General features: G+C 31.9%; 3 protein-coding genes and 2 long non-coding RNA genes across 6 annotated transcripts; 3 read left to right on the plus strand and 2 right to left on the minus strand.

Annotated features, from left to right (window-relative positions):
• The first annotated feature begins 315 nt into the window (after positions 1-315).
• LOC129303242 (cytochrome P450 71D10-like) lies at positions 316-3,943 on the plus strand. The gene is made up of 2 exons (XM_054942421.1): positions 316-1,307; positions 2,567-3,943. The coding sequence occupies exons 1-2, from the start codon at positions 390-392 to the stop codon at positions 3,176-3,178; spliced, it is 1,530 nt and encodes a 509-aa protein (XP_054798396.1). The 5' UTR covers positions 316-389; the 3' UTR covers positions 3,179-3,943.
• An 8,672-nt stretch (positions 3,944-12,615) lies between these two features.
• LOC129303053 (uncharacterized) lies at positions 12,616-16,917 on the plus strand. 2 transcript variants are annotated; one of them, XM_054942056.1, is made up of 8 exons: positions 12,673-12,750; positions 12,890-13,576; positions 14,867-15,010; positions 15,091-15,332; positions 15,429-15,632; positions 15,727-15,819; positions 15,904-16,002; positions 16,444-16,917. In XM_054942056.1, exons 2-8 carry the CDS (start codon positions 12,898-12,900, stop codon positions 16,774-16,776), a joined length of 1,794 nt encoding a protein of 597 aa, XP_054798031.1. In that variant the 5' UTR covers positions 12,673-12,750; positions 12,890-12,897; the 3' UTR covers positions 16,777-16,917. The 2 variants fall into 2 exon arrangements, with proteins under 2 accessions (XP_054798032.1, XP_054798031.1); XM_054942057.1 differs by having other exon boundaries at positions 12,616-13,576; positions 14,882-15,010.
• Positions 16,918-25,119: 8,202 nt separating this feature from the next.
• LOC129303054 (uncharacterized) lies at positions 25,120-32,656 on the minus strand. Its single transcript, XR_008591397.1, has 3 exons — positions 32,293-32,656; positions 29,666-30,158; positions 25,120-25,361 (listed from the first exon to the last, which is right to left on the minus strand). It is a non-coding gene; the product is annotated as an uncharacterized LOC129303054 (long non-coding RNA).
• A 1,342-nt stretch (positions 32,657-33,998) lies between these two features.
• Positions 33,999-39,551, plus strand: LOC129302626 (uncharacterized). Its single transcript, XM_054941540.1, has 6 exons — positions 33,999-34,944; positions 38,000-38,131; positions 38,213-38,325; positions 38,416-38,520; positions 38,660-38,758; positions 38,852-39,551. The coding sequence occupies exons 1-6, from the start codon at positions 33,999-34,001 to the stop codon at positions 39,119-39,121; spliced, it is 1,665 nt and encodes a 554-aa protein (XP_054797515.1). The 3' UTR covers positions 39,122-39,551.
• Positions 39,552-41,968: 2,417 nt separating this feature from the next.
• LOC129301936 (uncharacterized) lies at positions 41,969-43,870 on the minus strand. Its single transcript, XR_008591123.1, has 2 exons — positions 43,547-43,870; positions 41,969-42,424 (listed from the first exon to the last, which is right to left on the minus strand). It is a non-coding gene; the product is annotated as an uncharacterized LOC129301936 (long non-coding RNA).
• Positions 43,871-72,089: the final 28,219 nt, after the last annotated feature.

Raw genomic sequence — 72,089 nt, forward strand, 5'->3', positions numbered from 1 at the left:
AATAGTGTCTCAAATAAAAAAATTTATTAATTATACATCCAATTAAAGGTATTTTTGAAGAAAACTTCATTTACTACACTTTAAAAGATTCAATATATCTTATATTTTTTAATATCTCATCTTAAAAAATTGTTTTATATTTTTTAATGAAGAAAGTGTTGTTTTAAAACAATTTTAAGAATATTACTATCATTTCTAAATAAAAGCGAAGTTGATTAATTTTGTTTTATATTAAAAAAGGGAAGTAAAGAAAGGAGCATGTAGGGATGAAATGATGACTGAAAATGTCTTAACATTTACGTAAAAAAATTGAAATAAAAGTAATTCTAGCTATAAATGATAAATCTATTCAATACATTGGCATTGTTTTATCTCAAAAACCTCATCATATGCCTTTAGGTAAGAATACATCTTTCATGGAGGTTCAGGTTCCTATTTCTTTCCTCTTCACTTTCTTTTGCTTCTTCATAGTGGTATTAAGCATAGTTAAACGACCCTATTCCAGAAAGTCTCTCAGAAACCTACCACCAGGACCGTGGAAGATACCTCTCATAGGAAATCTACATCAGTTTGTAGGATCACTTCCCCATCATTCTCTAAGAAACTTGGCAAACAAATGTGGACCCTTGATGCATCTTCAGCTTGGAGAGACTTCAAACATTGTAGTCTCATCCCCAGAAATGGCCAAAGAGATCATGAAGACACATGATGTGATCTTCTCCAATAGACCCTATTTTCTTGCTTCAAGAGTCATTTCTTACAATTCAACCAACATTGGTTTTTCTCCTTATGGAAGCTACTGGAGGCACCTGAGGAAAATTTGCACTGTGGAGCTTTTATCAGCAAAGAGAGTTCAATCATTCAGTCGTATCAGAGAAGAGGAGGTTTCAGCTCTCGTCACAAAAATTTCTGCAAACGAAGGATCTGTTATTAATCTCAGTGAGTATTTTTTCTCACTCACAACTGGGATCACATCTAGAGCTGCTTTTGGTAAGAGATGTAGAGATCATGAAGCTTTCTTGTCAATAATGGAGGAAGCTTTGAAGCTGGCTGGAGGTTTCTATGTTTCTGACTCGTATCCTTCAGTCAAAGTTCTGCCAGTAATCAGTGGAATGAGAGGTAAGCTTGAGAGGCTTCACAGCGAGATTGATAGAATACTTGACAACATTATCAAATATCATAGAGAGAAAAATAGCAGCCGTGGCCAAGTAGAGGAAGATCTAGTTGATGTTCTACTGAAGCTTCAGCAGCAGAATGACCCTGATACCCCTCAACTCACCGATGACAATATCAAAGCTGTTATTCTGGTTAGTACCTTATTCCTTCATTAATTATATGCTAATATACTTCACTAGTTTTATTTATAAATTACTTCTAACATATTTTATTAAATCAAGAAATTTTTTAAAAGTCATTAACTTTATTTAAAAATTTAATAAATTTTCAACCAAGGACAAATTTAGAGGGGGCAGGTCACAAAAAATCTTTTATAATTACCTTGTTTTCATTTGCTAAAATTAATTTTAGCCCCCCCAACTATAATGTAATCCTGCATTTTGGCCCTTCCATAGATTTGGTTCTAGATTCATCCTTGTTTACAATTTTACCTCTATTAAATATAAATATTTTAAAAACATATTTTCTATTACCAACATGTAATGAAAGGTGAAAAGGGAAACTTATGATAAAAATTTAATAATGTGATTTATATAGGACAATTTTTTTTTTTCTTTTTCCACCTTATAAATAGAACAAGAGGGAGTGTCTCAAAACTCCCTTTGCTTATATTTGCAAGAGGAAAAAAAAAATTATCACACAGTTTAAGAAAATTGTTTAACTATATTAGTTGTGTTTGAAAATAAAAAAAATTGGACCGAAATACCCTTTATTTAATCTCACTTTTTTTTAGTTTAATAATACTATCCATTGAGAAAAGGGTGTCAACTACTCCCTTCCCCAGAAATTAATGCTTAATTTCGACTGATCATCCCTCTCCATTGTGAAGCCATGCTATACCCTCCCATAATCATCTATCTTCCAAATAAGTCTTGTTCTCGTAAACATCATGTACTGTTTATTATATTAATTAAGTCTTCGTTAATTGTTTCTTATGACTGTAAATGATGAAATTATGAGGGTTAATTTAAAAAATTTATAATAAACGTCTATTGAAAAATGTAATTTTACTTGTATAAAAGAAAAACTAAAAGTAACAGTTTTTTCTATGAATAAAAATGGAGGGAGTATTTTACAAGATCAAGAGATGTTAAACAAGTTACATATGAGGAAAGAGATGAAGAAGCCGAACTCAAATATTTATCAGCAGCCTTAGGATCCTATCTTAATTATATTCTTTATAGGCTGTTTTATTTTCAATTAGTGTATCTATCTGTTGGAATACTTAGTTCAATGTGTTCATATTTCGATCATTTGCTTCAAATTGAAAATAGTATATTGCACAAAGAATATCTGGTGAAAATAGTATACGATATGCCTAGACTAAACATTTCTTCAAAATTTCTGGTTCATATGCCAATTAAATTCAATCAGTTTCATCCTCTATCAGGACATTTTTGGAGCTGGAACTGATACGTCATCAACAACTCTAGAGTGGGCAATGTCAGAAATGCTGAAAAACCCAAAGGTTATGGAAGAAGCACAAGCAGAGGTAAGAAGAGTATTTGGTAAAAAAGGTTATGTTTCTGAGGCAGACCTTCAACATTTGCAATACTTAAAGTTGGTCATCAAAGAAACTCTCAGGCTTCATCCCCCAGCAGTACTGTTACTTCCAAGAGAAAACACAGAGAGATGTGAAATCAATGGATATGAGATACCTGCAAAAACAAGAGTGATTGTGAACGCTTGGGCCATTGGAAGAGACCCCATGTATTGGAATGAAGCAGAGAGATTCAAACCAGAGAGGTTTGTTGATAGTCCAATCGACTTCAGAGGAAGAGATTTTGAATACATACCGTTTGGGGGAGGAAGAAGGATTTGCCCAGGAATCAGTTTTGCCACAGCTCTCATTGAGCAGCCGCTTGCTCAATTGCTTTACCATTTTGATTGGAAGCTTCCTAATGGGATGCAGATTGAAGAATTTGACATGACTGAGTCGTTTGGTTCCACAGTGAGAAGAAAAGACAAGCTCTTGTTAATTCCTACTCGTTATGGCACTTAACCCATAATCACTATTCACTTGGGTACATTCAATCTCTGTGTTGATAATATGGTGCTCAGGGCCAAAAAGCTGAACTACAGAGTAATAATGCGTGAAGTGGTCATTTCTCTTGGAATAGATATTCTAAAATCGAGAATATGTGAATTTTATGATTTTTTTTTTAAATGAAAGAGGGGGGGGGGTATTTTATATTATTAAAAATATCAAAAGAAAAAGAAAAACTTCTTGAAAATTCATGCATCTCAATTTTAGAAGATTTGTTCCTATTTCTAGTAAGTTGTCAATTATGTAAGAATAAAATTGGACAGTTTTCTAGATGTTCGTGGGAAGGTTTTCAGTCCAACTGATTACAAGTTAATGCAATTTAGTAGCCTAGTTTACGCAGAAATTAATGTATACTAGTTTAGTAGTTTCGGCTTCAAATTAGCTGTCACGAACCATCCTTGAATCCTAAGATAGAAACTCTCTCATGGATTCAAGGAAGATTTTGCAATAACCCATTGGGAGCGTGGAAGGGAGCAATTGGAGAAGATCGATGGCATGGCATGATCACAATTGTATGTTGGATCCACTTCATCCAAAATTAAAATCTCAGAAAGTGTACTTAGATTATCCCAATTCCTGGAATCTGTATTTGATGCCCATCGAATCTGTGAGCACTAAATGCTCATATTTGAGATCTGCTACATTCACAAGACTGTAAATCTTTAATCTTCTCACAAATGAATCCGAAGACGCTCGAATGAGTGAGATCAATCTTTTTCACTTTTCTTCTATTAACCCATAAGATAACAACCTTTGTCTCTTAATGTTGAAGAAATTGACTTCAACCTTGAAGAAAACAAGATGTTGACAAGGTTATGAGGAGATTGAGGGTGAGAAAGAACTTAACTTCAATTATGAAGGATTATTAAATAAATAATAAATTGAATAAATGATTCGGGTTAAAGTCTTACAAAATTAGAATGTAGTAGAATCTATTTGATTACTAATATAAGTTTAAACTATTAGAGTCTAAATTATAGTGTACAACATATGAGAGAGGGAGATGAAGAGTGAATTAGAGAACTATTTGCTTTGGGGCCAACCCCTAGTCATTATTTATAGTGAATGGAGGTTTTCATATAACAAGAAGATTCAATCAGCATTAATTCGCCTAATTATAAAAGAAATATGTTAATTGAAATAATCGTTATTATGACGTAAGATTGTTTCCCTTTTAGACTATCAATCAAAAATTAATTGAATTAATTTCATATTTTGGTCAACTCATTATGACCAAAATTATTGTAAATTCCATTGATGACTCATCATGGGTAGAAATCATGCAAATTCAACTTCCAACAAATTGCTTAGTGATAGATGGTTTATGTGCACCATGATTTCTCATTTTCAAATCTAGGTTACTTTCATCACTTAATGTTCAAACTTTTTTCACTTGAGTCTATTGGGCATGCAGAATTAATTCAAATTTCTACAAGCCGTTATCCTGGGATTTTGGTTGATATTCTCCCTAAATAAGTAAATATTATGCTTCCTTTTTTACTATCAAATTTCACTTCAATTAAGTATTGAAAATCTTCATATACATGACAGAAGCACATTATGCACCTTCTCTTCTACATTCTGTCTGAGCTTATTTCAATTTTGGCTTATGGTAGATTATGATTGGCCTGGGGTGGATGTGGTATCTTGCTTACTAAGTAAACCAAACTTAAGGCTGAGATTGGCGTTCTCAAATGTCGAATTAATAGTTAAATTTAATTTGCTTGGTCCTCAATTCAACAACTTCATCAGTCACATTTTTAAGAAAAAATCAAAAGTCAAATAAAAAAAAACTTATGTAGTATTACTCTCAAATTTAACAATCAATTTTTAGGATGCCTCATCAAAATAACTTTTACCATATTTTTTCTTTAAAAAAATTAGGATATACAATGAAATTTTTAATCTCTTAAATTTGCTTTAATTTTTCTTAAATTTGCTTTAATTTTTCATTTATTTTTTCAAGTTTAATTTTTATTGATTTTTCCTTAACCAAGCTCTTTCAAATTAACAAATTATTATATGTTAAAATATGATCAACACTTGTTTTTTCTCACAATCAAGCTCTTTTAAATTTTTAAACTTGTCAAACAATGAATAACTTTTACTAAATGTAAATAGGTACTTTTTAATTAATGAATGACTATTTATTGAAATATAATTTATAGTTGATTAAAATAATTTAATAGAAAGAGTTGTACTTTAAAAGATACATGTAAAATTTGGATTTGATGAATAGCCTAAGTCCACTCATCTAATGAATGTTTCACGTGATATAAGAATAACCATTCAATTAACTTGAATATTTGAAAGAGATTTTGTCATATAATAGTTTGAAAGTACCAAATTTTAAATTTTTTAAGGGATAATAACATATGTGAAGAGTGTTTTGATTATGAAGCTTATTTAACAAAGTGATTTTGCAAGTTAAGAGATAAAAGGCCTTCTTATTTTAAACTATTTGTGTAACTTCCATTTAACTTTTAGAAAGTTCTGTGTTTGGAGAAAAATTGAGAGATGAATGATATACATTTTGAAAGTGGATTTGAAATGTGACTGAATGTGAATTCTAGGAATGTAACAAGTATGAGTAATTTTTGAAACTCACATTTAACATTTGGGTGTTGAATAATTAATGAGAGAGTTAAAATGTGAATCAAATTTTTTATTTCACCTTTCTACCCCTTCTCTTACACTCTTACAGCTTTGATTTTTTGTTTGCTTCCATTATGCTTTCTTGTCCGTATAATATTAATTTTTATTTGTTATACTTTTCTAGGTGAAAGCATTTATTTTTAAAATGTATTTGTTTAAACTATACGGACAAGAAATTATTTTTTATTTTTTATTCTTTTTTAGGTGAGTCCATTTATTTTTGGATATTTTTTTAAGATATCAAACTTTATATTTTTTATTCTTATTATTTAAGATATCAAATTTTATGTTATTAAAAATTTTATCATATTTTTTAAATATTTTTAATATATTACATTTGAATAACAAAAATTATAAATTATCATAAATCAATGTCATTTTTTATAATTGTATATTTAAAAGTACCTTTTACTGTACTTTTAGTTTACTAAACTAACTTTAAAAAAATACATTTAAATATAAATTTTATTACAATAATTAACTTTTGTTAAATAAATATTTGACGAACTGACTTTTACCTTAAAAAAAAAAAAACCAAACATACACGTACTTTGAATAGCTTTTAAAAATAAAATGATCTGAGAATGTCATAAAAATATGGAGGTACGCAAAAATATCAAAAAAAATTAAAATAATTAAATAATAAACTATTTTTATAAGATATATATTATAAAATCTCTTAAATATTTTTGTATAAAATCTCGAAACTATAAAAAAAGCCATTTATTTATTTTTATAAAATTAGAGGGACAAGCATTAATATTACAGTTGAGGTTGAACATGTAACCTCCCATTTACAAATAAATTTACATACCATTAGATTACAAGACTATTAACAAAATCATTTATTTTTTTAATCTCCAAACAAGTGTTATTCTGGTCAACAAAATTCAGCCGCTGCGACATCCTTGAGAGGGATTACAGCCACGATTGTAAGGATTGGCTTGCTGGGGTTGGCATTGAGAAGGAGTTCTGGGCCCACATCCAGGCGCCACGTTGCGTCTCATTGCCCCGTTGCCTATGTACCTTCCGTCCCCCTCTGCTCCTACCTTCATCATCATCATCATCACCATCATTCCCATCATCACCACCACCATCATCATCATCATTTTCCCTCCCCTCATCATCATTCCCATTTTTCTTTTCTTCCCCCCCCCCTCTCTCTCTCTCTCACCCTCTCGCACCCCTGACTTTAATTTATATACTCCTCCATTCTTTTGTCCACAATGACTCAATGTGTCTCGTCCCTACAAAATGTTCATCCCCAAAACCATGCATGGTGCTTGTGGCCATGCCTGCATCTGCGTTAAGTTTCTCTCTAAACCATGCATGACTCGGTCCTCGATGCTACATTTAGACATGCAATGCTCATTCGTGTATATTTATGGCATGGGATTAATGGTGCACACACAATATTTCATCTAGTCCCATGTTGGGGACATGAGGTGACATTCAATGGCGGACACACTTATAGATGAGGTGGGCAATTTACAAGAAGTAGCTTGGTGGAACTTTTAAAAGTTTGCCCCATTATTCCAGGAGTTTTGAACCCATGGGATCAAGCTAAAATATATTTGAGTTTAAATAAAAAAGGAGTCTTTTATATGGATTATGTTTTAGTTAAGTCAAATAAATTTTGAATTTTGAATTCATTATATTTAAATTTATATCATAGTTTTTATAAAAATATCATTTTAGTATGTCTTTTCTGACATAATATTACCAAAATAAATAATTATTTTTATATTTGTTTTTATATTTTTTATATAATCTATGTTTTCACTAGTTTAGGGTCTTGCATTTGCCACTAGTGGCATTGCTATGAGTCTTACATTGAGCCTTGCAAGCGAATAAAGCTTATAAATATGATGAGCTAGCTCTCTTACTTAATAAGTTAGTTTTTTAGGATGGAATATTAATCTCTTTGAATTTATGCTCGTAGAATCATGTTTGGTGTGATATAAATAGGAAATATAAAGAAACACCACTCACCCAGCTTATAATTGAGAAGAGAACGTCATGGATGAATCATAAAACATAGAGAATTTTGACTTTTTAGCTTTCCCAAGCCATCCTTATATTTGTTATTCCATCATCTATTTTAGTAACTCAATTAAACAAATTACCCATATTATTATCTACTTGAACTTATTATGGCAGGTCAGAAATTAACTTATTCACCAAGGAATTCCTCAACATTTTGCCAATTTCATTAGATCTTTCAACAACTAGTGTTTTCTGTTTGAAAATATTTGCTCATGGGATGTTGATACTTCTTCCTTTGGGACAGCTCCTCAACTTGATTCTTTTACCTTCATAGAATATTGTTCTTCATGATGGATTATCTGGATTCAAAAATCCAAAGCTCATGGATTTGTCCTTTGCCAGATTGAGATCTTTCCTGATGATCAATTATTGCATGGGTTTGTGGTCAGGAAGTAGAACCACAATTTAAATCATTTCCCTCCTCTCAGTCTTCTTCGTGTTGTTTTGTAGTGGGTTTGTAATTTATGCTCGAATTATGGTCCATTTAGTTCAAGTTTGAAGATCAGTTGCTTCAGGAGAAATTACTTCAAGTACGTCCTCTCAACTCTCAAAGCAAGTAAAAATAGGAATATTGTGGTTGATTATTTACGTGTGCTATTGGCCTCATTTCAGCCTCTAATCCTTCAAACTGTTTATGAGGATCTCTGCTTTTCGATGTTTAGCTTTTCTCCTTGGTTTTATAATGCTTTTTTTGTGACTTAAACATTTCCTTGTATATTTTATGTTTTAATATATATATATATATATATATATTGATTCTTTTTTTAAAAAATAGTTATTATCCACTTAACGCATAATCACTATTCATTTGGGGACATTTTATCTCTGTTTTGATATTATGGTGCTGAAGTCCGTAAAGCAAAACTGCAAAGTCATAATGTGTGGAGTTCTATTGGAATTGGAAATTTTATAATTTTTTTTAAAAAAGAAAGAGAGAAAATATTTTATATTTTATTAAAAATAATCAAATGGATAAAATATCAAAAAAAGAAAAACTTCTTGAAAATTCATGCATCTCAACATCTTGAGATTTGTTCCTATAGATTTCTACTAATTCATGCAGGAATAAAATTGGACAATTTTCTAAATACTCTTGGGAAGGTGTCTTCAGTCCATCTAATAAGTTAATGTTGTTTAGTTGTTACCAAAAAAATGAATATATACAATAAATAAATAATTTATCAGTTTATCAATTGATCCCTGCTTATGAAGTTTAATATGAGAATATATTGTCCTCCTCAAAACTAGTATCCGCATTGGTGATAGGACTGGTGTTGGCTGAATTGAATGTTTTCTTGCTGTTTGTTTTTGTATGTTTTACTAGTTCTCAATTTTCTTTATGTTTCTCTTTTTTTTTCCTTTGTTTTATTTTTAGTGTTTTTCTCGGTCTCAGCTATTAATGTTTATAATTTTCTGCATGATAAATAAAGTTGACTATTTTTTAGCCCAAAAAAACCAAACAAACAAACTAGTTTCAGTAAAGTTAGATGTCAAAAACCTATATTGCATAGATATTGATACACGTATCGTATACGTATCTTGTATTCAATATCTCAATATTTTTATTTTTAAAAATATAAGACATAATACATTTATTGATACGTGCAAATATATTTATAGAAAAATCATAAAAAACATTAAAAATATAATTTTAATTTAGAAAATATCCAACGTAGCATATGTATATAGTTTTTTATGGTAATACCTAGCAAAACACAATCATTAATTATATTTTTATTTCATCTTTACCTAATTGCCTATAATCTAGTCTAGGGGGTGAGCATTCGGTCAGTTAGATTTCAATTTCTCTAAAGCTAATCGGCTGAATTATAAAAAAAAAAAATTTAGATCACATTGAATTGAAATATATGATGAAGCAGACTTAAAACTAAATCAAATTATAATAATTTGGTTTGATGGGTCTATTCGGTTTATGTGTTTTGATTTGGATTTATAGAGTTTAACTGTTCATATATTCTTCTATCTAAAATGTTTCCCTTGATGTTGAAGGCCCAACAAAAATATTATCAATCTTATATTATAATTCATGAGAAAATTAATAAAATTCAGTACTATTATATTAAAAACTAAATTATAGAAATAAAAAATTAGAACATCACATTAAAAAAATACTACTACTGCAAGTGGTAGAAAGATGTTTCTTACTCATCTAGATGAGAACTTATTCACATTTTCAAAAATATGAAGAAAAAAAAAATATATATATATATATAATTTAGTTGGTTCAGTTTATTTGGTTCAAAAATTATCAAACTGAATTGAACTGATCAATCAAAATTTTCTTTAAAAGAAAACTAAATCAAATCGAAAAACTAAATAAACCAAATTAAATAGACAAAATTTGATTTGATTCGGTTCGATTTTTTATTTTGATTCAATTTTTCTCACTCATAATGATCTAGTCTCTACTAATAGTTTTATGCTTAGGGTTTATATGTCAAAAGATTATATTCCTACATTTTTATAATTAAAAATATAATTTTTATCTTTTTATTATATCTAAAACTTATTTTTTTCAAGAAAAATATAAGCTTTGACTTTAAAAGCAAATCAAGAAATATATTAGAAACAAAAAAATTAATATCACAATATTTAATAAAATTTAATTTTTTAAAAATAACTTTAAAGTATGGACTTTAAAAGTATTAATTTGCAATCTAGAAGTATTAAATATGTATTAAAAATTATTTTTTAAAATTAAAAATAATATTTCGATACTCTATGAATACATATCAAAGAAATATCAATGAGTATTAATAGTGGACATGATACCGATACTAATATGTGAAGTTATTTAAAGTATTGGTGTTCATTGTCAAGAACCACCTTTAAATCCCAAGATAAAAACTTTCTCATGGATTCAAGCAAGATTCTGCAATAAACCACAAGGAGTGTGGAGGGGAGTGCGAAAATGATGACGTGACATGGTCGCAATTGTTTGTTAGATCTCATGGCCATAATTTTTCAAAAATTAAAATCCAAGAAAGTGTACTTTGGATTGTTCCCAATTCCTTGAGTTTGCATTCATGCTCATCGAATCTATTAGCATTTGATGCTCATCTTTGAAATGCACCATTTGAGAATGTGAGGAGATATGAGTTGGTGATTGTCAAATAATCTCAGTCATACAATTCAATTAACTATTAGTTTTCTTTTCTTTTCTTTTTTTCCTTTTTAACATTTTTTTCAACTACAACATTAATTTATCATATATAATAAAAATGACCCAAGCCATATCATGGTCGCAGCTTAGCTACTCTCACAATTCTCTATTCACAACAATGTTGGCTCATGCATTGGGCCTATGTATATTCATCTCACTAAAAACTCCCTCTCTTTTTTTCACTTTTAAATTTCAAAACTCTCTCTCTCTCTTTCTTCTCCATTTTTTTTAAACTGATCTGTCCTTGCCCAAACAACAGTTTGTTTTTCCTTCCCCTTCTTCACTAAAATTCATATAGTCACATTAGAGTTGGGAATAAGCGTCTAGCCTAAAAGGTTAGGTTTGGAAATTCTATTTAAATAAAGATTCAAACTTTAGAAATTAAATTTTTTTAAAGTAATCGAACTTAAAGGCCTAGCTCTGATAAATCTTATGAAAAAGGGTTCAAGTTCGAGCAGCTTTTCATTATATGTATACACATACATACATATGTGAGGTTAATAATGATATAATTTGATTAATATTTATTATAGGTGATAAAGAAGAAATTGCAGAGATAATTGACATTAGATATCTACCTCCATCTTTAATGAGTGGACTTACATTTGAGGAATATACTATTTTATTTTTAAATGATGATGAGGAGGATTTAGATTTATATTGATGAAGATTTTAATCTTCATCTTAATTTAAAATTTTAAATGTTTATCAAATTTTATATTGAATTTTATATGAGATTTTAATTTGTTTTATGTTGAATTCTAAAATATTCTATTTACTAATAGTGAAGAGATTGTGAGTTAATGTTAGGATGATAAAAGGAGGGAATCTTTCATGTTGAGGGATAAATTTAAATTATAATTAAATTTAAAATGCTCAATAACTTTTTTAACAAAGTTGAGAGATAAAAATAATTATTAATTGATTATTTAATCTAAATTCTTGTGCTTCCACTATAATTCGGCGTTCACTTCATAATGCAATATATTTCAATAAAAGAAAAACAAAAACCAAAAGGCCGAATTAATATGGGATTTCACCTTTACTCCTTTTAAGATTGAGTAAGAGTTTATCATTTTTACATATGCAAAATTGATAAAACATGCAAAACTAAGAACACTAATTAACAAATTAAAAATTATATTAAAAAACGTACAAAAACTAAGAACACTATAATATGTGAGATAGCGTTGCAATGAGATGGATGAGTAAACTTCAATTATAGAAACATTTAATCGAATTCCCTTGTTAATTTTGAATAATACCTCCACAAGTAGCTTCAAATCTCAAATCTAACAAAGCTAATTCCCTTGTGGGGGCAACCTTTAACCATTTTTAATTTTTAAATTTCAGTCTTAACCTAACTTTTCTTTGCCCTGTAAGAAAAGAGACGCTCCCAGCATTATACTGCATCCATTTGGAGTAGGGCCCTCTCCTTGAGAAGCATTTAGCTTCTTCGAATAATTCCTTTATGTGAAGAAGGATGATGTGGTATGATCAGAAATGTCCGTTAGATCCAACGGCCACAATTTCCTCAAAATTAAAATTCAAGAAAGCTGCCTCTGAAACTGATGAAAGTTGCCCAATTCAATTCCTCTGTCGAATGAAACGAACAAGAAAGGAAGACATATCTGAAGCAGTAGTAAGTACACAAATTATATATTTAGCGGCTTCATCTCCAAATCCGAAGTTTATATCGCATCAGCGAGTTCAATTAAGTCGAAGGTAGTGAGTGATTCTTGAGTTACCTCCTCTGATCTTTCACATTTTGATACTTCTAGGGCTAAAAATGCCACCTGGGTCTGCCCTCACGCTTCATTCGGATAGCGATGAAGATAAAAAGCGTTTAATGGCGTTGAGTATAACGGACTTGATTTCGATTTTGCGAACTGCGTATCAGACGGTGGATTATGATCGGGTGGAGGACGTATTGATTGCTAAGGAAACCAAACTTAAGACCGAGATTGGGGTACTCAGCGGGCAATTAGAGATGGAGAGGTCAGAGAGGATGAATGTTGAAGAGCAATTGAAGGCATACAAGGAGCAATGTGAGAAGGGAAAGAAAGCTGAAGAGAGATATGAGAGGCTGTTGGAAGCCGTGAAGAAGAATAATAGCTTGGACGATGGAAACAGCATTACTGAGCTGAGGATGATGAACCGTAAATTGGAGGACGAAAATTGTAGGGCTGAATCTGAGGCGGAATCGTGGAAGAGGAAATGTGAGGAGTTGAATCGGCGGCTTTTGATGGTCGAGAAAGGTGCGAGATCGTTCGTGAATGAAGATACCCGTGTTGAAATGGGGGGAAACGCCGAGGATCGTTCTGGAGTTGGAAGAAACAATGATCCAGGGATTTCTACTGAAGCAATAGACGAAATGGAATTGGAAATGAATGAAGTTGTTGCACGAGAACAAGATTATGCAAATGCCGCAGCAGACTCCTCTCCTTTGCAGAGAATTTTGACGTCAGGTAGGTAAATTTAGCTTGCATCTATCTTAGCTAGATGGATACGCATGGCTTGTGTTGCTAACAAAATTATTGAATTTAGAAAATTAGAAATGATAGTGTTATTGAATTTAGTTACGTTTTCCGCTTAAAAATGTCGCTTTGATGGTTACATTACCGTGACATTTCTTGCTTTATAAAGATAATGTGTAAAGCACAACTGATTAGTTTAGAGAAAACATGACCTTTGTTGTGATTTGATCATGGACACGTTCTATTCTAGTGATTAGTTGTGTCTATACGTGGTGCATATATCTTCTGGTTGATGGAAGGATTGTTAAAAATTTTGAAGTACTTATGGTTTAACAAACCCTGTGTGTGGGATTTTGTTTTTGGGGCCGGCCGCCAAGCCGCCAACTGTGTGTTTAGGGATTTAAAAGATAAGGTTAAGAAATTCAAAATATTGAAGAGAGATAGAGGGAAGATATTCACTTACTGCTAGGAATTCCAGTCAAAACAATGGGAACATTGCCTCAGGGCATTGAATAATGAGAACATTGGCTACAATTTTTATACAATCTGTTGCAAGTGACTTTGGCTTTTTAAAAACCACAAGCACATGTGGTGTAGACGTCTATTTTTTTAGAAGTCACGACCATCAATAGTAGTTTTAAACAATTGTAAAGTTTTGGTCTATAAAATGAACCCCCTTTTAATACTTAAAATTATACTTGGATTAGATGAGGGATTTACATAAACCACACTTTTGCTATATTCAAACTAATTCTTTATAATATACTCTACTCCTTACTATCACACACAACGCTCAAAACTTATTTTATTTTTTCAAGACCTTTAATCTGACCATATTAAATATCATATTCTGTATTATCACGTAAATGAATTGCACACTTCTACGTGAATCTAATAATGGACTGCACTCAATGCTAAAATTCTTCTTGTTTTTTTTTTTTTTATAGCACAACATTGAGAAACACAAAATAATGATAGTTTATGCCTTGTATTGGAATTGCACAAAATTCTTATTACATTAAGTGCTGCTTCATTTTCAGTTTCTTTCTTTGTTTATGCCTCGTATTGGAATTGCACATGGCCACATGTCACCCGAAGTTGTCTTAAATTTTAATTTTGGTTAAAAAAAAAAATCAGTTTATGATCTAGACCATGTTTTTCACAATACTCTGCTGGTGGGAGACTTGTTTTTTCTAGTAACTCTTTGAGCATTTTCTTGATCCGAATAATATGGATAATATACCTAGCTTGAAGAAATGATGAGTTATATTCTGACTCCAGACAATGCACAGGCAGATGTAGAGAATGCCCAGCTAGAAACAGAGGATACACAATCAGATACAGAGGATGAACAAGATGATGAATATGCAAGGCAACACCGCGAGGCTTACTACCAACGTGGAGGCTGGCATGTTGAGGTGCAAGGTAAGTTTCAAGGATAAAATTTCATGGTTATATCGTTGATTGATACTTATGTTTTGTAGCTATAACTTGCATGTTTACAGATTCATCTGGAAAGTCATATTGGCGCAATATGTTTGAGAGGGATGTATGGCTGCTCCCAAAGGGAGACCGAGTTATGGTTCATTTTAATGAATATGGCCAGCCAGATGATAATGGAGGCGGGTTGTTGGGACAATTCCTATCGAATATAGCAATAAATCCTAAAATTTGCCCCATCAGGTATCCTAGGTGGACCAAGTTCCTAGCTAAATTGAAGAATGATCTTTTTAGAGATATTATTCAGGTGGCAGTTTGTGCCTATTTATACACATTTAATATATCTTATGTAATGAAACTGTTTTATAAGTTTTGACAGTTGCAATATATATTAATGTTGTAGGCTCACTTTGTGGTCACTGAAGAGCACAAAAAGTACTGCATGACGAAATTGGGGCATAGATGGAGGCAAGGAAGATTAAATTTGTATAATGGGTTGCAAGATGGAACGAAGACAAAGGAGGAGCTACTAAAGAAGGTCCCTAGCCAAGTTCCGTTTGAAGATTGGAAAAAATACGTCGAGTATCGTATGGACCCAAAAACTCAAGTAGTACAATTTATTGTATTATTTTATTATTTTTATTTTTATATAGTTATAATTATAATTTTTAACATAATTTTTTGTATGTTTAATGTTTTAGGAGCTTGCTAAAACCAATAAGAGGAACAGGGCGCAGCAAACCATCCACCACACTGGAGGATCAAAGACTCATGCGAGGAAGAAGGCGGAGATGGTTAATAACTCATTTCTGATAGTTCGTACAAAATAAAATATCTATTGCAGTTGAAAGAATTAACAGAAATTTTATGTTTTGTAGGAGGCACAACATCGAAGAAAGATAAATCGTACTGAGCTATGGATTGAAGTGAATAAGCACAAAGATGGGACAGTCTCTCCATCTGTTCAGGCTATAATTGTAAGTATTATAATTTTATATAACATATGAACTAACTTCAGGATCAGACACCGTTTTGAAGGTATTTCAGAAGCACGTATTCCTCTAGGGGTAAGGTAGATCAGTCGCAATCAAGGTGCTATAACCCGGATTAGCCATTGAACCAATCAAAGCATGGTTTAGGGTTCAATTGTCCAATCATTGTCGAACTAATCATGATTAAATTAATACATTTTAAATTTTAAATGATATGTACTAAAATAATAAAAAATACATAAAGCTGTTAATTGGATATTTGATTGGAAAGACATGCTTTAATTATAAATTCTCTTGTTATTGTTGTTGCATTTTCTCTTAAATTCTAATTAATCATTAGCATTTACATCTTATTGTTGTTGTTGGTATAATTACATCATATTATTATTGTTCAGTGATGAACGTCTTCTTGTCAACAAATTGCAGGATAAGATTGTTGAAAAGCAATCTCAGATGGGATCCGCTAATGAAATTATTAATTATGGGCAAGATGATGTTTTAACAGAAGCCTTGGGAGTCCCAGAACGCCCTGGACGAGTCCGGGCTTTGGGGCTGGGGCCGACCCCGACCCAGGTGTTTACTGGCTTTGGTTCACGCTATTCAAGAACCGCAAAAGTGGAGCAATTGGAAGAGCACTTACGACAATCAAATGAGAAAGTAACTTCACTGGAGCGAGAGATAGAGGAATTAAGGGCATTGAAATCAAAGCTCCCACAACTCACGAAGAATCAACAGAGTTCTACTCATCTGACACTTTAGTATGTTGCTTTTCAATCTAAATTTGTTTGTTTGTTTATAATCGTATTGTGTAGAGTTTATTCCGACATTGCAGCACAAACCATGTTGATGCATGTTTAGTTTTTCAATTTTTGTGGGAACAAATGAATTGAGCTTGCTTGACGACTTTTGAGTTTTAGCTTAGAGGCTGAGAGCCTTAGACTCACCCTTGCCGCTTTAATTATTTCTATATTTTGTTAACCGTTTGAATATATAACAGAGGTTTTGAAATTTAAAAAAAAATATTATTTTGAATTTCAGAAAAGTTTTGAATTTTGAAATCATGTTAAAAAATATCTTTATTCAAGTGTAAAAGGTAATATAGTGTTTTAATATTTATAATTATTTTAGGGGATTAAAAGTCATTTTTTGCCCTTAAATTGTACATCAAAGTTTGCAAATGCCTTTAAATTTAATTATAAGTTAATTCTATCCCTCAACTGGTTCAAAACCAGAAAAAATACAAACTTTTAAGGAAATTATTTTCTTATTCAAAACTGAGTGATCAACATTGATGCAAAACTCTTATTTATGCTACCTTGGGGAAGAGTAGTGTTTAAATGCATATGAAGGAGTTATAGGGAGTTAACTATGTTTATTGCTTATTATGAGTACGTTAGCGGCACTAATGCAAATGACTGAACATTGGAATAGCTCCTTTGGTATCTGGCATGCACATTCAAGCTTGTATCTCATCACTTTAAATATTATCTTTCTTATCATCTTGTTATTTTTTCACTATTAATTAATAGTTAGTGAGTCTTACATTATATTTTTTTAATATTTTTTATTATAAAACATTTGAGTTAATAAGAAAAATGACCATTTGAATAAAAGTTGAAAGGCAAAAATGACATTTAACTTAATAAAAATATTTAAAAAAATAGTGGAATTCACTTATGATTAATGAATGTTAAGTATTTTTAACGCTAGGATGATAATAGAGGGAATTTAAAAGTTGAAGGACAGAATTGATCTATAATTTAGTTTAGGGATATTTATAACTTTTTTTATACAATTTAAAAATAAAACTAACCCTTAGCTCTTATTTTAGTTTAACAGTGGCGATATAGCAACTTTCTATAGGAATTGTTTGCAATAGTTCGTCTGCAATAGTTATAGTTTTAATCTAGATGTTAAAAACTGAACCAACTATTGAATTAGTTTAGAAACTCGTTCAAAGATTAGTAGTTAAAATTATAATTAAAGTGTGATTAAATAAGTTAATACATTGATTTAATGATTTATTAGTTTAATTCGATGAGTTGACCTGAATTTTTTTATGTTTTGAATTTTAACAATAACAAAAACAAGACGCTAACGCACCCGATTAAAAAATTGTTTGGGGTGTTTGTTATTTGTTTGAAAAACCCTAGGCAAAAGCGCTACGTCAATGTCTTCCCAAAAAGCTTATAATTGACTGGCAGCTGTTAAAAAAACATTGTAAATTTGTAACTTAATCACAGTTTCAATCATGCAAAGGTTATTTTATATTTTTAATTTATTTGTTTTGAGTTTTGGACGCAAAGTTGTGCTAGTAATAGCAACTAGCCATGACCCTGTGCATTGCATGTGTTATTTTATTATGCCTATCAATAAAATATATTTCACATTAATCGATAAAAAAAATTTAAAGGGTCACAAAGTAATAAACGAAATTAATGACGGTGAAGTAATGTTTCATGATTGAAAACGTTAATGATAGAATATACTAAATTTTTTATGTCAAACAAATCAAAAGATTGCAAGGTTGAAGGTGATGAAAGAGTTCTTCATACATTGTATTAATAGTTTTTTTTTTTGCCAGTGCATGTTAATATTGCTTGACATTTTGTCATTTCTATGTAACAAATGTTTCCATCCCATACTACATCAACAAAATTTTCACTTCCTTATTAAAATTGCACTTTTCCCTTTTAACATTGCAATTGACTTCATAAAACTTCACTTAAACTATGTTTACATTTGGCACTTGTTTGTCTACAATTGATATAGTTTAGACATCGCAAAAGCTGTCATGGAGCAAATAGAATATAAAAACGAATTACAACCAAGCAAGCGGAACACAAATTTAGCTAAAAGGATCAATATTTTGTAGGCAAGTTTAAATATTTTTCTCTAAACATGCAAAAATAAATTTTCTACTTATTGTGAATTGTTTTACCAACTCCCGTGATATTGTATGATATAATACATAGTAATAGTATTAACTTATTTATTTATTGTATAAGTTTATATTATATAAATATTAATAAATAATAAAAAATACATGTATCAAAATTATTTTATATTATTAATATATAATATGGAAAGGGGGAACATGGGGATGGAAGAGGCAAGAGGGAGGACCTGGGGGTTGTCGGTGTAATAGAGAAGGTTATAGGATTGGCCTGCACCCTTGTCTCAATATTAATAACTAATCGTCTTTTTAAATATGCAATGCGCTTTATTAGAGAGTTGAATATTAAAAAATATATAAGATTTTAGTATTTTAAAGTATAATTAATATATTTCTTTTTTCTAAAACACTCTTAATAAATAAATTACTTAAGCCATTCTCTATGAATCCTAATAAAGAGAAGTTTGCTGTTACAGATGAAAAAGCTCAAGAGAGATGAAAGGAAAGGAGTATTGATGAAAGAATATGCCTAAGGATTTGCATTCTTCCACTAATTCAATCATCACTCCAAAAGCTCTCCACGTTTTTCTTTCTTTTGCACTCAGCTATGAAGCAAAGCATGCTCCATGAATGGCTTAGCTGAAACCAAAAACAGAAATCGCACTGAACCATTGAAATGAAATGATTGGTTTTAAATTAAAAAAAAAAAAGGAAGGCACAAAATGAGTTATAATTATGAGTGATTACCTTGTAGATAGTTGGGGAATAAAGGGAGAAATTCTCAGGTAAACCAACTGCACTACGTTATTCATGGTCTATTCAATTAAAATATCCCAAATTATCTAAATAAAATCATATGTGAAATTATTTTAATTGATTTTATTCCTTACAAAAAAATTCTTATTTAATTTCTTTCATTTTCTCTTTTTACTATCATTAATATGAGAATCAATTTATAATTACTATCATTGAAATATCATGTTTTTATTAGACAAATCATAGATGATGTAGTGCACTCGATCTATCTAAAAATATTACAAATAAAGGGAGATGTATTTGATAAATGACTTTAAGAGATGACCACTTTAATAGATGGAATGGGAGAGTTAGTCAATATGAAAGAGGTAGAGGATGTACATTGTTATCCACTCCATTTACGTCCCATTTGGTTCACTAAGTAATAGGAAATGTAATGTAATGTAATGGTAAGAAATAGAATATAATGTAATAATGATTACATGTGTTTGTTTGGTATTTTATAAGGTTAATATAGTTTTTCTAGGAAAAAAATACCAAAAGAATTATGATATGTCATCTTTACCCTTAACCACACAAAAATTCCACCCATCTTCCTCCTTTTCCCGATGATGGCTCTCTAGCAACATTACCATCAATCTAAAAAAATTAACACCTCATGCTAATATAGACCACACAAAGCAACATAATCCAACCCAAAAACCCACCATTTGTAAAATTAACTTAAAGATAATGAGGAATGGAGAAAGATATGAATGAGGAGATGAGATTTGAGAATGGTGGTGTGAGAGGGTGGTAGTGAGGTGGGCTTTGGATTGGCAGCATTAAGGTGGGCTTGAGACAGAGAATCTGTCTTCAGCATGGTGACTGTGAGTAGGATGACAGAATCATCAACAGAATGATACGTCTTTCATGATTGTTAGTATCGTTCTCGTGACCTCGATGGAATCCTTTCAAGCTTCACCATTGTTCTGATTCTTGCTTGCTTGAAGGAGGCTAAGGACGCATGTAATAAAGGATATGGGTGGTCTGGGGAAGGAGCTAACATGCGATGTAGACACAGAAGGGATGGTGGTGACGAGGGAGGAGGAAGGCGGGTTCAAAGGCAGAAGGAGGGTGAAGACGAAGAGAAGGAAATTTGAATAAATTGTTCGGTGGGAATAGATATTACATAAGTTTTTTGATGTAATCCCTATTGCCACATCTAATGTAATTAGGGTTGCATTAGGCCTGTGCAGGATGCCCATAAGCCCGAGATGCCCTGCCCGACCCGAGCAGAATATGCCCAACCCGAGCCCTAAAAAAATTGCCCAATACTATTTGGGCATGGTCGGGCTGAGCCCGATCTTTGGGTTAGGCAGGGTTTAGGGCTGGGGTATCCAACCAATTGACCCTGCCCGGCCCGAGATATAATATATTTTTTTATAAAAATAATAATATAGGATGTAATTTGTTAACTTGATGGGGACATAAATGGTAGTTCTTTTTTTTAGATGCCTTGATGATCAAGTTTGTAAACCTTAGGTTCAATATTTTTATATTCCTTAGAATTTAGAATTGGACAGCATTTGTGACTTGCATGAAAAATTCCTTCCATATTTGCTTTTCCATTAAGTTTTTTGATGACACCATAATATTTTTGCTAGTGATATTTAACAATCTATTACTTTTAAAATAAGAGCTTGAAGTGATTTATTGATGGAAATAATTAATTTGCTACAGTGTATTTCAGATTTGTGTGGATGGTTCTGATTTTTTTATTTCGGTAGGGCAAGGTTGGAGACCCTGCCCGAAGTGCCCGATCCCTGCCCGACCCTGCCCGCCCGACCCCTCCAAAGTCGGGCATTTTTTGGGTAGGGTTGGGCTTTGGGCATAGTTTTTTTACCTGAAGACATTTAGGGCAGGGCATCGGGTTAATGGACTGCCCTACCCGACCCTGCCCATACACAGCCCTAAGTTGCATTATGTAATGGGCTTTACAGGTAAAATGTCAACCAAATGACCCATAGAATACAAATTTAAATTCCATATCAAGATTGAAAGTATCATAGTAAAACCATGTTGGAAGCCTCAGCTTGGTAGCTTGGAGCCAGTACCATCGCTAAGTTGATTACTGTCACTAAGTTGATGAACAGTAATATGTGTCTGGAGCCATGTGTCATAGATAGCTTCGTCGTAATTGATTTGTTAGCTATATTAATGACTATAATGTGCTTCTACTTTGGAGGTGGCTTATTTCAAAAAATTGGTTGAATGACACAACTAGGGTCAGATATGACCTTGAAAGATTTATGGTGACTTTATTTAAATGCAAGCCAACATTCACTTGGATTTAATGGATACCTATTGAAGAGTTAAGAATAAGAATTATATTAGTTAATTTTTCACGTTTAATATACATAAGAAGTGCAAAAAAAACATATTTAAATTAGTTAAAAATAATTATCTAAATATAATTATTCCAAATTGATTTAGATAAAGGTTTAGAAAAGAAATTTTTAATTTTTTCCTTTAAAAACTTCATTTTCAAACCAATTATGATGTCATAACCAGTTTAGATATGGATGATATCTAAATAGACTACGGCCATAATTGATTTAAAAACTTGTGTTTAAGAGAACAACATTCATTTATCTTTTCAATAACCCAAGCCATGATAGGTTGAAATTTAAAACTTGCAACTTAAAAGTAATGTATATATCCAACTAGTTAGAATACAATATAATTAAGTTCAATCAAATTAATTATATAATATTTACAATTTCATTTAACATTCAAAATCCAAATAAATTCAACTTCCTACAATTCCACTACACTTATTCTAAACTTACTCTTTTAGTAGATTATTGTTGTGGGGGTTTAACACGAACAATTCCCAATGTTGCCTAATTTCTTGGACCTCTAATTGAGAAAATGGTGATGGATCATTCAACATCTAAAAAATTAAAGACAAAGAAATTAACTTAGCAATTTCAAGTAATCAAACAATAGATAACATCTTTAAAATTAGATTTACTTCTTCCATGAACTTAGTCAAGCCGGCCATAATGATATTATATACATGTCTATGTTGGATAGGGATGCGCAGTAGAAGATTAAAAATTTTAAAGTTTTTATCTTGATATGGATCGAACGAACTCGTTTAAGTCAAGATGGATAGCAGAGTTACCTTTTAATTTTTTCAACTTGGTACACGTTTTCTCTAAGAGTTTGGATCTCAAGAGCTGACAACGTAGATCTGCTCCCTCTACCGGTATCTACATGAACAAGTCTCTAACTCGAATAGCGTACTAGTGTTCCTGGCGTCTGTTCTTTTTTAAACGTTAGTTTTCTTTCTATAGGGTGTTTCGTGGCTCTCAAAGCGTTTTTTGCCGTCAGAACTTTTCTAACTTTCTCTTCCTTCATAAAGAACGTCTTTACCTATATATAGTATATAGATAAATTTTTTTGTCTTTCACTTAAAAAGCCCACGAAAATATAGTTAAATTTATCTCATAAATTTAATTCATGATATTATATCTAATTTAAATTTATTCTATAAATTTAAATTATAAAACTGACATGATATTCTCTCATATCATATTAGTTATTAAATTTAATCTATCATATAAAATCAAATTTAAAACTAACATAATATAATATCACATATACATATTATATTATATTATATTATATATATACGAATATATATATATATATTATATTATATATATATTATATATATACGAATATATCTATATATATATACATAATATAATAAGAAAAATGACCATTTGAATAAAAGTTGAAAGGAAAAAATGACATTTAATTTAATGAAAAATATTAAAAAAATAGTGAAATTCACTTATGATTAATAAATGTTAAGTGTTTTTAACGTTAGGATGACAATAGAGGGAATCTTAAAAGTTGAGGGATAGAATTGATTTATAATTTAAGTTAGGAATATTTGTAACTTTTTTTATACAATTTAAAAATAAAACTAACCCTTAGCTCTTATTTTAGTTTAACAGTGGCAATATAGCAACTTTTTATAGGAATCGTCTGCAATAGTTATAGTTTTAATCTAGATGTTAAAAACTGAACCAACTATTGAATTGGTTTAGAAACTCATTCAAAGATTAATAATTAAAATTATAATTAAATTGTGATCAAACAAGTTAATACATTGATTTGATGATTTATTAGTTTAATTTGATGAGTTGACCTAAATTTTTATATGTTTTGAGTTTTAACAATAACAAAAACAAGACGCTAACGCACCCGATTAAAAAATTGCCTGTGGTGTTTTTTATTTGTTTGAAAAACCCTAGGCAAAAGCGCTCCGTCAATGACTTCCCAAAAAGCTTATAACTGACTGGCAGCTGTTAAAAAACATTGTAAATTTGCAACTTAATCACAGTTTCAATCATGCAAAGGTTATTTCATATTTTTAATTTATTTGTTTTGAGTTTTGGACGCGAAGTTGTGCTAGTAATAGCAACCAGCCATGACCCTGTGCATTGCATATGTTATTTTATTATACCTATCAATAAAATATATTTCACATTAATCGATAAAAAAAAAATTTAAAAGGTCACAAAGTAATGAACGAAATTAATGACGGTGAAGTAATGTTTCATGATTCAAAATGTTAATGATGGAATATACTAATTTTTTTATGTCAAACAAATCAAAAGATTGGAAGGTTGAAGGTGATGAAAGAGTTCTTCATACATTATATTAATAGGTTTTTTTTTTAACCAATGTATATTAATATTACTTGACATTTTGTCATTTCTAAGTAACAAATTTTTCCATCTCATACTACATCAACAAAATTTTCACTTCCGTCTTAAAATTGCACTTGTCCCTTTTAACATTGCAATTGACTTCATAAAACTTCACTTAAACTATGGTTACCTTTGGTACTTGTTTGTCTACAATTGATATAGTTTAGACCTCGCAAAAGCTGTCATGGAGCAAATAGAATATAAAAACGAATTACAGCCAAGCAAGCGGAACACAAATTTAGCAAAAAGGATTAATATTTCGCAGGCAAGTTTAAACATTTTTTCTCTAAACATGCAAAAATAAATTTTCTACTTATTGTGAATTGTTTTCCCGACTCCCGTGATATTATACTATATAATACATAGTAATAGTATTAACTTATTTATTTATTATATAAGTGTATATTATATAAATATTAATAAATAATAAAAAATACATGCATTGAAATTATTTTACATTATTAATATAAAATATGGAAAGGGAAAACATGGGGATGGAAGAGGCCAAGAACTGGGGGTTGTCGGTGTAAGAGAGAAGGTTATAGGATCGGCCTGCACCCTTCTTTCAATATCAATAACTATTACGCCCTTTTAAAGGTGCAATGTACTTTATTAAAGAGTTGAATATAAAAAAATATATAATATTTTTAATATTTTAAAGTATAATTAATGTGTTTTTTTTTTCCTAAAACACTCTTAATAAATAAACTACTCAAGCCATTATCTATGAATCCTTATAAAGAGAAGTTTGCTGTTACAGATGAAAAAGTTTAGGAGAGATGAAAGGAAAGGAGTATTGATGAAAGAATATGCCTAAGGATTTGCATTCTTCCACTAATTCAATCATCACTCCCAAAGCTCTTCACGTTTTTCTTTCTTTTGCACTCTGCTATGAAGCAAACCATGCTCCATGAATGGCTTAGCTGAAACCAAAAACAGAAATCGCATTGAACCATTTAAATGAAATGATTGGTTTTAATTTTTTTTTTTTTAAAGGAAGGCACAAAATGAGTTATAATTATGAGTGATTACCTTGTAGATAGTTGGGGAATAAGGGGAGAAATTCTTAAGTAAATCAACTGCACTATGTCATTTGTGATCTACTCAATTAAAATATCCCAAGTTATCTAAATAAAACCATATGTGAAATTATTTTAATTAATTTTATTCTTATAACACAATTCATATTTAATTTCTTTCATTTTCTCTTTTTACTATCATCAATATGAGAATAAATTTATAATTACTATCATTGAAATATCATGTTTTTATTAGACAAACCACAGATGATGTGATACACTCGATCTATCTAAGAATATTTCAAATAAGGGGAGATGCATTTGATAAATGGCTTTAAGAGATACCACTTTAATAGATAGAATGGGAGAGTTAGTCAATATGAAAGAGGTAGAGGATGTGCATTGTTATTCACTCCATTTATGTCCCGTTTGGTTTACTAAATAATAGGAAATATAATGTAATGGTAAGAAATAGAATGTAATGTAATAATGATTACATGTGTTTGTTTGGTATTTCATAAGATTAATATATTTTTTTAGGAAAAAAAATACCAAAAGAATTATGAAATGTCTTTTTTACCCTTAACCACAAAAATTCCACCCATCTTCCTCCTTTTCCTGATGATGGCTCTCTGGCAACATTACCCTCAATCTGAAAAATCAACACCTTATGCTAGTATATACCACACAAAGCAACATAATCCAACCCAAAAACCCACCATTTGTAAAATTAACTTAAAGATAATGAGGAATGGAGGAAGATATGAATGAGATGAGATTTGAGAATGGTGGTGTGAGAGGGTGGTAGTGAGGTGGGCTTTGGATTGGCGGCCTTAAGGTGGGCTTGAGACAGAGAATCTGTCTTCAGCATGGTGACTGTGAGTAGGATGACAGAATCATCAACAGAATGATACGTCTTTCATGATTGTTAGTATCGTTCTCGCGTCCTCGATGGAATCCTCTCAAGCTTCACCATTGTTCTGATTCTTGCTTGCTTGAAGGAGGCTAAGGACGCATGTGATAAAGGATATGGGTGGTCTGGGGAAGGAGCTAACATGCGATGTAGACACAGAAGGGATGGTGGTGACGAGGGAGGAGGAAGGTGGGTTCAAAGGCAGAAGGAGGGTGAAGACGAAGAGAAGGAAATTTGAATAAATTGTTCGGTGGGAATAGATATTACATAAGTTTTTTGATGTAATCCCTATTGCCACATCTAATGTAATTAGGGTTGCATTATGTAATGGGCTTTACAGGTAAAATGTCAACCAAATGACCCATAGAATACAAATTTAAATTCCCTATCAAGACTGAAAATATCATAGCAAAACCATGTTGGAAGCCTTAGCTTGGCAGCTTAGAGCCAGCACTATAGTTAGAGCTGATTACTGTTCACTAAGTCCATGAATAGTAATATGTATCTCGAGCCATGTGTCATAGATAGCTTCGTTGTAATTGATTTGTTAGCTATATTAATGACTATAATGTGTTTCGACGTTGGAGGTGGCTTATTTCAAAAAATTGGTTGAATGACATAACTAGGGTCAGATATGACCTTGAAAGATTTATGGTGACTTTATTTAAATGCAAGCCAACATTCACTTGGATTCAATGGATACCTATTGAAGAGTTAAGAATAAGAATTATATTAGTTAATTTTTCTCGTTTAATATACATAAGAAGTGCAAAAAAGCATATTTAAATTAGTTAAAAATAATTATCTAAATATAATTATTCCAAACTGATTTAGATAAAGGTTTAGAAAAGAAATTTTTAATTTTTTCCTTTAAAAAATTCATTTCCAAATCAATTATGATGTCATAATCAGTTTAAATATGAATGATATCTAAATAGACTATGGCCATAATTGATTTAAAAACTTGTGTTTAAAAGAACAACATTCATTTATCTTTTCAATAACCCAAGCCATGATAGGTTGAAATTTAAAACTTGCAACTTAAAAGTAATGTATATATCCAACGAGTTGGAATACAATATAATTAAATTCAATCAAATTAATTATATAATATTTACAATTTCATTTAACATTCACAATCCAAATAAATTCAACTTCATACAATTCCACTACACTTATTCTAAACTTACTCTTTTAGTAGATTATCATTGTGGGGGTTTAACACGAACAATTCCCAACGTTGCCTAATTTTCTAGACCTCTAATTGAGAAAATGGTGATGTATCATTCCACATCTAAAAAATTAAAGACAAAGAAATTAATTTAGCAATTTCAAGTAATCAAACAATAGATAACGTCTTTAAAATTAGATTTACCTCTTCCATGAACTTAGTCAAACCGGCCATAATGATATTATATACATGTCTCTGTTGGATAGGGATGCGCAGTAGAAGATTAAAAATTTTAAAGTTTCTATCTTGATATGGATTGAACGAACTCGTTTAAGTCAAGGTGGATGGAAGAGTTACCTTTTGTTTTTTTGAACTTGGTGTACGTTTTCTCTAAGAGTTTGGATCTCAAGAGCTGACAACATAGATCTGCTCTCTCTACCGATATCTACACAAAAAGGTCTTTTTAACTCGAATAGCGTGCTAGTGCTCCCAGCGTCCGTTCTTTTTTGAACGTTAGTTTTCTTTCTATAGGGTGTTTCGTGGCTCTCAAAGCGTTTTTTGCCGTCAGAACTTTTCTAACTCTCTCCTCCTTCATAAAAGACGTCTCTATCTATATATAGTATATAGATAAATGTTTTTGTCTTTCACTTAAAAAGCCCACGAAAATATAGTTAAATTTATCTCATAAATTTAATTTATGATATCATATCTAATTTAAATTTATTTTATAAATTTAAATTATAAAATTGACATGATATTCTCTCATATCATATTAGTTATTAAATTTAATCTATCATATAAAATTAAATTTAAAACTAACATAATATAATATCACATATACATATTATATTATATTATATTATATTATATATATACGAATATATATATACATATATATTTTGAAAATATATATATTATATTTAATTTTATATATCATATACATATATCATGTATATATATATATCTCTATATACATGTATATATATATATTTTTTCAAACATATATATATATATATTTGAAAATATATATATAATTATATTTTAAATTTTATATTTCATATAAATATATATATATATATATATAATTCACCCTATATTATATTCATTAAATTTAGACAAATTTCAGATTCAATGAATTTGGACATTATAGCTCAAGTTAGGCTATTTTTGCGTGCAACCCTGTAGGCTCACATGAAATTGATAGTAGGCTAATTACATTATTAGCCCATAAGTCATAAGTAGCCTCTAACAAGATATTGCAACTACCCAATTCACATGAGGATCGATGATCCGATGTAACTTATCATGCAACCGTATCACATCCCTTTTGTCACAACAATATTTCAATCAAGTATGAGACATAGAATTATCATTCTCTTTTACTTGACCATTTCTTTCTCGACCTCTGAGTGAACTGACAATAGCAATGGAAAAACCCTTTCCATTATAATATGGCCATATATTTTTTCAATCTTACTCATCGAAGAGCCTAGTAATATCTCTCACTTAATGTAAGAGATAAATTCCATCTTGATCACTCATATTTCTCTACATAAATATTACTAAACTCAATCATAGCCTTCATGATTACCCAGTCAAAGGTGACTTTTGACTAGGTCAAAGTTCAGTGATCATCATGTAGGGATCCATGATGATCTCAGGTCAAAAGGCTTAGTGATATAGTTACATATGAGATAAGTTTATGACTTGTATCATACAGTTGTCTCATAGTGGGTCGGTCCAGCACCTTGTACTCTTTCAACTACTTATGACTTTGATTGGTATCTTTATAATTAATCAAGTCATTCTAATCTTGTTTCATTTATGATTCTTTATAGATGACCGACCAGGACATTTAAGACAATCACTATAGTTTGTCTAAAGATATAGTTATCATATTAAACATACAATTGATATGATAATAAAAGAGAAATTCATTAAATAACAATGTGCATAGTACAATGATTGGCTCTAGGGCACAATTTTAAATGGTCTCAACACATAAAAACCACATAAACTAGAAGGGGGTTGATGAAAGCTATATAAAATAACACAATATTGTCGAAATTATATTTAGAGGAAGCTCTATCATCAAAATTGTATAGAGTAAAAACATGTACTTACTTTTAGTGTCATCCATATAGGATCCTTGACATCACGTCCATATGGGATCCTTGACATCATGTGAGGCCTTGTACAACCAAACTTGCTTGCCAATTCTCATACCCCTATCATCATTACATAGTTAGTAACTTAATCACAAAAATAATGTATTATGGAAACACACTGCTCACAAAACTTCTTCATTGCCAAATTGAGTTTGTGATGTAGAGAGCATAAGAGAATATAATTGCTCTTCATCAAAAAGACTATCCATTGCTGGCATTTATTGTAAAAAATTAAAATGACTTAAGTAAATATCCAATACCATTACGAACAAATTCATACACGTTTTCTTACAGATTAAGAAATATGAAAAAATAACTGATAACACTACTTGCCACTTTCACTGAGCCTTTGATTCATGTATTGCTCCTTTGCATATTTGGCAATCTCCTTATCATTAGTGAATCATGGCTTGTCTTTGCCCGAGGAAATCAACAACTGATGCAAAAACCTACAACAATGTAAACAAGTTAGTTTCAAGAGTTGAATTGTTTAATTTCATTTAAATTCACATTTACAAGAAGATACATACATCATCCCAATTTGAATGTTCATTGTGGTTACGTCACCATCATTGAGAATTTGAGCTAGATTCTCATTCTCAAAAAAGATTTCATAGTTTTTTATGCCAATAAGATTAAGAACCACTTTTAAAAACTTCGATGGGAAACAATCCACTATTTGCTATTAGGACAAATTGGTCCCCTGAACTTAGCTCGCACAATTAGGTTTTTCAACCCACTTTATTGGAGCACACAAAATTACAATTTAAACTAGATGATAGGGCCAAACAAGTTTTAAATTTCTTTTGGCAAGATCTCCTCTAAAAGTTTGACTACTAATAATAATACAAAGGGAAAATAATGTTATTTAAATCAAATAAAGTTGCATGCAATGCCTAATTGCCTTAGGCCTCCTCTACCAACACTCCACTAATATATAGAAAATAAACCAATCATATACAATAATTTAATTCATAATAATTCAATATTAAAAAATAGGAAGCAAGCATGCTAAGAACAAGTAGGTAGGAAGGAAATGTTAGACATTTTAGTTGTAAATTTTTAATTTTTTAGAGAACAATATTATTTAGAGTTGGCTTCCTTTCTATCTAATAGGAAGGAGGGAAGCCAATGCTATATTCTTCAGCCTTTTTCATATAGAGAAAAGAACTAAATAATAAATTTTTAAAAAAATTTCTACAGAATCTCCATTAAAAGTCAAACTTTCTAATAATTTTATAGCTGACAATACAATAACAATAGTTTAATAAATCACATTCCAGTTAACAACAATCCTTAACCTAATCTAACAATCCAAACACATACTTTATCGTCTAACTATATTTAACTAACCTAAGCTAACAAATTTAACAATCAAGCTAACAAAATTTAACAATTCATACACAAATATAACAATCCAAAAGTTCTAAGGGGCATTTTTAACAATTCAAAAACACCATAAGTTCAATGTGGTAGCTAGCACTAGGCAAATGGATTATGGACCAACCCACGGGTTAGTCCATGCGGTTGGCATTTTTGCAGGTTGGGTCGGGACAGCCTGCAAGATAAAATGGACTGAAAAATTCAATCCAATCTATTTTTTAACAGGCTAGCTAACCCGTGGGCTGGCCCGTAAAAAATTATCAAAATTTTTTTAATAATTTAAAATTTATAATATATATATATATATATTTATTTATTTATTTCATATTTTAAAGAAAATTAGTAATTTAAAAACTTGTAAATAAATAAAATAAACATAGAATTCAATCAAGCAAATTCATTTTGTTAGATTTTTATTATCAATCATCTTCTTGCTTAAATGTGCTATCTTTGTCACTGAGAAAGAAAATTTAAATATAAACTTATATTATTTTTCTCAATGAATTCATATTTTTAATTTCAATCAATAGATTTTATGAGATTAATAAATAATATATATTCAAAATATTTTCATAAAAACTAATAAATCATCTTTACAAACTATAACAAAAATTTTATTTGCAAATTGTAAAAAAAATTTACACTATATTTCAAATATAAAGAACATATTTAAGAGTCATAAATTATATATTTAAAAAATATTATCATTATTGTAGATTTATAAAAAGATATAATGTAATTAAAAATAAAAAATTATTTTTTTAAAATACGCTAGCCCACGGGTTAGCCCGTTTTAGCCTGCTAATTTTACGGGTTGGGTTAACCTAGCCCATTTTAAAAAACGAGCTAATTTTTTTAACCTAACCTGTCAAATTGTGTGGGTTAAATGGGTTAGCTCACAGGCTCAACCCATTTTTTCGGATTTAGTAGTAGCAGGGATATTATACAGAATAATTCTAAGAGCCATTTTAACAAACACCTCACATGCACAACTCAAATACAATGAGCTAAACCATCAGTGACAAAGTGGATTCACAAGCAATGTTTTTTTAATTTAAAACCAATATTAAGCTCACAGTCACAGAAGCATATTCAAGCACAAAAGCTCACGAAAGTTAATCAACAAATTGAAGCCTAAAGCTAGAGAGTGAAGCTCAGAGATTGGAATTTCAGGTGCTTCTTGGAAATTAAACAACATACTTGGGTTGAAGCTTGGAGATTGAAGCACGACCTAAGGTGAAAGATTGAAGCTAGAGAAACAAAGAACGAAGCTCTATGAATGCGGAACACAGATTGAAGCACGAAGCATGCGAACGTGATGAGAAGTAAGAATCACATGAGCACAAGTTTCTAGGTTCGAAGCTGATCTAGGAATTTGGGTTTCAAGCTTTTGAATGTGATGAATTGATTCTGGGTTCAAGAGGTAGCTATTTGAATGCTTTCGAGCGCGAGAGGGAGATGGCTATATGTGATGAATGAACTAATATAAAGGAGAGGGGTTTTCAACAATTGAATCTGGGTTTCAAGCTTTCGAGTACGATGAATTGATTTTAGGTTAGAGAGCTTGAACACTTTTGACTGCGAGAGGGAAGATGGGCATGTGTGATGAATGAGCTTATATGAAAAAGAGGGATTTTCAAAAAATTGGAAGTATATCTAAAATGGTTACAAAGAAAATGGTTTAGATGTATTAAAAAAAATAATTTTTAAAAAATTTGAAACACATCTAAATAAGTTAGATGTGTAAAAAAATATTTTTTTAAAAAAATAAAATATATATCTAATCTCGTTACAATTTATAGCTGATTTAGATGTTTATATAAAATAAAAATAATTTAAATATTATATATTTTTAAATTAGTTATAAATTATAACAGGTTTAGATGCAATATCTGAACCCGTTGCCAGTTACTAAGGGAATCAATTTAAATAGCATATTAATTTTTCATTTATTTAAAACAATGTCTCACTCCTATTTCTAAACTTTATGCTCTTGAACTGGTCTAGATAAAGAGGTTTAAAAAACATATATTTTGTTATAGTGAGAGATTGTGAAAAATGTGAACCATACGTTTTAACTTTAGAAGCTCAACAAGATTTTAACGTAGAAGATGAGGTTGGACGCAGTCGAGCACACGAAATTACAAGATTTATGTGACATTGGAGAAGATGAAAATTATAATGATGATAACTTGGAGATATATTATTTCTTAATTCTTAATAGTGAATATAATTTTTTAATTTTTATTATTATATATGTGGGAGAATAAAAAAATATTTCTGTAAAAAATATTATTATTATTATTAATACCGTGAAATGTAATATTAATGTTCTAATTCCCAAGACTCGAAAACTTTTTGCTTGAAAATAAAAGAAAGATTATTATTAGATCTTGTCATTTTATATTCCGTTGGAGTCTTTTCCTAAAAATTATAGACATTTTTTAAAGAAAATAATAAATGAATTTCCGTTGTTGAACTTCACGAATAAATTTTAAAAAAGAGCAAATATGTCCTTTCACAAAAACAAAAATACAACAAGTTTCTAAAGATAAAAAAAATAATCATCATGCTTGGGGTTGGATCTAATAAAATGACTTAATCCCTTAAATTAAGGTTTGAATTTTGTTAAAAGAGTTGCCCACGTTTAAATTTCATTGTGTTTAATTGTCATTTATTTTGGGATATATTTCTGAAAAAAATATAATTATTAATTTATATAGTTTTAATGAATTTTGTTTTTATTTTCAGTATCCTAACATTATAAAAATTTGAAAAAACAAATGTTACCTACTTTTATTAAAATTATGACTGAAAATATCAAAAAATTACAAAAATTAAAAATAAAACTTAATAAAACTATAATAAATATTACTGTGTTTGTCATTCTCTCATCTGAACATCTAATGCAAATTTATATTAGTAAACGTCAATTATCCTCTCGTCCCTGTTCCCAACACATTTTCGGCCAAAAAAAGGAGCTACGAGTTCCCAATTCCTCCTTCGAATGTGATGGGAAGACATATCAGAAGCGGCAAGGATACAAATTCGCTGTAACTTGTACCTCGTCGTTCACATGGCTTCCTGTTCCCGCCCTCTTTATTTTTCTCCAAATCCGCAGTTTAGTCAAGAGAGATACCTTCTCTGATCTTTCTAGGTTGAAAATGGCAGTTGGGTCTGCCCTTACACCCGATTCTGCTGGTGATGAAGATAAAAATTCTTTGATGGCGCTTAGTATAACGGAGTTGATTTCGATTTTGCGAACTGCGTATCGTACGGTGGATTTTGATAGGGTGGAGGAGGTTTTGGTTTCTAAGGAAACCAATCTTAGGGCAGAGATTGGGGTACTCAGCGAGAAATTAGAAAAGGAGAGGTTAGAGAGAATCGATGTGGAAGGACAATTGAAGAAATATAAGGAGCAATGTGAAAGGGGAGAGAAAGCTGAAGAGAGATATGAGAAGCTGTTGCAAGCGGTTAAGAAAGGTAATGTCTTGGATGGTGGAAATACTACTGCTGAGCTGAGGAATAAGATCCGTAAATTGGAGGATGAAAAACGCAGGGCTGAATCTGAGGTGAAATCGTGGAAGAGAAAGTGTGAGAAGTTGAATGGGCGGCTTTTGACAGCGGAGAAAGCTGCGAAGTCATTCATGGACGGACATACTCAGGTTGAGCTAAGAGGAAACGCTGAGGATTCGTCTGGGGTTCGAAGAAATACTGATCCAGGGGTTTCAACTGAAGCCATAGACGAAATGGAAGTAAATGAAGTTGTTACACGTGTGCTCGACAATGTAAAGACCCCTGCAGATTCCTTTCCTTCACAGAGGAAAACGAAGTTCGTAAATTTAGCACCAGGTATGGAAATTTAGCATGTATCTCTTTAAGCTCTATAGATAAGGTGCTTTTATTCTCAATCTTTGGGGAGGAATAGATATATATCTTCTGGGGCAGTATCTTTTTATCTCCTAGTTCGTTAGTTGGGTTTACGATGTATGAAGACTTTAGCTTGTCAATCTAGGAGATGATTGGGTATTTGAGTGAGTATTGCAAAAAAAAAAAAAAAAAAAAAAGTACTTTTAGCCCATAAGGCAATTCGTAGGGTGGAGCTTTGTAGAAGTGTGAAAGGTAGTATTGTACCGCAATTCACAGGTTTATTGTGCAAGAGGCGGCGACCTGCTCCAGTCCTCCCAATACATGCACCTAAAGCATGTTTCCAAGCACCAGTTGAGAGCTTTTAATTGTTCATTTTGTGGATGATAAGTGGAACGCAGCTTTTGTTGGACACTCACTATTCACAAAAACTCCCTGCAGAAATTCCCTATGAAGATAGGACATCTACAACTTATTTTTATTAGTGCACCATGAAGTTTATAAATATGATCTAAAAATTGTTTTGCCAAACCAGGTGCTGTAGATGTGTGAGATAGAGCCAAGAAATGGGCATTTCTTAATCTGTCAATAACTACCCAAATTGTAACACTATGAAATCCATAGTAACACTGCCATATTTGACTAGGACTGGGTAGAGGCTGCAATAACCCGAGAAATGACACTGCTTCCATATAATACACCAAGCAGCTATCTCTAATTTTTTATGAGATCTGTTCTTGTATATCATTAAACATTTTCTCTCACAAAAGTAGGGCTCTCATGCTGGTATGTAGCATTGACTCCAAAATGTCCCATTTGTGCACTAGCTTGCCTCCACTTCAAGGCTAGATTATCTCCAATCATCAGCTTCCTCTTCCTTCTCAAATAACTGCTCTCTTATATATGTCTGGAATGTGGATTGAAAGAATTTTATGAGCATCCTTTGGCTGCATTCTAATTTATTGGTACTCCACTTTTTGTCCAAGCGTGGTAAACCACTTAGCTTCATAAATCTTATCCAAGAATTCGTGAAAAGAAGAATTGGAAACTTATTTTTAATTGTCTTATTGTTGAGCTCTCCACAGTCAATATATTTCCTCCATGATCTGTCCTTCTTTACCAAGATTACTAGGGCTAAAAATGGTGAAGTGCTCTCTTGTCCCCACAATGTTTTCTTTCACATATTTCTGAGCCGAAGGGAATATATAACACCTAATATTGATAGCGTTAGTCCCTTCTTACAGCACAATTGGGTGGTTACGGCCTTCTCTCAACAATGATAGCCCTTTAACAAAGACATATCTGTAATCTTCAAGTAGATAAGCTACACTCTTAGGGATACCCTTCACGTCTTCATCCTTTACTACAGGCATTCAACATCTTCATCACTCCTTTTTACTAATTGCAACATAAACAATTGACCCAATGCCCCACCACTATTGTCCACCCCCTTTAGGTTCAACCACCCTCAAAGGGTTGGGGACATAACACTAACTTGTAATTTAAGCATTCGTCCATATATCCATATGCAAGCTCGAGTTATTAACCTTGAACTCTTCTGATGTCTCATCCAAGCATAAGTATCTCTTACACCTCAAAAGCCATCTAGGAATGTCATTCCTTTGGAACCGTGGGAATTCCTTCTTGGAAAACCTTTCCAGTGTCTAGTAGTCCCTGTACTCAGTACAAGTACATCCCCTGTTCATCTATTGGCATTCATTGATTCCTCACGATCTTTCATGTGCCTCGCAATCTGTGCTGATAGGCCCTACACCATTTCTCAGTGGTCTGTGAAATGCTGCTCCATCTTCTGTTCCATTGAATGTATTTGATCTTCTAGTTCACAGAGACAAGCTTTGATAGGAAAGAGAATGATGAAGGAAGGGGAGAGAGAGAGATAGGATGGAGACAGAGGAGAGGAGAGGAGAGGAAAGGGGGGAGAGAAGGAGAGAGGAGAAATTCTGTACTATTATTGCACCAGTCTATTGTCAGTCACATGCATTACACACTTTTATAGGTGTTGGCCCTCCAATAGTTATAACCCCCTTACGAGTGTAAGACATAAACGACACTGAACACACACATTACATATCATATTCACTACAAAAAGAGGTGCATTTTGCTTGCCGTTGTTCAGAAATCCTTAGGCAGATGCACACTATGGTTTAATGACAATTATGAGAAACCACAGTAATTTAACAATGGTTTCAAAAAGTTGCAACAAGTTAAAAGTTAACAAAAACACAGAGGTAGGTGCCTGAGGTTTTTCAAAGATGCTGCCATATCATAGTGGTTTCATAAATTTCTACCTCGAGGCTTTGAGGAGTGGGAACAGTGCCTATAATTTTTACAGTTGTTGGTGGAATTTTAAAAACCAACCTAAATTGGCTGCAGCTTTGTAGAAGGTTTTTTTCTCAACCATGTATCACGTGTAGATGTCTAATTTTAGAAGCCACAACCATGAATGGTAGTTTTAAACAATCGCCTGGTTTCAATCTATGAAATGAACCTGCTGTTGATGTTAAAAGGAAAGTACTTGGTAAATACATAGTAATACTTCAAAGAAGGTCTACAAAACCAGACTTGTATGATATTCAAAGTAACTCTTTACAGTATACTCCACTCTTTACTATCACGCATGACACTCAAACCTATTTATAAGATAATCCTTAAGACCTTAACCTGACCATATTACATGTCATATCCATGATTCTCGCATTAACACATTCATATATTGCACACTTTTACATGGATCTAATGATGGATGACGCACAATGCGACTTACTCAATTTATGAATACAACTTTGTGACACAAAACAACGAGAGTTTAATATTTATGTTTGCAATTTCCACTATCCCCTTAAACTTAGTTTATTTATTTATTTTTTGCAATTAATGATGCAGAAACTAGTCTTCTACTTCACTAGAATAGTGGTGGGAGATTCAGTTTTCCCATCGACTCCTTGAGTGCTACTTTGATCTGAATGAAATTGGGATATGTCTAGCTTTGAAGAAATGACGAGTAATATTTTGACTCCAGATGATGCAGATAATGCTCAACTAGGAACACAGGATATACAGTCAGATACAGAGGTTCGACATGATGATAGAAGCATACAGCAACAGTATGACGCTTACTGCCAGCATAGAGGCGTGCATAGGGAGGTGCAAGGTAAGTTTCAAATTTAAAATTCTATAGTTATATTGACAGTAGATGGTTTTAATATGTTTAATAATTATTGCAATTTTACAGATTCATCTGGAAAGTCATGTTGGTGTAAGATTTCTACGAGTAAGGTCCCAAGCCAGGTTCCCTCTGAAGTTTGGGAAAAAGATGTTGATTGTCGTATGGACCCAAAAACTCAGGTAGTTTTCTTGTAGTCTGTTGTTATTTTTTTAATTTTTTTATGTATTTTTAATTTTTAGCATAATTGTTTGCATGCTTTTTTTTTTCAGGAGGTTGCTACAACTAACAAGAGGAAGAGGAGCCTTCGCGGAGTGAAGCAAACCGTCAACCACACTAGTGGATTAAAGACTCAGACGAGCAAGAAAGCAGAGATGGTTAGTAATTTCTTTCTATTGATTCAGACAAAACAATATATCTAATATCTATCGATGTTGAAATACTTAATATCAATTTTATACAAGTTTTATCCCACTAGGTGGGGTTGGCAGTTAATATCAATTTTATATTTTGTAGGATGCACAACATCAAAGAAAGATCAATGGTAATGAGATGTGGATTGAAGTGAACAAGCACACAGATGGGATAGCCTCATCAACTGTTCAAACGAAAATTGTAAGTTGTAATCTTGTAAAATACAAGTCATTCATCAACACTTCATTGTATTATGATTTGATGTTGAAGATTACTTTTCTTAACAAATTGTAGGACATGATTGTTGAAAAGCAATCTCAAGAGGGGTCCTCTGATGAAATCGTTATGGATGGGCGAGTTGATATTTCAACACAAGCCTTGGGAAACCCAGAACCCTCTGAAACCAACCTAACCCAGATGTTGAGTAACTATATGTCACACTATTCAACTTCAACACCATCAGATGAGAAAGTTCCTTCACTTGGACAACAATTACAAGAATTAAAGGCATTGAATTCATTGTTCTCGCAATTCATCAAGAAACAATCGAGTTGTAATACGTAGAATCGAGAAAATGGGTTGGGCTTAACAAAGTACAAGCCTTATTCAGTCTATCAAGAAGAGTGAGCTGGGTTGGAAAACTTGTGGCCACGTGAAAGCCCTGCCTAGCCCACCAGCTAAGCAGGGTGGCATGCCTAGCCCAAAGGTCGCTAAGTTAAGCTCCTTTTTTTTGTTATTGTTTTGTTTTTTAAAGCTTTGCCTAGCTTGCCTTTTCCTTTTTCTTTTAATGGAAATATTAATATTTGTTTGGTATTCACCATTTTATCTTCTTGTACATAGAGATTTAGGGCATTTATAGATTTAACATTATTGTTTTTATTTTAGTCCCATTATTGTATTAAAGGTATGGAATCGTGTTATCTAGCAAATCTGTGCCTAGGACAGATTGTTAAGATATTGATTGAGAATGAGAATGATCTGAAAATTTTGAAAACTGAACATTAAAAAAATTGGTTAGTTTGCCATCCTGCCAACCCACTTGAATTGAAGGCTGTTTGTTATATATACTTTCTAAAGTTAATAAATTATTTATATTGAAATATGATGATAACTAATTTAACATCTAATCCCTGAAGCAAACCAACAACTATGAAAATGAGTGTACATATGAAGACCGTAGTGTCGCTGGTGAGAAAAAAAAAAGACCAAAATATTGATTTTTCCAAATTTTTAATTTGACTTAATTAGTGAAAAATGTCATTGCCTTGCATGTTTTAGCTGAAATTGTGAAAAATGTTTGTTGTAACTTTCTGTAATCCAGAGGAAAAATGAGAAGGCTTAGTGTAAGTTTTGCATTACTGGTTTTTTAAGTCCAAAAAAAGGGTATTTTGGAATGAACTGAAACTCAAAAAAGAGCAATTTATAAGAGCACATTAGGATCGCACCCGAGAGTAGGGTAATCCAAACTTCAATTTGGGTGTAAAAAGCTCATTTAGAAATTACGGCTATGATTGGTTAACAACATTTTCGAAAGAGCTTCTGAACCAGAATCCAGATTATCAATTTACTTTAAATTTTAGAATTTAATATTTTATAGTTTATAAATTTATTTCAGCTTTTTATAAATTACCAATTTATTTTAGAATTTGCAAATCATACTTATTTATATATGGACTTTTATTTATTAAATTATAATTTGAAGTTTAATATTTTGCTTTAAAAAGATCAAATTAGGCACAAAATATATACTATAAAAATTCACAAATGACGTTACATAAATTTATAAAGCTATTGATTTATTCACAATTGATTTTCTATTGATTCATGAGTAACAATTATTTAAATTTACAACTAACTTTACTTAATCCAAGAGTCACATTCCATTGATCATTTTAATAATTATTTAATTTTTAATTACAAATAGTGACTATAATCCTTTGCTGACATTTCAATATTTTTAGGTCTTCAATTGTCATTAATATCTTTACATGGTTTATATATAATTATAATTATAATTATAATTATCATTATCATTTTTCCAAAAAAATAAGGTCTCTTTTAAGATTCTACTTTTATTGATCTGTTATGAGAGAGAGAGAGAGAGAGAGAGAGAGAGAGAGAGAGAGAGGAGAGAGAGAGAGAGAGGAGCATCATTTAATTGGATATAATTAATTATGAAAAAATTATTATAATTAATTATGTTATAACGTGATAGTGTTTGGATGATATTTTTTGAAATTAATTTTGATAAAATTAAAAATGTTTTGATGATTTTAATCAACATTAATTTTTGATATATAAATTACAACAAAGGGCATGAGTTTTATGTTAGATGTTGATGAAATTGCATGTAATATTATTAAATTTATTTGATTTATTAAAAAAAATATAATAGTGATACATTTAATATTTATAAAATTATTTAAAACACCACATATTTTGATTAATAATATAAATTTAATTAAATTAAATTGTAATATTAATGTTATAAACTGTACAAAAGAAAAGGGGTGGACCGCCCAAAAACAAAGAGAGCATCAAATCATCTCTCCCACCTTGCTCTCAGTCAAACACCTTGGCTCCTATCATCTCTCTCACCTTCCTCTTCGTCTCCATCTCCTTCATCTTCTCCTTCTTCTCCTTCCTATTCCTCTCTAAGGGCACTCTCTGCGACTCTCCCTCTCTCTAACTGCTCCTCCTACAATGCTCTCTCCTACACCACTCCCAAATCACTCTCTACCCTTCAGTCTCTCTAGCCAGCTCCTCAATTGCCCCGTCATTTCCATTCGCTTTTCTCCTGAACTTACCGTCTCTCTTTGCTCCTTCACTTATGTCAGCAGCCCCAACAAGGTCTCCGGCGTTTAGCTCTCTCGCCTTGAGAACCTCACAATCTCACTGTCTCTGAGGTCAAGGATTCATGTCCTTATGTTTAAAGGATTCAATAACAAGCCACACAATGACAGGTCACAAGGGTATATTTGGTATGTTCGAAATTCTGACAAGTAATAAAAGTGTCAACACATCTAATTGATATTGAAAAGTAGGGAAGATAAGCTTCAGTCAAAACACCATTTGGAGTCAGATAATCGATTATGTGGAAAATGGACCGTTTGGGTATTTTTTTACTAAAACTTGATTTCCGTACAGAAAATTGACTTTCAACCCAAATCCAAATAGGCACATAGATTGTTCAATTTTTTCGAACATCTTTCTTCTCTTTTTATTATGCTCTAACATCGTCTGCATTTAAAATAACTCACCATTTATTGGCATATTGGAATTAGATCTACTTAGATACGAGAGAAATGGAAGGCTGATATTTTAAATTGTCAGATCTGTTACGAACTTTGTCCTCATTAGCAGCGGATCCAAGAGAAGTGGATGGGAGAGATGAAATAACAGTGAAAGACATTAGGCTCCCTTAAGGATGTATTTATATATTAACAGTCGACATTAGTTGAAGATTCAGGCCCAAGAAAAAAAAAAAAAAAAACTACTTGGAAGACTTAATTCACCAAAACTATTTGCACAAATAATTAATAATAAGCCCACCAATTGACTTCGGAGAGGATGTATGCGTCAGAGAGAGTCTGAGAGTTAAACGCAAGTAGAAAAGGCCAGTCCACGTCTGAATTAGAAAGAAATTTATTTTCACACTCGTTTTCAAAGAGGCGGACAGTTACCAAAAAGGCTAGTGAGAAGCTCAACCTTCTCTTTAGTTTCCTGAAAAGAGGGTTCATCTTCTTCCTTGATTCCTAAACTTGCTTTTTGCCATCTTGCTCTGCTCCATGATTACAATGCCTCTACTTGATCCTAATTTCATTTTGTCAGCTTCCTCATCCCATGAAGAGATCATGAATCCTCCTACTTAAGAAGAGATTGATTTACTAATCAAAAACATTTCAAAGCCAGAAGATGAGATGTTTGACAAGGGTCCAGAAATACAGCAACAGCTAGTAGTTCAGATTCAACATAACAAGCCTACTATGTCTGAGAGTCATCATGATCAACCAATGGAAATACAAACTAATGATGCTGTGGCAACTAATACAAATGAAAACAAATCAGCATCATTCCAAGGGATTAGAGCTCCTAACTGTTATAAAGATTCGCTGATTGGTTACAATGGATGTTATGGGATCAACATTGGGAGAGATACAAGTCATAGAAATGAAGCACTTGCCAAGGAATTGGATCACTATTGGTCACCATCTGAATGAACAAAAAAGCTAACGGATAAATACCTTGCTAGGAATGGAAAATAAAAATATGCTTGCCCTGGATGGATGCTATAGTCATCAATAATCTGGATTTACATCTTAATCCTAAATCTCTTAGGCCTAGGTTAGCAAAGATGTGGCAACTAAAAGATTTCAAATTAATAGATCTTGTCAATAGCTACTGCGTTATTAGAACTAACGATCAATTTGCTTCTGATAAAATACTCAAGGGTGGCCCTTGGACAATCTTTGCCCACTGTACGCTTGTACAACGCTGGTCTCCTAGTTTCAATCTAAATTCTAATATTTAAGGTAAAATTGCTTTATGGGTTAGACTCACTAGTATCCCAATATAATGCTATGATAAAGAGATACTTTGGGGATTGGGAAATAGCATAGGAAAAACACTTAAAGTGGACTCCAATTCCCTATCTGAATTTGATTCCAAGGACAAGCAAGGGAAGTGAAAAACGGAGAAATTTGTGAGGATTAGCGTTGAAGTGGATCTCCCAAAAAAATTGGTTCCCAGGCTTCTAATCAGGGATGAACTTTATAACATGGAATATGAAAGTCTGAATTTGATTTTCTTTGGATGCGATTATTATAGACATAATGAAAACAGCTGTCCTAAAAATCCAAATAACAAAAACGAGGATAGAGCAAAGGAGTGCGTAAATAATGAACCTAACACAGCAACAGCAATCAATAGTACCCAATGAAGGAAGATGAGAAATCTAATGAAACCCAGAATCAAAAAACAAGAACTCACCAGAAAAACAATCCGAACCTGTTGAAGGAGGAATTCAGAGAATGAATGAAATACAAACACACAAAAAATGCTTTTTTTTTTTTTTTTTTTTTTGAGATACCTAGCGGATATTCGAGCTTCACGTCAAAACCGAGGACAAGGCTTCACATCCAAGATGAGATTTGACATCCTTGCTGCCCTAGATTATGACCCATACGACCTAAATAAAAAAAGAAACTGCAACCAATGTTCCACCTAAAGCCTTACCTATAAAGATTGTCAAAAAGGTTTGGAAGAGGAAGGATTTGGGAGGAATGACAAGATCCCAGCCAAAAGAACAAGAGGCAGCAGATGAAAGTGCTGGGAAGTGAGAAATGAAGCGGACAATTCTTCTAAAGCCCAAAGAACTGGGCCAAGCTTCAAATGGGAAGGCCCAAAACGTTTAACCTAGATAAAATATCTTCTAATATAGCCCAATAACACAAATCACCAGCCCTCTAAGAGAATCCATACTGTGGTTTAAGGTAAAAAAGAGATCTGGGCTCTTTTGGTAAGCCCATAAGCAATAAAAAAAGAAGAAGAATAGCTCTGGAATAATGCTACTCAAAATGCTACTGAAGCTTTCTTCTCTCCAATCCAAAAGTCTGGCAGGCTTCTAATATTGGCAAAGGAACCTCTTTTAAAAAAAACCCTCAATCATAGGAAGCTTCTAGACCCAGATTATAATCATAGCATTGTACTTGAAACTCAGTTTAGTGTGGCTTCTTTTATAGAAATAATAATAACTTCTTGGATCCTAAAGGTAAACAAAACGAACTCATTCAAGTTAATGATGAAGATGACATTCTTGATGATGATCTCTTGGATGAAGATTACTATAAACCAGTCCATAATGATGATCTCGACAATGATGACGACCAATTGAGGATTATGTGGAAATCCAAAAAGCCTAATCATTTATGAGGTTTATCTCCTCCTTTTTCATTTATTATGGATTTAATTTGTTGAAATTGTAGAAATGCTTGTGCTAACAATTTTCCCAAGAATATTAAAGAAATTAATTATAATACTCAAATTCTTATTTTACTTGAAACTATAGTTAGTGGTTCCAAAGCTAATAATGTTGTTAGGAAATTGAATTTTACTAATTAGATTCGTGTCGAAACAATTGGTTATGCAGGTGGTATTTAGTTATTATATAATAATGATATTGTTAACATTGATTATATGTATACTAATGTTTAGTTGTTGCACTACAGGGTTAAAATTTTAACCAATAATTACTCTTACTTGCTTTCGTGTTTATGGTGGCTCTAACCCTCTCAATTGTGATATGCTTTGGGATTCAATCAATTCTCTTGCTTATAGTATTTATAATCCTTAACTCATTGTTGGTGATTTCAAGTCTTATTTTACTCGCTAAGAGTGTTGAGGATAGTTTTAACTAGAGATTTCTGAAACAATTAGACAACACATAAATTCTTCCAATCTTCTTAAGCTAAATTTCTGTGGTGGTAGATTCACTTAGGGGAAAGATAATGTTAAAGAATGGCTTGATTAGACCTTTTGCAATATGGAATGTAGACTTAAATTTCATCAGGCCAATTCCTTTCACCTTCTTAGATATGATTCTGATCATCATTTGATTAGAATCCAATTGCTTAAGGAGACTTATCATGAGCAACATCAAAAATCTTTTTATTGCTATGCTACTTAGATGCTTGAGGAATCTTTCCATCCTATAGTCAAAGATTCTTGGATTAATAATGACTAGAATGATGGAGCTACTAAATTTGCCAATTCAGCCACTAATTGGAACAAGGAAAAAATTGACAGTATTTCTTCCAAAAAGAAATACTTACATCACTCAAATTCCTAAGATTGATCACTCTACTTGCATGAAAGACTTCCATGCTATTTATCATCAAATTCTCTGCACTTGATTGTGTGTTTGTATGAATCACTTAATTAGTGATAATCAAAGTAGCTTCATATACGGGCGATAGAGCAGTGACAATATTGTTATTGCTCAAGAAATTATTCACTCCATAAGAAATAAAACAAGCAAAAAAGGCTTTATGACACTTATGGTGGATCTTGAAAAAGCCTTTGACAGACTATGTTGTAATGTTATTGACGATACTCTTAACTTCATTGAGATAAATAGTCACTTTAGGAAATTAATTCAAGTGGTCATCTCCACTTCATTATGAGAGTACTATGGAATGGAGAACCATAAAAAGAATTTACACCTTCTCGTGGCATTTGTTAGAGGGATCCTCTTTCTCCTTATCTTTTTATTCTTTTTTTTTTGAACGATTAAGTAATTGCATTCTTAGTAGAATTCCTAAAAAATGAATGGAAACTAATTAGACTAATATCTAATGGGCCTCCTATTTCTAACTTATTTTTTGTTGATAATCTATAGCTTTTTGCAGAGATATTTCTTTCTCAAGCACAAATCATTTAACATTGTCTTTCAAACTTTTGTAGTGCTTCAAGATAGAAGATTAACATTAGAAAATCTAAACTTTACTATTCTAAGAATGTCAACATTAAAAGAGCATTACACGTACTGGTGAGTTAGGAATTCCTCTTAGTAATCTTGGCAAATATTTTGAAATTCCTGTAGCCTTCAACTGCGAAACCCCTATAACAACATAACATAAGCAATAATACTATGTAAGCTTTTGTATTGGAGCATAAATGCTTTATATATATATATATATATATATATTTCTTCCAGAGATGATCGTACCATGAAAGGTCGTGTTAGAGGGATGATGAATGGGGAGGGAATTAATGGGAGAAGGGTGGGGGAAAAAAAAACATAGCGAGTTGAAGAAGAAAAAGCAGGACGAGAGTGGTTGGATTGGTGATAGATGGTGGTGTGATGAGAAGCCATTAATGTTGTGTGCTTCTTCTTGCTGGGGTGGTGTTGTAGTAATCCTCTTCCAATAAATATACGGCTTGTGGCCATGATACATTATTTATAAGCACGAGAGAGTGGCACTTTTGTAAATTACGAACATGAATCCCAGCTATGATTTGAATTACATTTGAAATTCAAATATACCTTCTCTACATTTGAAACTTCTAAAATTGCAATTTTTCTGAATTGGTATTTTCAATTCATTTTAAAATTTTTTTCAATCTCGATCTAAATATCGTTATTTCAATCTTTTGAGATTTAATTATCATTTTTTCTATCTATCAATCATCAACTGCAATATACAAATATTGCAGAATCAACTTGATTGGTCAGAAAAGCTTACCTCTAATTGGTTGATGGACTTTAGTTTAATATTAATATTAATATCTCATTATTAGTTGATTTAATTAAATACTTTTTTATTGACTAACTGAATTTAACTTATTTTTTCATTTTCAATTTATTTCAGTTGAATTTTCATCTTTTCACAATAGCATTAAATTCTATTTCAGTTTTTTTTCCCTGAGGCATCTATGACAAGAGATGTTCTTGAGTCCTGTGAAGCTTTTGTTTCCCAAATCCCAATATCTTCAGTGTCTCTCATTACTCTATCTTCAAGATTCAAATTTCTTATATGAATGATTTTTAACTCTACTTTTTTATATGCCTTAATCAATCATTGATTAATCATTACTCTTAAATGAGTTTGTTGCCAATGGTGGAGAGCTGGGCTGTCCGGGTGGAAGAGTTTAGTAGGCCATTGTCACTGAGAGGACTTTCGGTTCATCCACATACTTCAGTCAGAAAGAGTATTGATGTTTGACAAAAATGTCGTGTTGAAAATATTTTGTTGTTGAACCCATGCAATACACAGGAATTAACATAACATCGTCTTTCTTTTCATTGAAATTTTTAAATATTTTCTTGTTTCATATGCATAGATCGTTTGTATGATGTGCAGATCATGCAACACATTGGCTTAACTCTAATTAATGTTTCATATACCAAAATAAGTTTGTTGTAATATTTCCTTTTCTACTTATGTTTTCATTTATTTTTAATTAAGCTTGACTTTAAGCGTTCTCAGAAATTACTGAATAATGCATATTCCAAATGATTTAAATGTTGTTTACATATTTATAAGATTAAAATCATATAATACAAATAGTTGATATTTTTAAAATTAGATGACTGTATTATGACTTTCAATTGTATTATACCAAATTCATTATTTTCATTGGATTTTTAAAGATGTTATTCACAATTTATCATACTCCCTTTGGTCCAAAATAAAAGCAGTTTTTAGAAAAAATTTGCATGCAAATAAAATCCCCATTCTCATGAAAATGTATATTGTTTTTTCTTTTTGTCTTTATTTTCAATTACCAATGTACTTCGTGATGGTTGAGAGATAACTTTATAAAAATATCTAGGTTAATAAATACAAGGGGGTAATATAAGCAAATTTTTTTATATATACTATGTTGTTTATATTTTGTACCAAAATTAGCTAAGAAAAATTCTTATATTTTAGACTGAAGAGAATACTTTTATATGATGTCTTAAATTGTGCAATGCATGGGATTCAATAATGACTAATTTTCAAGGTTCTCTAATGAAGCACAAAGGATTTGAAAATATGTGGCTCCTGTTATAATATTAATATTAGTTAAGAAGTTATTTGAAATGATTTCAATAACATACATTTTCTAACCCAATATATATAAATAAAAATTCTTTAATAATATTAACCATTAGAGATATTATTAATTACATCCACAATATAACATGAGTCATAACTAGAATATCTATTATTCATTAACAAAAAACATTTAATTTTTAAAAAATAATGTTCATTCATTTTTTGAACCTTAAATTTGAGAATATATATATACATATAAACAAAAACCTTATTTTGTCTAGCAATACCACATCATTACTTAAATTGAAATTTTGTAAATGTTATTATCTATATAACTTCTTACAATTTTTTAAAATCAACTTGTGTTTTACATGGGATCTAGTCTAGTTTTTTTTATAAAGACAGACTTTCAAATATTTACATAATACATCTCATGGTTTAAATTTAGGAAGAGTTTCCTCAAGGGGTGGAAGTAGGCCATATGTGTGGCCTATTCAGGGTTTATAACTTGTATCAATACGAACGAACTAATCTACACAGGTTAAAAGAGCTTATCTAAGCCAGTTTTGCAACTAGTGTAGAAAACCTATCAATATCTACACTAGTTATTAAGCTGGTGCAGATATCAAACATTCTACATCAGTTCCTTAACCAATGTAGATAACAAATAAATAAAATAAGATTTTTTTTTAAATTTCATTATCTACATAGGTTATTAATACCTAACCATAATCGGTAGTCCATTTTGAAAAAAAAATGTTTCATTTACCCTAGCCATAATAGGCTATAATTTAAAACTTACATTACAATCAAATATTTCAGCAACTAGACAACCATAGAAAATTCAAAACAATCAAATATTCTTTAAATCAAATGAATTTTAAAATATATATAATTCCTAACAAATAAAACATAAATAGTCAACTAAACAATCCTACACACAACTATATATACCAATGTGTTCTATAATTACAAAACTATATAGCCTACTCTTCCAAAGGATGATTATTATGAAGGTCTAATATAAAGAGCTCTCAATGTTCTCTAATTTGATGGATCTTTGAATCTACAAATGGAGATAGATCATTATTGAACATTTGAAAAAAATTAGGGACAAAGAAATTAACTTAGCAATTCCAAGGGAAAAAAAAAGTAACATCTAAAATTATTTTACCTCCTCAGTGAACTCAGTCAAGCCGGATGTGATAATATTGTATACATGTCTTAACACATAAAAGCTGCACAAGTTAGTAAGGGGTTGTTGATGGCTTTGTAGAATAATACAACATTGTCAAAATTATATTCAAAGAAAACTTTATTATCAAAATTACATAAAATAAAAACATGTACTACTTACCTTTGGTGTTATCCATGTATGATCTTTGACATCACATAGGGCCTTGTCCAATTGGACTTGCTGGCCAATCCTCATAGCTCTATTATCAACATCACATAGTTAGTAACTTGATCATGAAGAAAAATATATTATAAGACTTCTTTATTGCTAGATTGAGTTTATAATGCAGAAAGCATAAAAAGATAATATAATTGCTCTTCATATAAAAAAAAAATACTATCAATTGCCAGTACGTTACTAAAAAAAGTGACTTAAACAAATATTTGATACCAATATGAATAAATTCAAACATATTTACTTACAAATTAAGATATATAAAAAAGTAACACTCATTTCCTCTTTCATTGAGCCTTTGGATTATGGGCAAGGGCATAGATTGAAGATGGAGAATAAAGGAAGAAGATAATGAAGATGAAGAACTAGTGATTCTGGGTTTGATCCTCTAGATGCTTTGGGATTGAAGTCAATGACAAAGAAAAACATGAAGGGAGAAGAAGGCAATGCTCTAGATGCAGTGGAGAAGTGCTTGCACTAAGTTAGGGCATGAGCAAGGGAGAAGACGAAGAACACTTGAGGATTTTGGGATGAAGATGAAGAATGAGGTAGTCATTGAGATTGATTTTGAGTGCAAGCAAGAGGGAAAATTTCTTTGCAGCGATATATTGATATCCTTCTAATGTTATTTAAGCATACTTTTGTATTTTGATAAAGTTCTTTGATTTACGTCTCTTTATGATTAACTTTAGAACACCAAAAGTGTACATGTTGAAGACGTGGTCACAAATGCGGAGAAAATTAAATAAGCTTAGTGACTATATGAATCTTTGCCATTCACACTCTGTCACATCTCTCAAATCTCAATATACAAAGTAATCAAGTTGTGGAGTCTCGAATGTCTAACGGGACAAGACGGAGAACCTGATCAATATTAAAATAATCATAGTACTCTCCCATTATGGGCCTTTGAACTATGGTCTATTTTTTTAGCCACATGAATTAGTTTACAAATAATTAACCCAAAAAATAACCCCATGACGATTCAGATAGCTAGGTTCATGAACATCAGTTGCTCAGCATTTGATATGCATGATATCCAAAATATTCTGAACATTATACCTCTGCTGGTCTATCCATAGTTGGTCTGTCTTGACTATTGAGCTTCAATAACACAGTTAAACAGGATCTAGATCTCAGAGGCGCTTTCCCTCCGTCCCTCCGTCTCAATCCCAGCCCTTCAATAAATATTTAATGTCTCATCATTTGCCACATCATCTCGTAGAAATAATTTTATTTTAAAGAATAATTCTGTCAATAAATTGATTTTTTATTTCATTTTCTATTTTCAAAACTTATTTTAAAAAAATTATCCTGCAGATTTTTATAAAAAAATTTATAGTCTAGCTTATTCAAACTCTAACCTAACTCAATAAAAATCTGTTTAACAAAATCTACAGAGTGAGTCAGACTATAAGCAAATACTTATAGTCTGGCTTATTCAAACCCTGATCTAATCTATTTAATAAAAATCTGTTTAATTCATAAAATAAGTCAAATTGTAAGTAGATACTTAAGTTTGTTAAAATTTTGGCCTAATCTTATTTAAGAAAAATTTATTTAAAAAATATCTAAAGAGAAATTTTTTAGGACAAGTTGAAAGAATTATTTTTTAAAATAAAATTATTTTTTTATGAAATGAAGCGGTAAAGTATGAGATATTAAATATTTATTGAAGGGCTATGATTGAAATGCTGAGGGACATTGAGAGAAAATGACTCAGAGGATCTAGATCCCAATTAACAAAGAAAGCATTCACTTTCAAGTTTCAACAATAACACTTTATCATTATTACCAATAACAGATGCAAGCATTACAGCTGTTTTGAGTGCCAACCCCTCAGTCATGAAAACTAAAATAGGCTTGATTTTTTTTTATTTTATTTATAGCATGCATTTGTATATAGTAAAAATGGCAGCTTCTTAGGAAATAGTTATATATTCGACTTCCAAAACATTAGTCAGTAAGTTTTAAAGGGGGTGAACGTTACTATTCCACAAACATAGTCAAGGGCGGAACCATCCTTTGAACTTGAGGGGCCAAGTTTTTTTTTTAAATCAATATATATTATTAATTTAATTTTGTATAAATTAAAAAATAAATAATAATAATAATTATAAAATATTTAAACTTATATATAAAATATATTTTTAATAAAATCATATTATTTTCAAATCATCACTACTTAATATATACCCTTTAATTAAAAAATGTAAGATATTTTTAACCGAATCTCATTCTCCAATAAAGTAGTTATCTACTTTTTAACTAATTTTATCTTTTTATATTTACCCCTATTAAACACCCTACAATAAATATAAAGTTATTATCAACAGAGACACTTTAAAAAAAAGGCAATGATTACATCTTAAAAGATTAAAAATGTCTTATATTTTTGAACATCTAACTCCTTAAAAAAATGTCTTACATTTTTTAATGGAAAGAGTAACTCTTTCTGTCTGTTTTTCCCCGAATCTATAACTCTTTTTTATCATTAATATTTTTAATTTTTTCAATTTAAAATCTAATTATTCTTATTTAATTGAAAAAGTGCATTAAATATATAAATTTAATATCTACCTTTTTTCAATAATAAATTATATAAAATTAATATCACCACTAGATATTCATGATTTGGAGGGACTATGATAAATATTTAAATTTTATGAACAAATTAAATAAATAGATAGAAGGTATAAATTTTTAAAAATATTTGGAATAAATAAAATGATGCTAATTGGTATTTTAATAAGATTAAATAAAAAGTTCTACATTAATAGAAATGCTCAATTTTTATAATAATTAATATGTGGTTTTTAAATGATTTACTTGAAATTAAAAATATGTACCAACTAATATAGATCCGGAAAAATATGTATATATGAATAATAGTAGCATCAATTTTTTTTTAAAAATTAATCATTTAATTCCTATAGTTTTAATTTAATTGTAACTTAGTTCCTAATTTTGGCTCACTGCAATTCAATCTTTAAAGTTTTGACTCGATTGTAACTCAATCTTTAAATCTTAACTCACTGCATCTTAGTTCTTATAGTTTTAACCATTTAAAATATCAATCCATATATTTTAAAAAATAAAATTAAAAGATTAAATCTTTATAATATTCAACATATTTAAAGTTTTAGAATTTTATCTTCAAGATATAAGGATGGATATTTTAAATGGTTAAAATATAGGGATTGAACTATAAATAATTAAAGTTTAAAAATTAAGCTATAACTGAGTTAAAAATATGAGGATTGAATTATAATGAGTCAAAATTTAAAAATTAAGTTATAATTGAGTCAAAATTATAGAGACTAAATAATTAACTTTTTTTTATTAATGGAAAAGTTAATCTTTATTAAAAATATTTTAATAAATTAATAAAATATATATTCTATGAAGCGCCTGACAAATTATATAACTTAATGTATGTGTTTTTTTTTTTTTTATATGATATGTATATTGCCTAATATTATATGCAATGGAGTAAGAACTGCGGGTTTAATTTGTTTGCATGGTTATGGGATGAGGAGGTGGGAGGACCAAAGAAGAAATTAATGTGTTGTTATTCTCCTAAACTCATTTGTTAATGAATTTGAGAGTGATTAATTATTTTGAGTAAGATTTTAAAATAATTCTCCTATTATATATATGCAGAAGCATCGAGGTTGGCACCACCCTTACCATCATGGGTACACCCGTAATAACAGTACATGTGCTTGTGTCAGAAACAGGTCTAAGGTAGGCAAGGAGCTGTTCTTACTCCCATGCATTTATTGAGCCTTTGGTTAAAAAATTTATTTTTTCTTTATCAAATAATTTAAAATTGGTTTTGGCCCCTTCCCCAGTTTTTATTTTATTTTCAGTTTAGATCCCAGCCAAAAAATTCTGGATCCTAACCTGGTTTGTGTGTTTATTTTAATAAAACCCAACTTTGCAACAAAATAAACAACTTCTTGCCCTAATAGTTTAAAGTAATGAAAATAAAATTTTACCAAATTATGTAAATAATAATTTAATCCATTAAAATATCATAATACCAATGAAATCTCTAAAAACTTCTTTGCGATTGACTTTTTTTTTGGAGAAAAGATCATTTTACCCTCATTGATAAATTATGATATCTTGTTCAATTTTTGTGATTTTTTGAACAAAAGTTGTGATCCTTTAAATAAAAATTATGAATATAATTTATTATTTTGAGAATTTATTTTTCAATAATAGAAATTATACCTGACAAATTGTCATTTTTTATTTAACTCTTGCTATTTATAAAAAAAGTTATTATTCTTTAAACAAAAGTTGTGATTGGAGTTTGTTTTTCACTAATAAAAATTGTACTTAACAAGTTATAATTTCTTATTCAACTCTTACGATTTATAAAATAAAAGTTGTGATTTGGTCTTGGATAACATGTTCTTTTTTCTAAAAAAATTATTAACAAAGAGATTCCTAGAGATTTTATTAGTATTATGATATTTTAAGAGACTACATTATTATTTATATAATTTAAAGAGATTTTATTATTATTTTTTCTTTAAAGTAGATATAGTTATTTTGTTATGTATGCCCATGTTTTTTTTATCAGATCATTCTTAAATTTTAATTATGTTAACTGTGTCTTTCATTTTAAAAGCGACTAATTATCGCTGAACAAGAATATTCACGAGACATTAGTTCTCTAAAGAAATCTCATCTAAATAGAAAAAAAATAAATGAAATAAAGTAGGAAATTTTTTCCCCCTTTCTTTTTTACAGATAGAATTAATCCTCAAGAGTCAATATATGAAAAAAAAATGATTAAATTCCACCTCTGTCATACCCCAAAAATAAGGTATGACCGGCACTAATTGGAAGCACGAAAACCCATATCTTGTAAGCTTGAACTCAAAAAATGCTTAATTTCCAACATAAATGCATCTATCATATAAAATAAAATAATTTGATATATATAATTCGTAACAACAAAAATCATAAATTCCTATAAAAATTTTGGCAAAATCTTCTTCATAAATAGAACCACCTAAAAATTTTACTACATTATTTTTGCACAACAACAACCAAGAACTCAGTTCCTGTCAAGAGACCAACACTATATGTAAACAAGCAAGGATCTTAACTATAGTTTATGTAAAGCATCTAGAACATGATTTATAAAAATACAGTACATAAATTACAATTCTATATCAAAATAGAGATTAACCAGGTGCCTCAACTTCAATCCAATAGTAAAATCCCTTCAATGATGAGCATCTGTTATTCTATTTGACAACAAAAATATTTTTTACTGAATAAAGTTCCAATAAAAAAATTTGAAAGAATATGAATGAATAAATTTAAATATTTACAAACAAGTTACAGAGAGCTACTCAATATAACATAACCACCAAACTCAAGAGTTTAAATATTCTATAGGGAGACCATTAAATTTACAATAACAGAATAACTTTATTGCATAATCTTAATAAATCAAATAGATTAAACAAATAAATAAAAATAGAAATATTTATTAATTAAAATCAATGACATATACTTTTTATAACTCTATTAAACACTAATATTATGAGAACTTTATAGAATAGATAAAAAATGTGAATACACAATCTGTGAAAGTAACTAACCAAACACAGCTTGAAGTTACAAAACATATATGGACACAATCCACGATAGTAACTAATCAGACTCAGCTCAAATCCATAAAAAAAATGTAGGTATGAGATCTAAGAATAACAGACATGAGAACGAAACTCATAGAAATCAAACTAGCTATTAACCATAGTTATGGGCTAATGGAATTAATATTAGCAATCAATGTTCTTCACATACTCCTTTTAAAATTAATTTTTCAAACATGTGAGAAAATAATCTATTTTAAAATATAATTTTCTCTTCTCAATATCAAAGTCACATGAATCATTTAAAATACCAATCCTTTTAAATATGAAAATTTATAACTAATATATTTTAAACTTTCTCACCAATTTTCATGATTGTATTATCAAATAAAAGATTACTAAAACTTGTAAAAACATTTCCAAAATCTTACGATGATATATCAAGGTTCAAGAGCCAGAGTAATTTAATTACAAAAATAATCAATGCTAAAGAAATACGCATGTGCATGTGGGTGTTGACAAGGTAAATTGTTAAAAATAATATTTTGATAAAAAAAAATTTATAAATAAATTGATTGGGACACCATTCATTTAATTGGTATTCTCAAATAGATATAACTTACTCCTAATTGACCCTCTTGCAATAATGTTTAGTCCTTCCCAAGTAACACCATTATCATTTTCGTATATACATAATTTATAACTAAAAATCTTCGGTCCAAAATAATTTATAAAAGTAAAAAAAAAAAAAAAAGAAGAAGAATCTCAACTTGAACTTGTAAAAAGCTAAATCAAACTTTTTCCATAAATACTCTCATGGTTAACATAAGACAAGAAAATTTGACCTTTAAATTACCAACCAAAATATTTCTTTTAAAAAAATCTAAATTCAACTCCAACTTCAAATAACTGTCATCTATTAACAACACAACAAAATAATTATTAGCACTACAAATCAAAATTTCTTTTAATAGGCATTTTACCAAATACCTTATAGGCATTAGCATTCAAACTATAAATTTAAAACATGTTCTCTTTAAATCTCATCCCAACAATTTTCAATATCAACATTTGGGCTTATCAAACTTTCCAATTTTTTAACCCTTATACAATAATCAATTCAAATATGAAAAAAGATCATAATTTGAACCCATTTCTCTCTTGCAATAACCAAAATGTTTAAGGCATAACTACTTACCTAAATGAGCTTTCTAATCCTCCATTTAAGCTTGCTTGAATTATCCTTACTCCAACTCTTACTCGCTTAACAATTGCAATTAAGGAGGGAAAGTCAAAAAACCATTTTCAGCCAAAACCCAAAAATGCATGCACACAACAAAAAGAGGAAGGGAGATGGATCTTGACTCACCACTAGGAACAAAGAGAATTTGAAGCTTCCTAACTCAATAGTAATCACGGTAGAACAAGGAAAATGAGGTTCTAGCCATGTGAAATGGAGGTAAAGGAAGTCCAAAGTGCCAAAGAAGGAAGAAGACTTGCAAAATTTTGAGAGTTTCTCTTTAATTTTTTTTTCTAGAAAAAATTCAATGAGTGGGCTGATGGACACAGATCTTAAATTATACGAATGTTTCACTAATCACAAGCCACCATCAATAACCTCTTCAAAGTTCTTATACTTCCTTTATTCTTTTTGTTCATTTGGGAACAACAAATAACCAGGTGTGCCAAAGACACTAAGTCTCAAGTGATAATAAAAAGGTTTCAGACTCTCTTAACACAATTCACCTAAATGAAAAGATATGTAAGACTTGGTAGAACAAGTGTTTTTGAATATTACTGAAATGAGAAAAGATTACAAGTTTAAATTGAAGATAAAAACTAACTGATAAACCTAAAAGCTATGAGTGCAGAATAGGAGTATTTATTGAGTGTTGATAGCCTTTCCCTTAAGACCTAGAACATTCTATTAAAGAATTAAGGATCCTGTAAAACTCGTGACACAATCTTTACTCAGTGTCTTATATTTTTGGTAACTAGCTCATCTCGTCGAGATACTTGGGCATGATGATGCTGCTCCTATAGATTTCGGGATCACTTAGGATCATGTCTTTATATGCCAACGGTCTAATATTTGCAATTAGCAGGATTTCAACATGTTTATCTTATCGTGGCTTTTTATTAAGCTCGAGGCTGGCCCCTTTGTTTGGATTGGGCCTGACTCTTCAATCACTTGGCCTAAATAGCTTTATGACTTATCCAATGCTTTGGTGATCAACGTTTTATATTTTACCTAAACAATGCCCCTCGCATGCCAGTGGCTGATAACATAAGCCACGTGGCACATTTGAAAAAACTAAAACATCGCTTCATTTCTAAGAGCTCTTTATTAATATAAACTTATTTCTTTTTCTGGTCATTTCTCTTACCCTTCTTGCCATTTCTTGTCATTTAAGCTTTTATGCCCTTTGCTCTATTCTTCCCCATGCTAAAAAATGGCTTCCTCTACTGTTGCCATTACCTTTACTGTTACTCCATCTAGCACTTCTGTTGGAAGTTTACCTGATTCCTTGGTCACTATCAGGAATCCTATTGCTTCACTAGGAGGATTGATGATGGTATGTATCTTATTTCTAAACTCATATTTCCTCTAGATTAGGTTCTTATTCTGATATCTCTCTATTTTTATTTCAAGAGGATTCATCATTCCATAATTTTGTTGCCTTCTAGTAAGCTTTTCACTTTTTGTTTAGTCCTCGATCCCTTTGTTTTATCTAGGATAAAAATACTAACTGTTTATTATCTTTCTAGCACCTTTCCCTGGAGCTTTTCAATCTCCAATAAGAGTGATATCAGGTATCTGACCATTTTTCCGAACCTCTTTAAAGTGCCTGTTCCTACCCAGCTTAATCTATAGCTACTAACCTCAATCCATAACCTGATTTTGGCCCGAACGAGTTTGCCCTTCACCAAATTGTCTTGTTGGAAGCTTTAAAACTAGCCCTGTTCTCCCCGTACTTAGACTAACTAGGTAAAATGCTTGAGGCAGACCCATGAGCAATAGTGGAGAGAGATAGTTTTTATGATCTCATCCAACTTTCTTTAGCCAACATCGATATTTTAGTCAACTTACTGATGGCCCTTTTGAGTTTCTAGGCGCTACACTGTAATGCCTTTATTTTCAAAATGAGTCTTATGTCAATCATGTTACGGGATGTATTCATGTATCTAAGGCTGTCAATCACCAAGAAGGAGAACTTCTATGCTATCCCTAAGAGGCACGATTCCTATGTCACCCTCTCTATCGACCTGGAGAACAAGATTAGGGGTGCTAGCTCTTATACAAAAATTATGAAACTATTCTTCGATAAACCAACTGACGAGCCCGTCAACCCTGCGGAGTATCTAGTTTTTATTTAGATCCTACTAAGCCAATAGATCCTAGCCCTTGAGGGAGAAAAGCCCATGCAACTACATCTACAGATCACTCAGTCCCTCCTTTGTGCAACCAGCTAGCCCTAAGGAAAATGTTTCTATGTCATCTATATAACGACATAAGGGAGTCCCTAATAAAGAAGCCTTTCAGTAACTTTCACGGGCCTAATTGGTTCTTGAAGCTATGGATGACTGCCTACTTTCCTCTGCTCCATCAGGAGCCTTTCCTTGAGGACACCTACGCTAACCACCCTTTCAACTAGTTATTAGGTTTTTAACGTCTAGATGAGTCGAAGAACTTCTATGAGTTCTTCTATCGATAGAGCTGGTCCTTATAAAGGACCTTGAAGCCATTTAATATCTCAGAATGCTACCTCCCTACCTAGTACAAATTCTTGGTGGACTAGAAGAACAAGCTCGCCTCGTTGCTAAGGGACGAGGTTTTCTTCTCAGCCACAACTCCCAGAAAAATGTGACTACCATACACTGACTCTTCCTCCAAATCCTTAAAGGTCTATTTAGACTCATATCATCCTCAATTGGTGGCAGGCTAGTTCGAGTTAAGCTAGTGCATTCCTCAAGGGCTGTCCCCCTAAGTTAGTATAGAGCTACTAGACCGAGAGGCCATTGATCAAATAGCCATTTCACATACTACCCAAAAGTAGTGCAAGGTGAAAATGGTAAATAGAGATGCTTGCCTCCATTTTACTAAATGGTGGTCATTGCAATATCCTCCTCCTCCTAACCCATAATTAACTCCAATTCCCAAGTAACAGGGAAATGGGATTAAGGTAGTTAACATAATAACAAGTTTCAAATGGTTAGAAAAGTTAGGATTCTAAATTTACAAAACTAAAACCATTTTTAAGTCCTCCAAATAGACAAATCAGAGCTCATAAATATGCAAAAGCATGGGGTCATTTCAAACATGAATGCATTAGTATAAGAATTTAAAAACAAGAAAATTTTGAAAAGTTTTTGGGCGTGCACCGTGGCTCATTGAACATGTGTTGCTGTGTGTTCACCTTTGTGACATGTATAGCTGCTTGTGGCACCATGCACAGTGGTGCAATTGCACAAATTTTGACAGTAAATTTTGCTGTCAATTTGATAGCTTTGGGATAACTTTTGATGTGCCCCAATTCTCCATCCAATTTTTGATTGATGCGAGCTAGATGTCTATAAAAAGCTCTTTTCGAGATCTAACTAATGGCTTTAGTTTCATAATCCAATTATTACTCAATCAAAATTTGAACACTCTTTTCAAAACTTACACTTTTTCAACAATTTAAGCAAAACTAAGTGTCTAATCCATTTACCAAAAGCCAATAGCTATTGACACCTAGGTGACCACATGCAAAGCATCAAAGCTAACTCATGCAATGCGCCATATCATAGAAAACACTTATAAATCACATTTTTACTAATCATCCCCTTAATCTTAAAAAGATACAAAGGGAACTTTGAGCACATTTTCATCAAATAATCCATAATCAACATATAATATGCCTAACTCTTACTTGTATTAGTATTTTGGCCCTATCACATTTAACACATATCATCAACTCACTCCCTAGGGCCTAAAATATACTTACAACTCACAAACACATAATGCAAGTAAGAACCAAAAATGGATAAAGCCTAGTTGGTAATTTAAATTGTCAAATACGCATAAAGGCTTAAAAACAAAGAGGCCTACTAAAATAGAATCGCAATCTTATGCCTCTAATTACTTTCCTCTATTTGATCCTCTTAAGTTATTCCGTATAATATTAAAGATAGTAGGGTTAGTATAACTACTCAGTAACCAAGGTTCAACTAACCCATACTAATGCATGTCAATTAGTTTAAATAAAGTGGCATATATAAACAATTCTTCAAACCATATAAAACATTTGAGAATATATATTCATACTTCCAAGCATAATAGCACATACTTAGGAAATAAAATTTTTCAACAATTTTCATATCCCAGAAAATTTATCATACTATACAATCATGAATACTCGAGAGTGTTGAGACGAAATTCATGAATATTCTCATTAGGGTCACAATACAGACAACTATGTTCCCTTACTCACTATATGCATGATCACACCTTCCTTCTTTCTTTCTTATTCCTCTGACATGAAACTGTGAGCTATAACACAATGGGATAGTCTACAATCCATAACTTCCCCAGTCTAAATACTTGTGAGGGGATTACCTAGTCAAGGCACACCTAACTCACTTATGGAACACAATTTCTCCTATTTCTCACACTATGGAGTGTCATACACCCTAAACTATATTCCTCATTAAATAATTAGATAGCTAGCTAGGTTTAAGTCCCTCGTTAGACTAGTGGGATAGTCCCTCATTGAACAAGTAAGATAATGCAAATAAAATCAATCCAGGCAAGCCATCACACAGATAGGAACTTTACCACGTGAATTTAATTCTCTACTATTCTTCCTAGGTGAACTCCCGCCTTTCAAAATCATGCAATGCGTATTCATGTAAAGCTCACATTTAATTTAATTCATAGTACTCTACATAACAAATTTCATTGAACTCTACTATTTTACAAATCATTGAACTTCTTAAATACATTTTCATTAAACTCAAAATTATACTAGTCATTAAACTCCAATTCAAACAAGTCATTCAACTTTAATTTTCAAAATCATTGTATCTTACACATTCACAATCATTGAACTCCATACATTTCAAAATCATTGAACTTCTATCACTTAAATCATTAAACTCCTATTTTCATAATCATGGTACCCAACATTTTAATAATCATTAAACTTTACAATTTTTAAAATCATTGAACTACAGTAAATCTCCACTTTGTAGTGGGCTTTTTCAATCAAAGCAAGTCACATTTGCATTTCAATCAATTTCACGTAATTCAGTTATCATTTATCAATCAATAACTAATAAACACATAAAAGTTTAAGTTAAAATTTCCTCAATTGCCTCAAACGTTTGAGATGTGAAAGGTTTCACCTCTTAAATACTCACTCCTAAAGTTTTCAAGAAGCTAGAATGGTGCTAATGATAGTTGCTTTATAATCATTTATAATGCAATTCATCAATATCCATATTTGAGCTAACTTTCACTAATAACTCATATTTCTTAATACTCAAGATTCATTCTTGACTCATGTAAAAATACCCATAAGATTCTTAGCTTCCTTTAACCCTTATTAATATCACTAAGCTCTTTAATGGTCATTAATGGGACCACATTGTTCCCAACACCATATTTATAAGGATTTTCGGATAAATGCTCCTTAATCACCAATTCTCATATAATCATAAATACCAAGTTTACTTAGCTAAATCTACTCTCATTAACTCTGTTTAAGTTAATGAATTTGGACCCATAGCCTTTATAGATTGAAAAACACCATTATCGATCAAACCTTAACTTCTACCATCAAGGAAATGGAAAAAGAGAGAGAGATTTGAGTGTAGAAGATTACCTTTAATATTTAGGAGCTCTAAAATACTCTCAATATTCATATTTCCTAAGCCCTAGCATTATCCTTTCACTGCTCTCTCATGTTCTTCATTTCTTTCCTTCTTTATCGCATCACATTCATGACTTATTACATCAAAAAATGACCATACACTGTGGCGGACGCACAATGCACCACGTGCATGGTACATATAGCCTCTCCCAACTATACTTCCATACATATACCCTGACAGCTCATCCACAGGCTGTGGCACGTGGTATAAAATCTCCCTCTTCATAACTTCTTCTTCTTTCATTCTCAGGTGACCTAATTCTCCTTCGAACCTACATTTAGTACTGAAATTGAAACTGAACATGCATGTTAGGCCCTTTCTAACTACACACCTCACTAATACACACTTAATTAGTTTGATGGGGCTTATTTAATCTAGTTTAAAATTGAGGATGTTATAGCCCCAACATTTCAAGCGCATTATAAAGAGTTATACCAGTAAGTGATGTTCTTTATGTTTGCCCTTTTCACTTTTTGATATAATCTAACCTATTCTCAAATCTTTATAAGTCATGATTAGACGCAATCATAATTGTTAATGAACTTCTTAAAGGGGAATATCAATGCTCCTGCTACTTCAAAAACACAGACGGCCCTTTCATTGGGACCTGTAGTTAGAGAGATTAAGAGGAATGATGCATCCTCTCATGTCTCAGTCCCAAAGAAGCTCAAATCTAAGAAGAGTCACCCCAAGCCGCTTGGATAAAGGAGATAGACCTAATAAGATTAAGCGAGCTTCGTCTCCTTCACTTAATTACAAGAGGTAGAAAAACATAATACCCCCTCTTCTTAATCAACCTTCCTCTATACCTCATTCGGTTAGATCCACTCCCCAAAAGGCAAAATGTACACAGAAGCATCAATGTACCATGATCCTATTGGCTAACTCTAAAAATGGTAGGATGAGTCCCTTTCACCATAGAGGGTTAGAGGCTTACACTCTAGATCCTCAGGTGGTTACTTCTACTACCGTGCTTAAGACAATGCTAAATCCTCAGGTGGTCACATCTTCTGCTATTCCTGTGATAACTCTAGATTCCCAAGGGGTTGCCTCTAATGTAATTCCTAAGGCAATCTCCGAAGGCCTTATAGAGATTTCTTGTGAGGTGGCCTGTGAGGTGGTGAAAGGCATAGAAAATCCTACAGTTGTCACTGAGGTTTGAGAAGCCATGCCTACTATGGCCTCGGCTGGTATTAGTGACTTGGAAGGTCTCAAGGCTACTGTTGACTAGGAGGTGTTTCCACTGTAGTCCCGAATGGTGACTTGAGGCTTGGGACTAATAAAGTTTAGGAGTTTACCTCTACCAAGGCCCCAGAGGTGGTTTCCCCTATCAACTCAGCAAGAGGTATTGAGATTAAAGGCTATGAAAGACCTTTGGAGGAACCTTAACTAGCGACTATCATCAATCCTGCAACCACTAGCACTTTAATTTTGAAGAACATGATAGTCACTTTAGCCTCCACTTAAGGTGCCTCAATGTGGGGCCAATCTAAACCTACCACTCCTGCAGGCCATGTAGAGAAGACCTTGCAATTAGCTATATAGTTTACTAATACCCTCTATTCTATGAACAAACATAAAGCACTTATAGACCTGAGTCAGGTATTAATCTGTTGTGCCCTCTTGTCTATTTTCCTTCTTTTTATTACTGTCGCTAACTTACTTTTTCTCTCTTTAGTTTGCTTCAATGAGGATAGTCCTTACTGATAGCCTTCTGGCCCACATCTGTGTTCCTGAAATGGATGTGGTGTTAAATGCCTGGAGGGTCGTTCAGTGTTACCTCAGCCAAGACCCACTTTTGCTTCCTAAACAGAATTACAAGGAGATGATTTAGGTCATTGATGCTGTGGAGAAAGCAGTCCCTATGCTTGAGTTAGAGTTCCTCTACACCCAAGTCCTAAAATGCTATGGCATCATTAATCAATGCTATACGAAGCTCTCATTCCTTTCAAACTATTTAACAAATAGCTGGTCTATTAGGGATGAGCATCTTGATATTAAGGCCTAGGCTTCTGTTGCCAATGATCAGGTCTAGGAAATCGCTCTTCACATAGACCATTTCTATTTACTACAGGCTAAGGTGGCTGACTTAAGGCATCAACTAGTAGCTATCAAAGAGGAGCTAGTATGAGCTGAAGAGGGTAATATGGAGTCTGAGCTAAAGGTAGCCAATAAAGCATTGAACGATACACGGGCCATCTTAGAAGAGAAGCTTCATTCAATATTAGAATTTAAGATGACCCTTAGTCAATATCAATCCTTATTTGCTAAGTTGGATGCAGCTTTGGCTACATAGGATGTCCTTCAGGCCTATATAATATATTTTTTATTCTTTTATTGTTTTATTTGTATCATTTGCCCCTTGTATTATAATTCTTTGTGAATAGAAGGACAATATTCTTTTTTTCTCTTACTATTTGTTTTGTTTCATCTTAAGGCCATTCTAGGCCTCAGGTCTTTACTTCTTCACATTCTGGACCTTGGTAGTTTGGTATTATGATAATGAATATTTCTTTAAGTATTTCTCATTTATAGCCTATCTGTACGGAGTCTTATCAAGGATAGATAACTAATATGTGTTCCTTTTAAGTACTTTACTAACTTTAAATGGTCCTTCTCAATTAGGTGAAAATTTACCAAGCATGTATGGTCCTTAGAACCAGGTAATAACACAAGTTTCCATGCGAGCTCACTTTTCCCAAATTATTTCTTTTTTATTCTTTTATTATATATTCTCGAAACTTCTTTCTTTTAAGAAATCATATGATCCAATGCTTGTAAACATATTTCATCCAAATGAATTAACTCATTCATCATGGCTTCATTATAATTCTCAAAAGGTCTTCCTAATCTGTTCATAATGTGTAATGAAGGGATTGCTATTTCTATAGGTAATATAGCCTCGTGCCTATAAGTCAATACATACAGGCTCATGCTCGTGACCCTTCTCTTTGATGTCTAGTATGCTTATAGTGTCTCATAAAGTTGTATGTGCCATTCCCTAAGGTTTTCCTCAATTGTCTTTTTTAGAATTTCAAGGATTATTTTATTAGAATCTTTGGCTTGTCCATTTTCCTAAGGGTAATATGATGATGATGTTAATAATTTAATCCTACTTTCCTCGAAAAAGGTTTTGAATTCACTTTCAATGAACATGGTCCCTTGGTCCTTTGTAATTGTTTGAGGAATCTCAAATCAAAATACAATTTGCTCTGGTATGAAGTTAATAACATCATCCTGTTCTACTTCTTTATAGGGATGACCTCTACTTATTTTGTAAAATAATTTATGGCCACTAAGATGAATGAGTAACCTTTGGATGAGGTTGGATAAATCTTCCCTATTACGTCCATAGCCCACTCCTAGAAAGGCCATGGCTTAATAATAGGATGCATGTCTGATGCTAGTATCTGTTGTGTTGGCCTATGAGTCTGATATTTCTTGCATCTTTTAGCATATTTGATGTAGTCTTTTGCCATTGATGGTCAATAGCATTCATGTTTGCCACCATCTATTGCATCTTTGGCCCTGATTGATGGACCCCACATACTCCTTTATGCACCTATCTTAAGATGTCTATATACTTAGTGAAGGGTAAACACTTAAGTAATAACCAATCAAGGCCCTTCCTATATAACTCATCTCCAATTAGAATAAAGTGTTAGGCATGTATCCTTGTTCTATAAGGATATCATTGGTTAGGATTTTATAGTTAACTTTTGAAATCATCTTGCCAATCTTGAGCTAACTCTTACGAGATCACCCCGCATTGTACTGTTAAACCACATTAAGAGACTGAAGGATGTTCTTTTCATTTCACCACAATTATCTTTCTAGTGAGTTCAGGTGATAGCCTTAACCTTGATCCTATTTAAGCCAGTTCATTGGCCTCTCAATTTTAAGCTCGGGGAATATGTGTCAATGTTACTATGTCAAACTCTTCCAAGATCTAACAAGCCCCGGCATAATATGTCACTAGAGTTGGGCTTGTACACTTATACCACTAGTTAATTGTTTGATGATCAACTGAGAATCTCGTTCTATGACTACATCATGATCCTTCGTCTCTTAAAGGATCTCAAGCTTTGTAAGTAGTGCTTCGTATTCAACCTAATTATTAGTGCATTTGAAATCTAATTGTAAAGATAAGATAATTTTTACCCCAATAGGAGAAGTTATTACTATTCTAGCCCTAAATGCTTGTTTGGTGCTAAATCCATCAACCTTGAGCACCCAGGGCCCTAAATCTATTGAGAACACAAGTAACTCTTTTTGATCTTCGAGGAGCCCAGCTGAAGGGTGATTGGCTAAGAAATTTGCTAACGCTTGGCCCTTTACTAATTTTTAGGGCAAGAATATTAATGAAAATTCTGTCAGGGCAAGCTCCATTTCCTATACAGCTAATCATAATTGGCTAATTAAGTATATGCTTAATTAAATCAGAATGCGAAACCACATATATAACTTCATTTATTATATAATACCTTAATTTAGTACAAGTATAATATAGTTTCAAACATACTATCTCCACAGTTGAGTATCTAGACTCTGTGGGAGTCAAACACCTACTTAAATAAAAAATCACCTACTCATGTCCCTATCAATAGTTTGGGCTAACATACATCCTATGGCCATGGTGGTGGAAGCTAAATACAATAAAAATAGGATGTTCTCCCTCGGGACTACTAAGACTGAGGGCCTCATCAAGTGTTCTTTGATTCTGTCAAAGGCCACCTAATGGTGTTCGGTCCACATGAATTCCTCAACCTCTTTAAGCTTCAAAATCTTAGAAAACTCCTTCATCTTTCCTTCCAAATTTAGAATAAAATTCCTGAGATAATTGACTTGGCCCAAAAACCTTTGATGCTCTTTCTTATTACTTAGCACCTTTGCTTGCAAAATAGCTCATAATTTATTCCGATCTACTTTAATCCCCTTTTTATGGACCAAGAATCTAAGGAAATTACCTGTAAATACACTAGATGCACACTTAAGTGGATTTAATTTAAGGCCTACTTCCTTTATTTAGAGGAAGCTTGCCCTCGAATGCTCGATATGATTGTGTGCTTTTTTCAATTTGATTACTATATCATCTATGTATACCTCCAGATGTTTTCCTATCATATCGTGAAAGATGGCATTCATAGCCTATTGATAAGTGGCCCCATCATTTTTTAAGTTGAATGGCATGACTATCCATTTAAATGTCCTGATGGAGTCCGAGCACCTAAAAGCAATTTTATGAATATCCTCTTTCATGATAAATATTTGATTATATCTTGAGAAACAATCCATAAATGATAATAATGCATTCTTGACCCTAGTGTCTATCAACTTGTTTGCAATAGGCATTGCATGCATATCATTAGGTGTGGCTAAGTTTACATTTTAAAAATCTACACAAACCCATAGCTTTTCATTTTTCTTGATTACTGGGATTATATTTAAAAGCCACTAAAGTATACCTGCAAGGCTGTATAAATCTAGCCTGTAGGAGGCATTTGATCTCTTCATTTACTCTTAGCTCCACTTTAATTGACATTTTCCTGGCAGGCTGTTGATGTGGTATGTAATTTAGCTTTATAGGAAGTATTTGTTCAAACAACTATCTTGCTTCCCACATAAAGCAATCCTTGAATTACTATAACACTTGCTTAAAGGCATTCTTTTGTTCTTCATCTAATAGTAAGCTAATGAAAGTGATCATTGATTCTTTTAGAGACCAGAGGTTTACTTCTTCCAGTAGATCCTATACCTCTAGGGCTATGTCTTTGAACTTTAGAGGTGCAAGGTCTAGCTCATGCAATTGCATTATTTTCTAGGTTTCATCTTCATATATGACCTCGGTCCCAAAAGTCTTAGGTCCATAGTCTTTCAATCTTTCCTGTATGTTATGCAACCATAATTTTTGGATGGTTGCTACTGCTACAGCCTTTTTGTGATTTGACTCAATCATCCATCAGTTTTATAATGGGTTCACGCCTCTATGATACTAGAGGCACAACAACACGCGTTGTTGTTTTGCATAGAAAGGCTCTATTTGGATCCTCTTATGCCCTTCAAAATATGAATAAACCCACGTTAGTATCGTAATACCTTACATCCACGAAGCCAGTGACCATTATAAAGGGTTTATTCTTAGTCCATACTACTTCTACCTCTTCCCCTTTCCGTATGAGAAGCATTTAGTGTAGTGAGGAAGTTACATACTTATTGGAAAAAACTCAATCCTGACTTAGTAGGGCCTGATACTGTGCTATTGTGCTAATTATGAAAAAGGCCGTCGAAGAGGATTTGGTCCCAATATCGACCTATAATAGTAAAATGCCAAGGACCTTAGAAGTAGTTCCAATGGATCCTACTACAGACACCTTTATTAGCATCAGATTTCGTTCCTCTTACCCCATCTTAAGCATCACACGTGCTGACAGTATATTTACCACTGAGCCATTATCCACTAGTACCCTGGTTGTTAGTTTCCTGTCGAAGTATAATTTAATGTACAAGTACTAGGTCATCTTAACACTTGGCTTTTTCAAGATAGCTTGCTTTCAACTTTCCTTCCACAACTTGTAAAGTGACCTAGTAGATAGGCTCGGTAACCTTCCTCTTCTACGTCTATATCTTCAATAATTTAGGTTCTTCATCCTCGTTAGGTTCCATTGGGCAATATCAATATGGACCCATATACGTTACTCCCTTCTGCTGCTCGAGGTATCTTTGTGCAACCTGCTTCACTAAAGACATCATTTCTGAGCTTTAGTTAAGGTAGTTGGAAATTTTTTGTGTCTTACAACTCTCCATTTCAAAGGCGGCATGTTACTAGATAATGTAATGAACCTGCCTGAGCTCTTAGTGACCTTTGGTTTTAAAGAAAGCTTTATGGTGCTTTCTGATTGTGTTAATGGTAGTCCGTCGGAGCCTGCATCCTAACCTAAAGGTATCTCTATGAAAGGTTCACCTGCTCTTGGTAGTGCTGAGTACTTGATTAAGTTGTTAAATTTATCAAATAGCTCTCTCAGATGGTCTTACACCACTTTAAACTCATCTAATTCCATCATAAACAATCCCCCCAAACCAATGTCCTATTTTAAGGGTCGCTTGCTATTCTGCTTTTTTGTTTGCTAGTTGTCAATCTCTGAGCTACCCATAGTTTTCTCCAGGTAGTCCTAAACCACCTTAGATCTATCCGAGCCTTCCAAGCTAATGTCCCATTGTAAGGACTTGTTCCTTTTTTTACTAGACTATAGGTTCTTCTAGGCAGTCCCACATTGTTCTCTTGCTCTCTTAAGCTACATGTCCCCTAGTCCAGACATTCCAGGGCTTTTCATCTCTTTGCCTATATCACTTCTTCGAGTTCACCATTTGTTAGAGTTTATATCCACCATGTTTACTATGAAAAATGGCAAAAATGGATCCTCATCCATATTTATAGATTCCTCCTTCAAGAACTTAAGAACCCCCTTATTGATCTGACCTTGGATGATGTTTTTAAAGCCCCAACAGGACTTAGTGTTATGACACCATGAGTGATAGTACTTGCAGTACTTCTTCTCTCTCTACTCTTCTTTTAAAGGAATCTTATGGTTAGGTGGCAGTGAGATAAAGTTTTCCTTGAGTAGGAGATCAAAGATCTCCTATGTTTTAGTAGTGTTAAAGGTGTATTGTACTACGTTAGGTCTTTTGGGAGTCTCTATGGCCTTCTTTATTAAGGTGAGCTTATATAGTTACCTGTATTTTTTAACTCTACCACTACTACATCAAGTTCACTAAAGTGGGTTCCTACTATAGTTCGTCAATAATGGTCTTCCTCTTTCAACAATTTCTCGTATCCCTAAACCTTGGCTGCAAGCTTGTTAAAATCCTAGAATTCCATCCCCTGGAACTTCTTTCAAAGCTTTATATTAATGCCTAACTGGGCTAGCTTGACAAATTCAATCTTTAAAAGCAGCATATGGAACTTGCTCCTCAATCATTTAAACCTCACCAAATATTAGTACACTGTCTCCTCAGCCCATTAGGTGGGCTTACAGAGTTCTATTATGTTGACCTCCAGCTCTGCCTTATAAAACTATATATGGAACTTTTACTCCATATCCATCCAGCTAATAATTGAATTACAGGGCAGTGAAGTGTACCATGTGAATGCCAGGCCTATGAGAGTGTTCGAAAACAATCTTACCTTTAAGTTGGCAAAATGCTCATAGTTAGTAATTTTCCCATATTGGATTGTGAATCTTCCAATATGCTCCAAGGTCGACTATGTTTTATTTCTTGAGAATAGTATAAAGTCAGGGATCTTGTAACCTTGAGGGTATAGGTTGTCTCTGTCTATGTACTTTGGATGCGGCTTTAAGAAAATGGGATGACCAATTGGCCTTAGCCTTGATTTGTATATGTCTTGAATGGCATCCCTTAGGACCTCCATGTTCACCAATCAGTTTAGAAGCTTGTTTTGACACTTCAGGACTATTCCTATACCCCCTAAGCCGCTCGTGCCAAGCTCCTGTAAATAAGACAAGGGATTATTTAAAGGACTAGTATTAGCAAAAATTTGGGGATTAGAGTAGTCTTTTATAATTGGGCAACCTCGAGGACTGGCACTTGTATGAAGTCCTTTTTGTTATCCTTCATATGGCTTCAAGTTTGAGCTAGCTTTTAGAGGAGTTGCTTTCAAGGACGCAGTTAAGTTCTTCATGCTATCATGTAAAGCCTGCATCATAATTTTCTATCATTCTTTTTCCCTATGTTTTAACTTTTCTAGAGATATAGCAAAGAACTTTTAATTTTTTTTCTAACTATTTATCCATTCGGTCTTGAATTTCCCATAACACTTCTATTACATGACCATTTGATATGATTAATGGGTTTTCCTATCTACTTCCTAGATTTGATCTAGGGCTTATACTGCTGCTACCTGACGACGTCAGCATTGTGTACTCACGATGTTTAGTCGCCTCAGCTTCAGGCATCAATTGTTTTGACCCTGCGAGTACAGAGTTCCCTTTTGGTTCATGAGAAACAGCACTTATTTTATTAGTCCTTTTATCCTTTCTCATCCTTGCCATCTTTATTACACAAGTCCCATTAGGCATACCAAAAATTGTTCATCTGGGAATAACAAATAACTAGGTGTGCTAGAGATGCTGAGTCTCAAGTGATAACAAATGATATACAAGACTTAGTAGAGCAAGTGTTTTTTGATTATTATGAAATATGAAAAGATTACAAGTCTAAATTGAAGATAAAAACTAACTGATAAACTTAAAAGCTATGAGTGCAAAATGCAAGTATTTATTAAGTGTTGATTGACTTTCTTATGTGCTTTTGTATTCTATTTATAGTGCCAAAATGATAGTAGCCTCTCCCTTAAGACCTAGAACATTCTAATGAAGAATTAAGGATCCCACAAAACTCATGGCACGGTTTTTGCTCAATGTCTTCCATTTTTGGCATCCAGCCTATCTCACCGAGATACTTAGATATGATGATGCTGCTCCTGTGAATTTCAGAATCACTTAGGATCGTATCTTTATGTGCTAATGGTCTAATGTTTGCATCTGGTGAGATTTCAGCATGTTCATCCTATCATGGCTTTCTATTTTGCTTAGGGCTAGCCCTTTTGTTCAGATTGGGCCTAACTCTTTAATTACTTGGGCCAAATAGCTTTATGACCTGTCTAATGCTTTAGCGAGCAATGTTTCATATTTTAGCCCAAACACTTTTTATGGCATTCCTTTATGAATTTTTTGAATCTTGTTACTTGTTCTTTCTTTATTGGTCTTTCTTTCTTCTTACCAAATTTCTAACCTTGCAAAAATTAACATTAAGTTTGATACCGATTAACTAAAGCTATTTATAAATTCCTTTACGCAACTTGTCAATCATCTAACTTCACTTGTTATATGTCTACAACTTAACATTAAGCTTTTTAGATAAAGAAGGTGGATCTTGCTATAAGAGAAGTTTAGTATTTACCTCAAGAAAAACAATAAATTTAAATATGTCCACCACCCGACCTATCTTCTTGTAAAACCATACAA

This window comes from Prosopis cineraria, unplaced genomic scaffold, assembly GCF_029017545.1.
Source record: "Prosopis cineraria cultivar Desert tree isolate PC_DT_omini unplaced genomic scaffold, ASM2901754v1 PC2, whole genome shotgun sequence".
In the NCBI taxonomy this organism is placed as follows: domain Eukaryota; kingdom Viridiplantae; phylum Streptophyta; class Magnoliopsida; order Fabales; family Fabaceae; genus Prosopis; species Prosopis cineraria.

What these genes read in the sequence shown, in the direction of transcription:
- LOC129303242 (XM_054942421.1), top strand. Translation starts at nt 390, where the DNA reads ATGCCTTTAGGTAAGAATACATCTTTCATGGAGGTTCAGGTTCCTATT. An exon ending in ATATCAAAGCTGTTATTCTG is followed by an intron (nt 1,308 to 2,566) that starts GTTAGTACCTTA and finishes ATCCTCTATCAG; the next exon opens with GACATTTTTGGAGCTGGAAC.
- LOC129302626 (XM_054941540.1), top strand. Translation starts at nt 33,999, where the DNA reads ATGCAAATTTATATTAGTAAACGTCAATTATCCTCTCGTCCCTGTTCC. An exon ending in CGTGCATAGGGAGGTGCAAG is followed by an intron (nt 38,132 to 38,212) that starts GTAAGTTTCAAA and finishes GCAATTTTACAG; the next exon opens with ATTCATCTGGAAAGTCATGT. An exon ending in CGAGCAAGAAAGCAGAGATG is followed by an intron (nt 38,521 to 38,659) that starts GTTAGTAATTTC and finishes TATATTTTGTAG; the next exon opens with GATGCACAACATCAAAGAAA.
- LOC129303053 (XM_054942056.1), top strand. Translation starts at nt 12,898, where the DNA reads ATGCCACCTGGGTCTGCCCTCACGCTTCATTCGGATAGCGATGAAGAT. An exon ending in GTATGGACCCAAAAACTCAA is followed by an intron (nt 15,633 to 15,726) that starts GTAGTACAATTT and finishes TTAATGTTTTAG; the next exon opens with GAGCTTGCTAAAACCAATAA. An exon ending in CATCTGTTCAGGCTATAATT is followed by an intron (nt 16,003 to 16,443) that starts GTAAGTATTATA and finishes AACAAATTGCAG; the next exon opens with GATAAGATTGTTGAAAAGCA.